The following is a 72,089-nucleotide window of genomic DNA, read 5'->3' on the forward strand; positions in this document are numbered from 1 at the left end:
ATCCTCAGCATGTCAATTACAATTATGTTCTCGATTACAAAAGTTAAATTACAATTGATCACAATTACTGAATAACCTGAAAGTTAACCTTTCTCTTGTGTTAGCGTTCTGTTACCATCTCTTATGATAAGGGGTCTTAAATCAGCTGTGAAATACACTAAAAACAAATATCTATCATCTAGTTTATTTCCTATCTATTGATTACCTTGTTAGGCTTCATAATCAATGAAAATATAGGTTTTAATATTTTTGGTGTGAGCGACTGAGCCTTTTTTGTGTCAGTATACCCCGAGATTTAATTTTTTTTTTTAAATGGTAAAATGTGGGAGAACTTGATATGAATCTAAATATGTGTAGAACTGTACATAAAACTATAACATGATTCTCCAGTTTAGCGCTGAATTATAATTGACAATTTTTATAGAATTTTCATGGCAATAATAATAATAATAATAATAATAAGGATCCTATGGGAACAATAGGGACTTTGCACCACTTCTGGTGCTCGGGCCCTAATTACCTAAACACAATTACAATTTAATTACAATTACAACAGCTGCAGATTTTTAAAATTACAATTATAAGTACACCATAATTATACTAATTCTCAATTACACAAATACAATTATAATTGACCCCAACCCTGGTGCAAACTGTCCTTGGCAGATGGGAGACCTGCAGCATATGGACTCTACACAGTAGCAGTCGTCCACTGTTTTTTTTGCTGCACCTCTTTTTGAGCGCCTGCATGCGGCGTAGGAGCGCGCAGATGGAGCTGTGTTTGGCCTTCGACCGCAGGAAGTCGGTGTATCTGCTGGAGAACTCCAGGTCTCCCAGTTGCCTCCTCCGCTGCAAACCTGCAGCCAACATGTGTCTGAAACACACAAGTAAGACTTTAAAGCAAATGACTCAGCATTAGCACACGCACGCCTCACGGTTGGCCTTTAGCCAAATGTCTGTGCAGCTCCCAAAATTATTGATCAAAATGATTCCAAAGTTCGAGAAAAGCATCAACAAATTCTAAAATACACAGAATACATTTTCACTCACCAAACGACGACAAAAGAAACACAAAATGACAGAATACACAAATTTCTTTAAGACAAAAACCTACAACCAAAACACGAAACAACAAAATGCACTAAATAAAACACAAAATGATAACAAAAATTACTCCAAAAACACGCAAATCGTCAACAAAATTACTCAAACGACAAAACGCACAAAATGACAAAAACACACAAAACTCTTTGTTGTTTCCTGTGTTATTTCTCAAGTCGGTCATTATTTTTGTGCTTCAGGCTGTGATAGAAAGTACCCATCACTGAGAATTAGGATGGCGAGGTGTCATGGAGGTGCAGGTGCACCAAACTCACCTGATGGAGGCTTCCAGCAGAGTTTGGCCAAAGTCTTCTGTTGGAGACTGGAAGTCCTCCAAGTGTCTGATCTGACTCTGGAAGTTCTCCACCTCGTCCTCCTCTCTGAGGTCACATACTCAGCATTAATGGCAGACAATTTAGATTTAGTCTCAATTTTGGTTAATGTTACGATGTTATTTTTATTCTTAACACTTTTAGTTTGATTTTATTTGACAAAGAGTAATTTCATTTCAGTCAAATTTGATTGTCCGTCTTTAAGTTACAAAAGTCAAGTTACAAAATCTCATTAGCCTAGCCCTTAAGAATTGCGCACTAAGACTGTAAAGAAATGTTACTAATGTGTAATACAACGTAAAAGGCAACAGTTCTAGCTACTCGTGTTTAATTCAACATCATCACAATCTGGGTCACAGTTTATTATTGAGAGGTGATGGTGGGACCCAGCACCAAATCTTTGCACCCACAGACTAAAATTAGACAATGAGCTACAGTTACAGGTACAGGTTTGTGGTTCTGTGTATGAGTGTTGATACCTGACAGGCAGAGATACTGTGAGTTGGAGGAAAACCAACACCAGGAGGACCTGAGTGACTCGGATGCTTGGCTTCATATTTTTCACGGAGACAGATCACCTTTAAACATCGACAACATGTAGAGAAATGATTATCAAGGCGCAAAAAAAGAGGTTGAGTGAAACTAAAAGGCCACCCTCATTCCTTTAGGAAACTCAGATATTTACTATGCTGATTATTTCCAACAGTTGATGTCTGATTACAATATCAGTCGATGTATGGCAAAAGAAAAAAACAGTCTTCTAGCTTAATGCTGACCTATAATAGGGAACGACATTGACAGGCTAATGGAATTAGCGTTATTGACTAAAAAACTGAAACAGGCTGATAAGGGTGGACTGGCCATGTGGCATACGGGGCATCATTCCCAGTGCGTCGTCAACCCAATGTGGGCCGGTTCGGTCCGCTACCTGTTTTTTCAAAGAGCAAGTGGAGGCAGACATGATAACAAGTGATCAAAAATGGTCCGAAAGTGGCCAAAACGTGGCAAAAAAAGAGTGTAGAGTGACTAAAATGGGCCAAAAGCGGTCAAGAGTGGCCAAAAAAAATGGTCATTTACAGAGGAACCAGGAGGTATGTAATGGCAAAGGATGGCTTAAATGAACAAAATGTGGCAAATAATGGGGAAAAGGGGCAAAATGTAGAACAATAAGAGGCAAAATGTAGGGAAAAATTTAACCTGTGGTATTTATTGGGCAAAAGTTAGATTATTGGGATGAAAAGTGGCCGAAAAAATTAAAGAAAGGATAAATATTGGATAAAAGTGTCAAAAAGAACATGCAAAAATAGGAAAAAGGTATAGCTAAAGTCTGAAAAAAGTGTCAGATCTTTTTGAAAAGGGGCAAAAATGAAAAAGGGTAATAAGGGGTTAAAAAGCTCCTCCTTTTTTTGGTTTTCTGTGAGAATAATAATAAAGACATAAAGAACCACATGTTGAGCATCATTGACAGTAAAAGAATTATTTCTGTGTTTCTTAATGTATACACAGACATGGAGCGTGTGGGCTTAGTCTACTAAACTGTAACTGGAATAAACCTCATGAAAATAGTATTAGTCTTGTCATCTGTCCGTGGAGCTGTTCAATTAAAAGAATCGAGAAGAAGGTAGAAAAACAGCTTCTACATGGTGTAGCTGATCATGTGGTGGACTGGTCTGGAAACAAAATGCCAGAGCTGAGTTTTTTTCCCAGTCCACCCCTGATAAAAGATGTCAAACCTTCAACACTGAGTCCAAAATAATTTGACACTTCTGTAGGTGTTGAAAATAATACAGATTAGCATTGATAGAGTTGATTTTACTCTACACTGGTGTCAGTGTTAAAGAGGACACCATATAGGTAATTATAGGGTCATTCATAGTGTCAACAGATTGAATGTTTTATTTACTATCATTTATACCAACACTGTCACAATTTACTCCTTAAATGTAGCTTTAGATATAGTTGATGGTAAAGTAAAATCAGAAGAACTTTAAATTAAATACCTTAATCCAACGATCCAAACGTCACTCAGTGGAACCTTCTCAGACCTGCTCATCCTTCTGGCTCCACTCCTTCATTTTGTACCTTCTCAGATATCGACTCTTCTGATTTTATGAGCGTGACCATCGATTGTGGTAACAACGGACTCACACTTTTCATCCACCGTTTCCTGTGGTTTTACTGCGTATTATTAGACATCTCCTCCTAAATGAGATCTAATGAGTCAATGGAACCAAATGCTGTTTGTTCTCGTGAGGTATTGATCCACAAAAACACACAAGTATGTTTTCAGTGTTGACATCATGATTCTGTTTGCATGGCTACAGCTGTTGTCAGTGGAATGTTTTACAATCCCTGTGTAAAGATTTCCACATGTTGTTGCTAAATGAAGCCAGACATCTGTTACGGCAAAATTTGCGGTTGACCTCATTTGGAGACATGATTTATTGCTCTGGTTGAGTGATGGAGTCCAGGCGAAGCATTGATGATTTTATAAAAAAGGTTTATTATAAAACGAAGTAAAAAAGTACAAAGATGGAACAAAGTGGAACAAAAAATTAGTGACCGTCCGGCCGGACGTTCGAAGGCAGAGTCCCGCTCTGTCTAACAGTTTCAGCTTAAGCTTTTATACAGATATAAGAAAAGGTCCCAACCATGAAAGACAGAAAGGGAGGGAGTCAGATGCTTCCACAGTGGAAATGTTGGAGGATGATGAAGACGTGTATATTTTGAGGAAGATTGGGCGCCACTCTTATCTATCCTTGATAGTGTGTGCGTTCGTGTATATCTGCATGTGAGTTTGAGTTTTGGCCTTCAGCAGAGACTGTGTTGCACTGAGTACAATACGATCTGTACTGTTTAATCTAACATGATTCAGCTGTTCAAAAGTGCAAAGAGTAATTGAGTCATCATGTATTAAAACATGACAAATTGTACACATGAACATACATTTGACGATATGATGATGAATATAAAAATTGCCATAACACATCTTAAATATTTATTTTCTGACAAGTATTTTTCATGATTCAGTTTGATTTACATGAAACTGTGAATGCTAAAAAGTTTTAATTTACGTTTTCTAAAATTCATTTGAAAAAAAAAAAAAAAAACTCTAACATAATTGTACATAACATACAAATGTTTTAAAGTGCCAAAAACACAGTGACTAGAAATAATAAAAACAGCAATATAAAATTCAAAGGTTCGCAAAATAAAATCAAGTAAAAAAGTTTTAAAGCAGCCGATGACATTTGACCCTCCTGCTTCCCGTAGCAGCTCAGACATAGACTGTAAAAAGAATGGACGAGACAAGCTGCCCGGTGGAGTGAAGCTTTTTATTTTTTGGTTGACAAATCATTATATCGCGATTTTATTTGCTGTCAAAATCATTAATCATTACCACCCTCTGTAAGAAAATAATTATTTATTTCAATATTTTTTATAGCTTGCAAACTAGGGGTGGGAACCTCTGGGTACTTCACGATACGATACACAATACGCCGCTCACGATAGCGATTATCTCACAATATGACGATACTGCGGTTATCGATATTTTGGTCAGAAATCAATCTACGATAATCTATGACATAACAAGTTAAAAAAAAAAAAGATTATGTGAAAAAAAACAATTTTTATTTTATATCTCTGAAGGAAAAAAAGTGTCCTATGAACAGTGACACTATTTTAGTGCAACATTTCTGTAAATAAGTGTCAACATTCCAATGTAAATGAATAAGTATCTCAAATAGTGCTTTCTGTAAACAAAAAATAGGGTCTTTATTACCAGTGACACCATTATAGTGTAATATTCCAGTGAACAATATATTGATTCCTTCAACGAACAGTGACAACATTTCTGTGAAGACCTACCTGCACATTTTAGTGAAAAAGCAGAAAAGGTTTAAAAATAAAAAATAAATAAAAAATCGATATTTAGCGGGAGCATATCGATAATCGATCGTGCGGAAAAACATTGCGATATATATATATATATATATATATATATAAAACCCCATCAATTATTGCAGTAAGTCTGTGTTTTTTTTTCTTCTGTGCAACAGGCTGTTGCTATAGGAACGCTAGATTCATAACATCGTATATAATGTCTATGACTTAACCTACCGGTAGAGGGAAGCATCACGCCTTTGCTGTGTCTAGTCTGCCGGAAATTTGAAACAGAAGAAGAAAGAAAGCAAGAAGGTTAACCTTCTGTAAGGGGACACAGACACGATGCACAGCTGGACACAGTTATACCGCTCCCTGGCCACGGTAATAATATTGCATTTTAACACATTTCAGTGCTATGTAACATTCGGGCTGTTGTCAACATGGTGTTAGTGGATTTTTGACTTCTTACGGCCGTACGTATGAAGCTAGCGGGTGAGCTAGCAGCTGATAGGCTAAAGTGAGCAGCTAACTGGGAAAATGTTCAGTTTACTGACATGTCATAGTATTCACGCCAACAATAAAGCACATTGGATATAATATTTTAATTGTATACAGTTTGTGATTATTTCAGCTATTAAAATAAAGCATATTAAGCTCGTTTGGGTGTGAGTAAAGTGACTTCTAATCATATGATCGCAGTGTTTTGGAAACTCATTATTGAGTTATGTTTGTTGTGTTGCTGCTAAACAAATTGTAAACTGATGAATTAACTTCATATCTGTGCACTGGCTTAAGTTGCCAATTTTTAAAAGTAGATAATTAATCAAAGACTTGTTTTAACATTTTTGTTGGATCTTGTTAGCATGCTAAGCTAGTTAGCGGTGGATTCCTAGCTTTGCAATCGTTTTGACATTAATCTAAACATAGAGCTGGGCGATTTTGCCTAAAAAAAAGAGAAAAATTCGAGTTTGATTTTATTTTCGATTTTTTTTTTTTTTTTTTTTTTACAATGCACCTAAAAATGACTGCTGACATCAGGTATATTGTCAAAGGTGCAACTTTATTGCTGTGATTGTCCTCAAGAGTTAAAGTGCACAGAACAATCCCAAAATAAAAAGTAAATGAGGCTCTGTCATTCGCCAATTTCAAGCTTTACCTCAGGTTTAAGCAAAGGTGCAACAGCAACTTCACAGTAGCTTCAATTTTCTGATTAAGAAATCATATAACTACATATTTTATGATATTACAAAAAATAAAAAATAAAAAAAACAACTCTTCCCTGTGAGTGTAAAAACTAAACATAACTGTGGACACATAGAGGCTGGCTCACATCCCGCTACAGTAACCCACAAGTACGGAAAGTGAAAAAGTCTAAAAAACTGTGGTGGTAAAAAAAAAATTAAATATATATATTTTTAAACTCAAATTTGCAAAATAAAAATAGTTTTTATGTACAAATTTGAGAAATCGAGTTTTTGCCCAGCCCTATCTAAACACGTTTTTTTTTTTGCTGTATTTATGAATTAAAAGACCGGTGTATTTTATGTAATTATTGCTGACGGAAAGTCACAAATAGTTGCAATTATAATATAAAGCCTGTATTACACTTTATTTACATGCTCTTCAGCTTTTGACAGCTGAAATTAGATTGATTTACGTTTTTAGTTCAACAATTGTAATATTTATAGAACACTAATTCTAGGTTTTAAAAGAATAATGTCAGCTATCAAGGCAATGGTATAAGTCAAGTTTATTTTGGTTGTGGCTCAAGCTTGTGAAATTGCTGCAATCTGAAACCCAATCCTGGGTTTGAGAAGCACTGCAAATAAATATAAATAATAATTACATAAATAATAGATAAAAATAAATAAATAATTAAATCAATCAATAAATAAAATGCCTAATTTACCTGCTTCAGTTATAGCATGTAACAGTGATTTAGCATTTTTTTTAAAAAGTCACAAAAACTAGAAATGTGTTCATGAGTGGTTAAAGGCCTTTTCCAAGGTTGTGTATAGACACCCTTAAGATTGCTGTAGTAAATTAACATTTCTTAAATATGCAAAGGTGGTGGCTCTGTAACTTCTCGCTTTTTAATTAATAAAATCCAAATTGAAATATTACATCATATGAAAAACCTGATAAAATATTACAAGGGATCTTTAAAGGTGTATACAACATCACTTTAAAAACAACAACATAACAGTTAAACAGCGGGGTCATTTCTTTGGACATTTTCATGGATTGATGCGATTATTACACAGTGAAATATCATGATATATATCGCTAAATCTTTTCTCTTTTTTTTGTACTTTCTTGGTAAATACACTTGTCTTGTTCCCGTGAAAGTACATGTATATCAGCATGTTTAATTTCCCGCTTCCGGAGCTTTGTTGTGTATTTTTTTCCTAATTGTGTGTTTGTTTGTTGTGACTTACAGCGGAGCCACAATTTTCCGTGTAAACTGCACGGACCTGCAGCCCTGAGCGTCAGAACGTACGCTGACAAAGCAGCAAGTATGGAAACCATAAAATCTTATCAGTCACTATTGAGGACATGTTCTCTCATGAACTTTATACCCACATGTACACCTTCAGTCAGAGTTGGAGTCAAATGTAATTGGAAATGTATAATTGATAATTAATTGTAATTTAAAAAAAAATGTTACTGTCATTACAGTAATTAAATTTTAATTGAGTTTAGATATTTGACTGTAATTGTAATTACCATGAAAATTCTTTTATTAGGTTATTTATTTCAAGCTCAGTAATTGTGATTAATTGTAATTGAGAATGTAATCATAATTGAATTTCTGAGGATAAAAATATAATTGAACGTGGGTAGTTGAAAGCATAAACATCCTGCCTTAGTCGTTGACTATTTAACATTAAACAATAGCCATTATTTGAAGTTTTAAGGTTCCTGTTCTGCTTTTCACAGTCGATGCTGATGTCACAGTGGTGGGCTCTGGACCAGGTGGCTACGTCGCTGCAATCAAAGCTGCACAGCTTGGATTCAAGGTACTAAAATATACACTCATTATAAAGTTCTCTATGCTGCTACATAATGAATGAATAATGTAACTCTTGTCCTTTGGCAGACAGTATGTGTTGAGAAAAATCTCACACTGGGTGGAACCTGTCTAAATGTCGGCTGTATTCCATCTAAGGTCAGTAACCAAATCTGTTCATGATCAAACATGGATAATATTTCTAACTCATGAAGTTTGTTTGTGCAGGCTCTTCTTAACAACTCCTATTTGTACCACATGGCTCATGGCAAGGACTTCGCAAGCAGGGGAATCGAAAGTAAGAGAATTATGCGCTGAGGATTTAGGTGCTTTTTCATTTGCGTGGGACCGTGACACATGTACAGGATTGTTTGGCCTCTTTGGGTTTTAGTGATACGGGCTGTGTTCAAAATGTCACACTCCGCACTGCACACTACAAACTCAATGGGTATATACTATCTACTCCAGTGTGGAGTGGGGGGAGACAGACAGACAAACAGCAACACAATACAAATACACAGAATAACACCAAATACTTTAATCTTACCAGTAACACACAAAACGATAACAAAGACACATTAAATGAGAGAAAAATACACACGATCACTACAAAACACAAAAATAACAGAGAAACAGACACACTGAGATAGAATAATTTAAATAATATCAACAACACACAAAACTCAAAATAAGAGAAAAATTAAATATACTGCATAAAAAAAGTAAAGACAAACAACAAAATAACACAAAAAAGGTGATAAAAATGATTTTGATTAGAACATAAGAATCAGTGTTGTTCCCACATCAGGAGGGAGATGATATAAAATATAGAAATAAATCTATTCAGGAGGCACTAAATACTGTTTCATTCCACTTATTTACAAAATGAGATGCTTTGTTTGCCATTCATTCAGTCCATCATTTTGCTTTATTGTTGTTTTTCCACAGTATTCTCAGTAAAATGTTGTAGTTGGACATTAGGGGGTACTTGCATTCAAAAGTAAGAAAAAGGGGTACTTGAGCCTATAAAGTTTGAGAACCACTGGTCTACTCTATACATATGTAATTAGTAACTATATTTAGGACGATGACCGATGATGAGCGTTCTCACTGAAATATACTTCAAAAACCTGAAGCACACTGAGGCTAAATATCTTCATTGATTCTCCACTTTTGAAAGTTCTGAAAACATTTTAAGTTAAAAGTGACCAAGTAGAATATCAACATGTGCTCATTGGATCCATAAAACTCACATTTCATGCTGAAATTTTGGAGATTTCCTGACAAAACCTCTGGTTTACTTCAAAACAAAAGCCGTTTACAAACGTGTTAAAAAAACCAATGGAAGACAAGAACAGATGCTTTTGTTTTGAAAAGAAGATGTTTGCATTTTAGCTTGAAGCCGGTCCCAGGATGATTTTACGTTCCGCTCGCATTGCATCATGGGGCGGTTGAGTATGACAAGTGTACCCACCATGCATACTTGTCCCAATAAAGTATACATCCTTGAGTACTCAATCTTTTCATACTATCTAATATGAACGCACTACATGTTAATTTTGACGTCAGACTTGGTATGAGTTGTACGTTAGTGACATTTTGATCACAGCTTTATCTTATGAGCCGAAAAGGTTTTTGTTGCAAATCTTTTACATTTGTCAGTTTTCAGCAGTAATTGTACTGTTAGCTTGTTGAATGTGTCACAGACCAAAACTAACTCCTGACTTTCTCTCTGATAGTTTCAGGCATCTCGTTGAATCTGGAGAAGATGATGGCTCAGAAGAGTGGCGCTGTCAAAGCTCTCACTGGTGGAATCGCACATCTATTCAAGCAGAACAAAGTTAGAATCTTAGGCTTTTTTTTCCTTCATGCCTTTCACTACAAAGACCTTTGTGCCATTACATTGACTGAATGGTTTCCTCGTCCCCAGGTGACTCACGTCAGCGGGTTAGGTAGAGTTACAGGTAAAAACCAGGTGACGGCCACAGCAGAGGATGGCAGTCAGCAGGTCATCAACTCAAAGAACATCCTCCTCGCCACAGGCTCTGAGGTCACACCCTTTCCTGGCATTGAGGTACGAAAACCCTCTGACCTCTCAGCTCTGCGATGCTAAGGCTGCACAATTAATCAAATTTTAACCGTGATTACGATTTTGGCCTCCACGATTACAATACAAATGGCTTAATCACATACACCCCGCAATACTGTAATTACAATCAGGCACATGCAATTTCTCTTGTTTCTTGTTTCTTGTAACAATTTGGACTGGGCATATTTACTTATCTGGCTTCAAATAAAAATGTAATAAATGTATATAGGATAAAAAAAAAAAAAGTTTGGTTACTGTGATCTTTGTCGGTAAAGTCTCTGAAGTTTTTCCTTTTGCTTTGGAAGTTTACTGTGATATTGTCACTGATTTTCTCATGTTTGTGTGTTTTGTTGGAGCAGATTGACGAAGAGACCATTGTGTCATCGACAGGAGCCCTGTCCTTGAAGAAAGTGCCGGAGGAGCTGATTGTGATTGGAGCTGGAGTCATTGGGGTGGAGCTGGTCTGTGACTGAGAAAATATTTGTGTTTCCATAATGTTGATTTAAAAAGGGAAAGCTTTATCATTTGAGTGTTTATAGCTTCTGCTCGATGTAAAGGAAGGTAAACGGTGTCCGTCCTCTTGTTCAGGGCTCAGTGTGGCAGCGTCTGGGCTCCAAGGTCACAGCGGTGGAGTTCCTGGGCCATGTTGGAGGCATGGGCATCGACATGGAGATCTCCAAGAACTTCCAGCGCATTCTGCAAAAGCAAGGCCTCAAATTCAAGCTCGGCACCAAAGTGTTAGGAGCCAACAGGAGGCCTGACGGCAAGTTGGATGTGGCGTGAGTGTCATGTGACCTGAAGCTGTTCTGTGAGAGGCAGGCTGTGCGTAGCAGCGGTTTGTTTTGTGTTTCAGAGTGGAGGCAGCTGCTGGAGGGAAGAACGAAACTCTGACGTGTGACGTGCTGCTCGTCTGCATCGGCAGGCGTCCATTCACACAGAACCTGGGCCTTGAATCTGTTGGCATCGAACTGGACAACAGAGGTCGCATCCCTGTCAACAACCGCTTCCAGACCAAAGTACCAAGGTACCATCAAACTCCAGCAGCACAAAGTGGGACAGCCCATGTTAGAGGCAGATACACCTGTTTCTATGAACTCTAAACAAACACACCTTTTTAAACATTGTGTTATGTAAGCCTGGACGATATGCGTATAGATTTTTTTTTTAGATTAATTAAAGGTTTTTGTTGCGGGTGATTTATGAAAAAAAAAAAAGAAAAGCGAGGGAAAAAAAACTTTTTTCTTCTCTTGCATTTTTTGTCCCTACGAGTTTCCGTAGCTCTCCCCACAACAGGACATGTCTAAAGCCGTTGGCAGTGGACAGACTGGTTTTCCTGGCCAAAAATTTGTAAAAGCTATACACATCAATTATAGACTTCATATTCTGCACATCAACCAAAATGTGATGCTTGTTCATATATTCAGGGATGCAAGTGGCACTGTTTAACCTTTAGCACCTAGGTTCCCAAAGTGGGGTACGCGTACCCCCAGGCCTATGCAAATTGTCACAGGGGGTACGTGGATAAAAACAATAAAAATAGCATCACAACATTGGAAACTAGAATATAAAGAGATCAGCAAATATGAGACTCTTTGTAAGAGTGAGCAAATTAATTACGTGGCCAGTCTCACTGCTCTCGCAGACTTGCGTAAATGATTGATTCACACCCGTGAGTGACTGGCGCTCATTTCACCGTGTGCGGCGACCGTTGAAAATGAAGAAGTTGTTAAAAGACATTGCTTGTCCTTCCATGTCCACCATCACTACTTCAACTAGTCGGCCGACAGATAAACGACACCTGACAGCGATCGCAAGACCCAATATTTGTGCGTAGTGGTAAGTCTGTGGATAGCCCAGCTAGCATGGCCATGGACAGCGGCGAGGAGTCGGAGGCAGAGCCCCTTCATGCAATTTCAGAGACGCAATCACAGCAAAAAAAAAAAAAAACACAAATATGATGAGCTACATTGCTATGGGGTTCATATATATTTGTACGTCTTCTGATCGAGAGGTTGGGGGTTCGATCCCAGTACCTGACTATGTGTCGAAGTGTCCTTGGGCAAGACACTGAACCCTAAGTTGCTCCCAGTGGTCGACTAGCGCCTTGCATGGCAGTCCTGTCCCACTGGTGTGTGAATGTGAGAGTGATTGGGTGAATGAGCTGATATGTAAAGTGCTTTGAGACTGTTTCAGTGTGGTGATAAAGCGCTATATAAAATCAAGTCCATTTACCATTTACCATTTATTTATTCCTGGTTATTGTTTTACACAGTTTAATATGGCTTTATTTACCGGCGAGTAGTTTTTACTGCATATTTACAAGTTAATAAATATTATTTTATTATTGTGCATAGTTCTTGTTATGAACATATACGTAAGCTACATTTGATACATGTGTTTCCGAGCAGTCGGAACTAAGTTATTTGCATCCCTTCATATTCCCTTAATATTTTGCATTACTGTTATATGTTAAATAAAAGTTTTTTTATTTTCTTTAGTCCATATCGCCCAGTCCAAGTGTTATGTCTGACTTTTCATCTTTTTCCCTCAGTATTCATGCCATCGGTGATGTGGTCGCTGGACCCATGTTGGCCCACAAGGCCGAGGACGAGGGCATCATCTGTGTGGAGGGTATGGCTGGCGGCGCCGTGCACATTGACTACAACTGTGTTCCTTCTGTTATCTACACTCACCCTGAGGTGGCCTGGGTGGGCAAGACTGAGGAGCAGATCAAAGAGGAGGTGAGCATCTGAAGACTGTGATCTGAGGCCTGTTGGTAGAAGACATCAGCCTTGTTCTGGTTGTGACAGAGTTGAATATTTGTTTATTAACATCCCCGCCGCAAAATGTGGAAGTGGGATAAAGGTTTGAGCTCCGTCCGTCCATCCGAGTTAAAGGGGACATCTTTTCTCAGAAACTGTTCAAGATAGGAAAACCAAATTTGGTGTGGCTTCAGGGTATCAATATCTTGATGGAGTTCGAAAATGAGAAGCACGTAATTATTTTTTCCTCGAGTTAATGCCCTTGTTCCGTTTTTCTTTACTGTGTTCGAGGTATCTTCAAAGGGGACAGCTTTTCTTATAGCTAAGCTTTTGTTAGTTAGTTTCTTATGTATACATCTAAGTTCTTAGATTTAGGACATTTAGAGTTATAATGACAACCAATCTGGCGGGCGTTCGAAAATGAGAAGTGCGCATTTATGTTTTGCAGAGTTATTTCCCTTGTTCCGTTTTTTTTTTTTGTTTTTTTTTGGCGGGGGATGTTGACTGTCTTTTTGTTGTTATTATGATTTGTTGCTCAGGGCATCCCATACAGAGTGGGGAAGTTTCCCTTCGCAGCCAACAGTCGAGCCAAGACCAACGCAGACACAGACGGCCTGGTTAAGATCCTCAGTCACAAGGAGACAGACAGGATGCTGGGAGCTCACATCCTAGGAACTGTAAGTTATCCCTGTAGTGCACTAACACACACACACGCACACACACACACACACACACACACACACTGGAGGCTCATGTTTTATTGGATGTATTGATTTATTCAAAGGGATGAATTAAGGCTGCCTGATGGTGGCGCCAGACTACATGGCAATCCTTTCACCTACACAAGATGTATTTATTTTTCAATGTCACAGTTTTTGGAACAGAAACTCTTTAATGATTCAAAACATTGTAGTAGAAAACGTTTAAATGAATAACACAAAAGATGACAACATTAATGTTCTGTGTGTGGACTGCTGTGATTCTTGTGCTGCAGGGAGCAGGAGAGATGATCAACGAAGCCACTTTGGGGATGGAGTATGGAGCTTCCTGTGAGGACATTGCTAGAGTCTGCCACGCTCATCCTGTGAGGAGTCACACACACACACACACACACACACACACACACACACACACACACACACACACACACACACACAGGTTAGGGGTGTCAGGGTTTAAGGGATGACTAATATCTCTTATGTTTTACAGTGAGCGGTAGTGGTGCAGTACTTTATGAAAAAATAGTTTGTCAATACAATTATCAACAAGAAACTTTTTCCCTCTTTTATAAAATTCACAGTTCGGATCGTATCAAGGTTTTTAACCATCGGGAGTCCAAAACTGGCCGTTTTTGAGTACTTTTGATTTTACCTTTATATCTCACCATGAAAACGGTTTAGCTTGCACTGCTTGGTATCATTCTTTTCAGCACAACTTCAGCTGTTTTAATTTAGTGATAATTGTTCATTTTGACATAATGTATAATCAGAATGGACTTAAAATCACACAAAAACACCAAATCTGAGTAGAAGGAAATGGGTATTTTTACTGTGAAAGCCACAAATATAATTTGTGATTTGATGAATGAGAACGTAAATGTAAAGTGTAATTATCAAAAACATATGTACAAGTTTACAAAAACCAAGTTATATAAAACAGTTTACATTAAAAAGTCAGGAAATAACTCAGGCGTTTTTCACAAATCATTTAATGAGTTTTAAAAACCCACAGAACATTTTGTATGATGACAGTCGCAAATCTGAAACCAGATTCTCAAAGATCAGACTCTCTACTTTCATCAGTTTCTGACAAAAAGTTGAGAAAAAAGGCTTTTTCTGAAAAATTCTCTCAGTGACTTTGAAACACAATTTTTTGCTTTAGTGACACCTCAACATTGGTTTCTTCAGTAAAACTTTGCTGAGAACCTTTGCTCTACCCACTTATTCTTTTTCTTTTTGTTGTTGTTCTGCATTTGTCTTTTATAGATTGATACCAAAGAGGGTGTCTTTATTTATTTTACGTTTATTTATGCAGTTCATTCTCGTAGCCAAACATTTGGGGCTTTGTGAGATGAGCCCCAACCCTCTGAGGCAATAATAAAATAAACCTTATTAATATAACTTTTCCTAATGGGTGCCAGAGAGGGAAGTGCAGGCAGGGGTTAGACCTTTTGTTTGGCCTCATCAGTTGTCTTCAAAGAAAGTATTTTATTATTTATAATGTTTCAATTTCTGTGACAATGACTGTAGAGTCTATAGACTTTATTCCTAGTCCTGGATAGCCCTCGTCCTGCTTGTGTTTGACGTCTCTCGGATCAACTTAAAAGTTTAAGAAGCTCGTTATTATTTTCAGGTCAAAAACAAACACAAGGTCTAGAAATGAGTGAACCCTGATTTTTTTTTTTTTCTTTTCAAGCGTTAATTAGATTTTAATACACAAACACTAATGATCCTTGTCTTCATTAATGACAATTATTAGCATGGCAGCATTTAAATCATCAACGTTTATCAGTATTTGAATCCTTTCGTTGGTGCATAAAATAAGTTTCTTCATAAGAAAAATAAGCTGAACGTGACGAGTTTTTTATCGAACATTTCAGGTAAACTTTATAAAAATAAAAACTTAGTTACAGAGTAAAAGTTTCCTCTGAAATAATCTGTAAAATCCTTCCTGTGACGAGTCAGATTGATGAGGGTTAAACGATGAGCTTTTATTGCAGAGTCATTGTTAAGCTAATGCAAAAACGCTAAAAAACGACATTGAAAATTTAAAAAGGTCGCACAGAAAACGGCAAAACACGCATTATTTAATTTTCAGGTTCGTACATTCATCAGAAAGTGTGAAGGCTAGCTGTTAGCATGTTTACGGCTAGCTGTTAGCGGGCGTGTTACGACCCCCTTTAATAAATAACTCAGTCCAGTTTGTGATGCTGTAAAAGAATCTGAACCCTGACTTTTTAAATCCTGATCCATATAATATACAGTAATAAGATGATCTTCTTCCTCCTCAGACGGTGTCGGAGGCGTTCAGGGAAGCTAATCTTGCTGCGTCCTTTGGCAAAGCCATCAACTTCTGATGAGCCTCCTTTGTCAGACCTTCAGCAGTGGAGACGAGAAGCATCGTGACTGCATCTGAAGACGTGACTTTAACCTGCTGGGAATGAACGTGTACTTCCAAACTTCACCACACATAGTTGTAATGTTATTTAAATCTTCTCGTGGGAGAATGAAATGGGGTCTGTGCAGTTAGAATACAGTCAGTAAAGGATCCTTGTGGAGCTTGAAATGCACTTACTGTGTATAAAGTTGTATGTAATAAGGTGGACCCAGCTGTAAAGGATGAAGAGGATATGTTTGTTTTTTAACTGTGTTGGGTGAATACAGCAGACTGTATAAGACTGTAAACAGAGCAGAAAACAGGCAGTTCTTCTCTACAATCTGCTCTGGCTTTTGTTTATTTCACTCTATCATAAATAAATGCTGATAAAGTTAAATATAAGTGTGTTGTGTGGTTTATTTGACTGAGTTTTACTCCATTTTCTAACTGAAATCCACCTTGAAATCCTGCCCTGGATCAGAATCCTTTTATTTTTTGGGATCAACGTTTTCCAAATCCTCATAAAAACATTTAGACACAAACTGGTGTTTGTATCCAGATGTTTAACCAAGTTTTGGATTTGTGATCTCATCTGAAAAACCCATTTTCAGTTTTTAATTCAATAACGATAATGATTGAAATCTGATAAGGAATTCTAATCAATCACTGCTTGTGAATTTCACAATTTGCAACACACTTTTGTATCCAAACCAGTTTTCACTTCCTCAATAACTTGAGATGCACAACATGCAATGGAAATTTATAGAAATATGAAGTATGACATGTTTTTTACTATGTTGTATTTTATTACATTGAGTTATGTCTAAATGTAATTTTATTCTCTTTAGGATGACATAACTGTCCAGAGACTACAGATGAAAAATGTCCCTTAGGCTAATTCTGCCATATTTAGGGAAATGTATATTAATATGAACTGTCCCTATAATAAATTAATAAATAAAATAACATTTTTGTGGCCCTCGCTGTAATGGTTGTTGCACAGCTCTGGACTAAAGGTTCATAGCGCCCAGCCCTAAGAGATGATACTCATAGTGTTGTGGCTCAGTGACGCCGCCAGGATTCAGTTTCATAGTACGCTGCAGCCGTCTCACTGTAGCGGGAGGGAGGGGCTGCTGCCTCGGCTCTACAGACAGTGACGGCCAGGGGAGATGTTGCTCGAAAAGTTGAAAATGTTTAACTTTGAGTGACTAGGTCGCACAGAATTTAGTCGCCAGAATCGCACAAGTTAGATCGCTTGAGATCATATCATTTACATTAATTTTGAACGTAATCTAGTCGCTTCAGTCACGTTCGGTGTTACGGTGCTTTCAATGTAAATGACGCAACCTGAAGTTATATCCCCTAAAGCGACCTCGTCGCTAAAAGTTGAAAAATCGGAACTTTTTAAGCGACTTAAAGCGACAATCCTTCACTGTCTGTAGAGCAGAGGCTGTAGCCCCTCCCGCTTCAGTGCAGACGGCTGCTGCGGAGAGCTGTACAACTTCCTCAATTTATCGGGGCAAAATTAAAGTGGTTAACTTCTGGAAAACCACAGTAACTACTGATCATGACACATTCTGAGTGTACTCATCCTTTAATATCTCCGTAAGTTGATCATTTAAACCGTAAAAGCGGAGCAAGAAAGAAAAGAAGTGATCAATCCTCTCTTTCTTTCTCTCAACCCTGTCACCAGCTCAACGCACGCACACGCACATTGTTCCCTGGTGATCGCGTCACTGGAGCGATGAAGTGATGGAGTGACCAAAAAGCACCGCTATGTGCAAATGACACATCAGGGGCGATGGAAGCTACTGCAGCGCTGCGTTCGGTGTGAACGCACCTTTAGGCTTCAACATCAGTTAGTGACCAATGACGTAAATGACAATCATTGGCCTTTATGTTAAGCTTAAAAAATAAGTAGACTCAGCATGTTTAGCCTGTTACAAACCAGCATCTTTATTAAACCAATATTAAAAACAACCCCTTAAATTTTGTTTTTTTCCCACACCTTCAGGAAAATGATACGCACAGTGCTGGTGTTCAGGGTGAAATGGTAAATGCAAACACGGCTAAACTGCTCCAGTGCAAGACAAGATAATTGAAAGCAACCTAATGTCTTATTTAATAATGCAGATACTTTGGCACACAAATGTTAACAAGTTTTACCAAACAAGCAATTGTCAGGCTTCCAGAACCATCAGGGTCTGATTTAGTATTTGAAGTACAGTTCAAGCGTGTCTGTTTGCACGATATAGAAAACTGTGCATATAGAAGTGCTCGGTTTAGAGGGAGACTGGGAGGGATCACTGATGGTGTGTGTGTGTGTGTGTGTGTTCAGTTGGTAAAGCACACAGGCTTCAGTAGATGAGCTGAGCAGGACAAAGAGCTGAAGTCTTCATCCTGAGCAGAGGAGACGTAATTGAGGAACAGGTCAAAGGTCGTCACATCTCAGGTACCTCTACTGCTACCCAACAGGCTGCTGTAGGTTACACTGTTTGGTCAGAGGTGTATAGTAACCAGGGTTGGAGTCAGTTATAATTATAATTGCATAATTGATCATTAATTACAATTATGATGTCATGAAATTGTAATTGAGTTTATATAATTGACTTTGTAATTTTAATTGTCATGAAAATTCTATAAAAACTGTCAATTATAATTTAACACTAAACTGGGGAACCGTGTTACAGTTCTATGTACAGTTCTACACATATGTAGTTAATAATTATTAAAATATGTTTCATATAGAAATCTATGGTATACTGACACAAAAAAGGCTCAGATGCCCAAACTAAAAATATTAAAACCTATATTTTCATTGATTATGAAGCCTAACAAGGTAATCAATAGATAGGAAATAAATGAGATGATAGATATTTGTTTTTAGTGTATTTTACAGCTGATTTAAGAGCCTTTATATCATAAGAGATGCTAAGAGAAAGCTAACACAAGACGAAGGTTAACTTTTATCAGGTTATTTATTTCAGGCTCAGTAATTGTGATTAATTTTAATTGAACTTTAGTAATTCAGAACGTAACTGGAATTGAGTTCCTGAGGATAATAAAATAATTGTGATTTAATTGTAATTGGAAAAAATGCTGGTCACTGTAATCGTAATTGAATTGTAATTGAAAATGTAATTGTAACTGAAAAATGTAATTGACCCCAATCCTGTAACAAAGTAAATGTACTTTGTTACAATACTTAGTTTTTCTGACAATTTGTACTTGAGTTTTTTTGTCAATTATTTACTGGATTGCAATTAAAATGAAAAATGATGAAAAAGGTCCTTTTACTGTGTTTCTTTGTCACTATTTGCATCCTGTATTACTCGTGATAATTTTTAATACAAATATATCAATGTCAGAAGATTATCTGGAATGGTTCTAGGTAACGAGTACAACGATGCCCTCGTGATATTAAAATAAGAGGTGGATGCACGTGTGGTGCCAGAAGACACAATGGCTACTTCTTAGGTGACAATGACAACATGGGAACAACTGCAGAAAACAGTATCTTGTGACAATTACATCTTTCAATTACAATTACGTCTTCAATTATCCATGTTCAATTACGACTCAATTATGAATATGGTGACAAACGTTTTTTCAAATTATAACTAAAATTACAATTATTATTTTTTCTCCTGACATTAAATTACAATTGTATTCTCAATTATTAAAGTTCAATTCCAATTAATCACAAATACTGATTTTGAAATTTAAAAAAAAAACCTAAAACTTAACTTGCGTTAGTTTCCTATTAGCATCTCTTATGCTAACGAGTCAGTTTTGATCCATGTCTTAAATCAGCTGTAAAATACACACTAAAAAACATTATCTATCATCTAATTAGTTAGTTACATATTACCATATGTAAATATTGGTAATAATAGTTTTGTTGTGGGCGTCTCAGCCTGAGTATCAGTCAGGATTCCCCTCGATTTATTCAAAATGACAGGTCGTGGGAAAAGTTGACATGAAACACATTTTAATACTTGTTATACATGTATGTGTGAGCCATAGAACTGTAATATGGTTCCCCAATTTTGCATTTAATTAAATTGTAATTTACCATTTTCGTTAATAGAATTTCTGTGCCAATCACAATTACTTGCAGCACTTACCCAGATCAGGGAAATCCTTAGTGTACTGAAGTAATAGTTCTTCAGTACACTGAATAATTCTACAAAATCAGTTAGTGACAGATGACGTAAATGACAATCATTGGCCTTTATGTTAAGCTTAAAAATAAGTGGACTCAGCATGTTTAGCCTATTATAAACCAGCATCTTTATTAAACCAATATTAAAAACAACCCCTTAAATTTCGTTTTTTTTCCACACCTTCAGAAAAATGATACGCACAGTGCTGGTGTTCAGGGTGAAATGGTAAATGCAAACGTGGCTGTTGTGGTAGAAATAAATAGCAGTACTTACCCAGATCAGGGAAATCCCTAGTGTACTGAAGTAATAGTTCTTCAGTACACTGAAGAATTGTACAGAATTTTGTAGATGTTCTACAGTGATGATGTCATCAGTCCAAGGGGGTGCTATTGAGTCATTTTGCCATTCACATGTGCATATCCCCCAAAATATCAATTTTTTTTGCCAGTCCTAATATGTGTACACATTTTCAATCATTTTTTTTTAACATGTTTAGGGCCCCAAAAATGCAAAAATTTCCTCTATAAGAAAAATAATAATAAAAACGAGGTGCATTCCAATAGGGTCCTATGCAAACATTGTGCTCGGGCCCTAATTATGTCATCATTGTAATTAATGATCAATTATGCGATTATAATTATAATTGACCCCAACCCTGCTCGTGGTCATAGTTCACTATTATGCTAGGTTGGGATAGATTATTAAAATAATGGAATAATTCCTTATTTGAACACAGAACTATTGTCCCTTACTGAACAGAGAAGGGATGCTCTTTGTCCCATATTATTTCTATGAATATCAAACCAGACTCTTTAAATTCAGTGGGATTATGAACAATAAATGAATGGAAAGCTTTCCTGCTGAACATTTAATCTGTGAACTCTAAATGACCAAATCTTTAAAATATGTTTCCAATCAAACGATTAATGAAAGCTAACTTCACAGCCAATGTTATGCCATTACAACCAATATTATGTAATGACAGTAATTTCACTCACACATGTAGAGAAAGCCTCTAAAACAGCACATTTGTTTGGCGAGTGGCGACAGCGTCTGAGAAAAAACACACAGCAATAATAATTAGGGTCATTAGGGAACAGGACGGAGTCTAATCACTCACAACACACATTCTAACAAGACCAGCAGTGAAGAGACAACAGGAACCTGCAGACAGTTTAATTAGAAGAACCCACAAACATTATCAAAACAATGACACAAGGTAAACCAACCAAAATCACAAACCCTTGAACTGGAAAACATCATATTTGAAGACAAGACCCACCCAACTGTGCCAACTAAAATCATGTAACATCTACCAACAGACAATATGTGCAAAAATGCATGTGAATGATGATAAAATAAAATAAAGTCAATCTTGTAAATAATTTTCAATGCTACAGAAGGCCGCCTAAAGCTTCAGTATGTAATGTTTTTGCATCATTTGGTCAAAAATCCATAATCACCTTTGAGCTTATTGTAACTCAAAGTGTTCTGAGTGGACACTCTCCCTCTGCTCTTTCTCTTGGATCTACATTTGAGCTTTAGAAAGCCAAAAGCTTGATGCTACTTTTCAGCCAATCAGAGCTCTTTCTACAAACCGAGTGCCCCATGAGCTGTTTTAGGTGTTACCATTGGCTGAGTGCTCAGTGCAATGGGGGAGTTCCAGCTATAAAAGTCCTCATTGCAGCATTAGGCACAACGGTTACACAGCAAATCAAGCACAGAAAGGAAGACCAGAAGAAAAGCAACAGTCGAAAATCCCAAACAGAACAGACTCCACGGAGGGCCAAGTGGACTCAAAGCAGACGTCCATGACCACACTGCTGTCAGAGGGAGAGTGATAACAGATGGGATAAAGCATGTGTAAACCTTAGAGAAGGTGGAGATAACATGAGCAATTCATTTGCAGTCTGGACGTGGACTGGTGTAGGTTTGCTCTGACCAGCAGCTGGGATCACTGCAGCCACCTGTGTGAGCTTTGTGGTGAAGCTACGGCAGCAGCCCCTGCCATGAGGACAGTAACCAGAGAGTGATGCATGCTTTCATGTCACTAAAACATCAGAAAACTCTCCAAAACAGGAAAGAGTCCCTAGATTTGTCACTAGTCACTATTGTGAAAACATTTGCCAAGAGCTCCACAGTTCACGAGGATACCGGTGAATTCAAAACAGAGAGGGAAGGGAAAGGAGCATGGTTGACTTCATACAAGTCTCATTATTCTACATACTGCAGCTTTAAATCAGATCACATTGACTGTGAAGAGTTTCGTAGCGCTTTTGTGCTAATTTGACAAGTTTGTTTGCCTTTCAAAGACTTGCTACATATTTAACTCACTCAGTGCCATTGACGAGATAACTCGTCATTTCAAATCCAAACGCTTAGTGCCATTGACGAGATAACTCGAAGGAGAGAAGAAAGGAGTTTATGAGACAGAAAATGGCGCAACGTACATGGTTGACGTTACCAGCAGCGCACAATCGACCAGTACATGTGTGGAACTCATGGATAGTGTGGCGATGGTGAGATAAAACAATAAAAAAACAGGGAACGCAATGACACTCTGTATGTCCGGGAGGAAGAGGAAGTTGCGTGTGTGCAGACTGACGGGAGAGAAAGTTGGAGGAACGCCAAAATACAATAAGAAATCTATTCAACTCTGACATAGATAAATAATAATAATTTTTCCATCAAAAGCCCTGTCTTAGTGTTTTTATTTTTATTTTTATATATATAATGAAACAATGTTCAGATGTTAGTTGTCACTAAAGCAAAAAAAAATAGCTTTAAAGTCACTGACAGGGTTTTTTTTTTTTTACAAAAAGGCTTTTTTCTCAGCTTTTTGCTCTGAAACTGAAGATTTGTGTAAAACTTGCTCTATTCAACTGCTGATTACAAAAGAACGAAACGAGCAGAAACAAATGTTTTTTTTTTTTTTTTTTATCAGTAGATAAAGTAGATAAGTAGAGCCTTCAATCTTTCAGAATCTGGTGTCAGATTTCAGATTCTCTTTAAAATCAGTCAAAATGCTCAAAAACGGCTGGCACTGAGGGGGGTAGAAAATCTGAAAATGGCTGGCACTGAATGAGTTAAGTACCCAATATGAAAATGTGTAATATTTTCCCAACACATGTCAAATATAGCTATTTCTGTTTCAAGAAGTTAATTCCTTGATTTAATTTAATTGATTTTCAAGAACAATGGCAGCTTTGCAAGACAAGGAAGATTAATCTGCTTTACATTTGGGATAGGACAATCATAAATAAATAATATCAGAGGAATTATGTGTTCAATTAAAGCTGCAAGCAGCGTTGAACGGGCCCTCGCAACCACACACATGTCGGGGCGTAACGCACGTTGAGGTTTGTTGCATGTAACGGTGTGTCAGAATTTTTAAAGTGTTGAGACGTAACTGACCATTTTAAAGGATTATATCACAAACTTTCCGTTCTGTGCAAATATAATGCCTATGATTTCCTTTTACCAATAGGTGGCGCTATGACTATGAATGATGGTTGGGTTAAACCATAACTAATTTTTTTGGCATACAAATGAAAGCTGCTATAATTAATTTGCATCTTCTTAGCTCTACAAAACTCCTAATAACTTCCATAAGCACAGCACAGCATTCAAGTGACCAGGCTGCTAAGAGGAATATTTCAATCTATATATTCAACTTTATTGTCAAGATTGTTTTATAACACAACCAAATAAACATGTATGTTTAAAATAAAACTACATTCCAAAAAGTCCAATTTTTAAGGGGGCACTATTGAGTCATTTTGCTATTCACATGTGCAATTACCCCAAAATATAAAATTTTTCGCCATTCCTAATATGCATTCAAATTTTCATGAGAATTTAAACATTTTTAGGCCCTCAAAAATGTGATCACTTTTTTGTATTATTATTATTATTATTAATAATAATAATAATAATAATAATAATAATAATAATAATAATAATAATAATAATAATAATAATAAAAAAAAAAAAACAACTTGCATTACAATAGGGTCCTAGTTGGTGCTCCGGCACTAAATATGCAAAATCACAGTAAAATAAAGGTTCATCGAATTTTTCTTAATCACAAGATTTGGTTGTATTTCTGTAGGAAACATTTGTAGGACTTTCTTCCATAATTCATGCTCTAAAGTTGGACTTCTCTCACTCAGCTTTCCTGCTTTCAGAGATTCATCCCTAACCATGCCGTCTCATCTCATACCTACGGCGACACCTGCGTTGAGCTTCGAGATATACAACTCAACAAACTTCACAGTCACTAATCAGTCCGAAACCTTTTCCTCCCCATCGTTACCTTACAACACTTACCCCACTCTTTCACCTGTTGCCCAATTCTTCCATCATATGCTGAGCAAGATCCTCCGTGAGTCATCGTACAGCAGCACATACACTGTGTGTTTCCCTCATTAATTTATTTTATTTAATGTTTGCTTTTGACCTACAATACATTTTGGTATATACTGTCTGGAATAAAGACTTTGACCTGTATAGTTTTATACTACGTTAAGCAGTGAATGTAACTCAAATGTAGGTAAACAAGACCCCCTCTTTTCTTCATCAGTGCCTCGGTGGGGGGTCTACGTCCTTGTTGGGGCTGTCATTGTGCTCCCTGTGGTCATATCTCTGAGCGTTTTCATCAACTACTACAAGAACAAACAGAAAAGCAAGCATGAAAGCGTGAAGGAAGTGAATGGAAAAACAAGATCCTCTCTGGTAAGCATGAAGAATGAACACCCAACATTCCAAGTATCAAGTGGCGCTGGTTCTGTTTGGTCCAATCTGTCTTCTTCTTTGACAGATTTTGTCCGATGCTGTGGAGGTTGACTACGGTTCGACAAAAACGATGAGCGGACATATGCAGTACTCTATGGAATATAATGGGGATGTGTCTAAGGTGATCAGTTTTATTTGTACTTATTTAGATTTACTGTCATAGCTCTGTGGGTGCTATCCTTCCTGGAGCGCAAAGTGGAAATGGCCCAGAAATGGAGATTGGGCTTTGTCGGACATCATGCGCAGCCGAGATAATGAAATTAGTTAGCTGGGGATTCTGTCTGGTGCAGATGCATGGTACTGGTAAATGGTAGTCTGAGACCTTACTTTTTACAAGAAAAAGTCTTGTGCCATTACATTGACTGAATCTGGTGTCCTCATTTTTAGGTAGCTCACGTCAATGGGTTTGGTGGTAATACCCAGGTGACGGCCGCAGCACATGATGGTAGTCAGCAGACTATTAATATGAAGAACATCCTCAACGCCACAGGCTCTGAAATCACACCCATTCCTGGCATTAAGGTACAAGCAGTTATAAGACCTGTCGTAAATCTATGTCTTAAATTTACTGCCAATAGCCACGTTTTAAGCACCTCAAATGAGGTTTGAATTAATACTGCATAACTAAGATTTCCATTGAAAACTTGCCAAGTGCTCTTGTTTGGTTTCTCAGTTAAGATGGGATGGATTGTGCCATCCAATGTGTTTTTCACCTTAACTTTGTTCAAACTCATGGCTCTGCGGATTTATCTGGTTTAAAGCTCATTCTGGCCTAGGAGATGAGCTTATCCAGGCCCTGGAGGATCCATTTCTCACTAGGCACTGATGTTACAGTGACAATTAGATTGCCAATAAAGGCTCAGATTGACTTTGCATTCAGTTTCAAGTGCTTTGACCACCATGTTCATGGCAAGAGCAAAGAAACTGAATGAGATACTACATAAATTTGCCGAAGCACAACAAAGTTCTCCTTTTTCCTTCCTGAGCCTCTGTGATCAGACGGGTGACTACCTTGGTGCTCTTCTGGAGTAATTACCGTTTCCGTGCATCAGTCAGATTTCTCTAGACTTGTTAGATATTCAGTCGCTCATTTTAAATGGAAAAACAACTTGGAAATACGTGACATTGTGCAAAAAATATACATGATGATGTTTTATTCTGTGTCATTAAGATACTTTAATATAAGGTTGTTTAAGTCCTTCATAATGCGAGATTTCAGGTGATATTTAACATGTCTGTCTGTTTGCCTACCAATTAACTGAAAAAAATGTGCATGTAAAATAACTACAAAAGTCCTTGTGGCGGCCAATTACATTGACTGAATGGTGTCCTCCTTCTCAGGTAGCTCATGTAAATGGGTTTGGTAGAGTTTCTGGTAATTCCCAGGGAACGGCCACAGCAGATGATGTTGGTCAGCAGATCATCAACACAAAGAACATCCTCAATGCCATTGGCTCTGAAATCACACCCAATCCTGGCATTAAGGTACAAGCAGTTATGAGACCTGTTGTAAATCTATGTCTTAAATCTCCCACGTAAGCCACACTCGTCTACTGCCAATAACCATGTTTTAAGCACATCAATGGAGGTTTGAAAAGAACGATTAAAAACTTGCTCCATGCTCTTGTTTGGTTTCTCAGTGATAGATGGGATGCATTGTGCTATCCAACCTTATAGTCACCTTAACATTTTTCAGCCTCAAGGCCCTGTAAATTTCGCTGGTTTAAAGCTCATTCTGGCCTAGGAGATGAGTTTATCCAGGACCTGGGGGAACCATCTCCCACCAGGCACTGATGTAATGGTGACAATTAGGTTGTCCATGAAGGCTCAGATCGAAAGCTACTTGATGCCAGATTTGGAAAGATGACTTCCGGATTCAGTTTCAACTGCTTTAACGACCATGTTCTTGGCAGGAACAAAGAAGCTCAGTGAGAAAGTTATCTAATTTAAATGGCCTTCTCAAGCTGATGTTTCTGCACCAGAAGTATTCCTGATCCTGAAGTTCCTGTAATAGTCCAGGATTAGGTCTTTGAGCTTCCTGAGTAAATGGTGCCAGTTCAGGTTACTCTCAACCAGCTTGTCGGGTATGGTGCCATATGCATTGGCGGGGTCAAGCCAAACCACAATAAAGTGATCCTTTTCCCTCATGAGCCTCTGTGATCAGCTGGGTGGCTACCTTGGTGCTCTTCTTGGCACTTAGAGTAGTTACCCATCCCTGCATCCATCAGATTTACACTTGCTAGATATTCAGCCGTCTATTTTAAATGGAAAAACAACTTGGAAATATCTGACATTGTGCCGAAATAGGCACGTGATGATGAATTAGTCTGTGTCTTAAAGCTATTTCATATTAAGGAGGTTGAAGTCCTTTATATTGTGAGATTTTGTGTGAGATTTAACATGTCGGTCTCTTTGTCCACCAAATTACTGAAAAAATGTGCATGTAAAATAACTACAAAGGTCCTTGTGGCGGCCAATTACATTGACTGAATGGTGTCCTTCTCATGTAGCTCACGTCAATGGGTTTAGTAGAGTTACTGGAAATACTCAGATGACGGCTGCAGCCTATGATGATGGTCAGCAGACCATCAACATGAAGAACATCCTCCATGCCACAGGCTCTGAAATCACACCCATTCCTGGCATTGAGGTACAAGCAGCTATGAGATCTGTCGTAAATCAGTATGTAAAATCTTGCCCCATGATCTATGGATGGTTTCTCAGTGATAGATGCATTGTGCCATCCAACGTGTTTGTCACCTTAACTTTCTTCAGCTTCATGGCCCTGCCATTTTAGCTGGTTTGAAGCTCATTCTGGCTGAGGAAAAGAGCTTATCCAGGTCCTGGAGAATCCATCTCCCACCAAGCACTGATGTTATGGTGACAGCTAGGTTGTTCATTAAGCTTCAAATCAAAAGCTGCTTGATGCCAGATTTGGAAAGATGACTTCTGCATTCAGTTTCAACTGCTTTGACTACCATGTTCACGGCAAGAGCAAAGAAGCTGACTGAGATAGTACACCTAGTTGAAATGACCTTTTCGTGCTGATGTTTCAAAACCAGAAGTGACCCTAAGCCTGAAGTTCCTGTAATAGTCCAAGATGAGGTCTCTGATCTTCCTGAATAAATGGTGCCAGTCCAGGGTAGTCTCAACCAGCTTGTCGGGTATGAAGCCATATGCATTGGCAAGTTGAAGCCAAAGCACAGCAAAGTTCTCCTTTTCCTTCCTGAGCCTCTGTGATCAGACGGGTGACCACCTTGGTGCTCTTCAGGAGTAGTTACCCATCCCATGCATCTGTCGGATTTCTCTACACTTGTTAGATATTCAGCCTCCCATTTTAAATGGAAAAACATCTTGGAAATGCATGACATTTTGCCAAATGTATGTATTCTAATTGCCTTAAAGATGTTTTCATTTAAGAAGGTTGAAGTGCTTTATATTGAGAGATTGTGGGTGAGATTTAACATGTCCGTCTCGTTGCCCACCAATTTACTGAAACAAATGTGCATGTAAAATAACTACAAAAGTCCTTGTGGAAGCCAATTAGATTGACTGAATGGTGTCCTCCTTCTCAGGTAGCTCATGTCACTGGGTTTGGTAGAGTTACTGGTAATACCCAGGTGACGGCTGCAGCAGATGATGGTGGTCAGCAGACTAACAACACGAAGAACATCCTCAATAAGGTACAAGCTTAGCCTCTGTGAATAGCTGAGTAACTACATCCAATGCATCCATCAAATTTCTCTACACTTTCTAGATATTCAGCCGCCCATTTTACATGGAAAAACAACTTAGAAATGTCTTACATTGTGCTAAATAATGTATGTAATGATGGTTTAGTGTCTGTGTCATAGAGCTGTTTCAATTCAAGGAGGCTGAAGTCCTTTCCATTTTGCTCTTTCTGTATAATGCGTATATTCTGTTTTGAATTTCGTCAGTTTTCCACAATCACAGAAAATCTAATACTCTACTTATCACTTCAAAAGTTTTTGTGGTGGTCAATTTTATTGACTGAATGGTATCCTCCTCAGGTAGCTGACGTCTTTAGGTTTGGTAAAGTTACTGGTAATACCCAGGGGGCCGCTGCATCAGATGATGGTGGTCAGCAGATCATCAATACAAAAAAACTCATCAAAGTCACAGACTCTGGGGTCCCATCCTTCCCTGGCTTTGAGGTATGAGCCATTATGAGACCTGTCACATATCTATACGTCTTAAATGTGCCTGGTAGGACAGTTCTGTTTACATTTTAAGCACCTCGATGGTAATTTGAATTGTTAGTGTATTCCTGAGATAACAATTAAAAACTTTCCCCATGCTCTTGTTTGGTTTCTCAGTGATAGATGGGATTGTTGTGCCATCTAGCTTGTTTATCACCTTACCTTTTTCAGCACCTTGGCCCTAGATTTAGCTGGTTTAAAGTAAATTTTTGCCTTGAAGATGAGCTTATCCATACCTTGGAGTATTCATTTATTACCTGGCACCGATGTTGTGCCTTAAAGTTATTCTAAATTAAGAAGGTTGAAGTCATTTATATTGTGAGATTTTGTGTTCCAAAAAAATGTACGTGATGATGGTTTAGTCTGTGCCTTAAAGATATTTTAATTTAAGAAGGTTGAAGTGCTTTATATTGAGAGATTATCAGTGAGATTTAACATGTCCGTCTCTTTGCCCACCAATTTACTGAAACAAATGTGCATGTAAAATAACTACAAAAGTCCTTGTGGCAGCCAATTAGATTGACTGAATGGTGTCCTCCTTCTCAGGTAGCTCATGTCACTGGGTTTGGTAGAGTTACTGGTAACACCCAGGTGACGGCTGCAGCAGATGATGGTGGTCAGCAGATCATCAATACGAAGAACATCCTCAATGCCACTGGCTTTGAAATCACACCCTTTCCTGGCATTGAGGTACAAGCTTAGCTTCTGTGATCAGCTGAGTAACTACTTCGGAGCTCTTTTTGGGACATTGGCATAGTTACCCATCCAATGCATCCGTCAAATTTCTCTACACTTTCTAGATATTCAGTCGCCGATTTTACATGGAAAAACAACTTAGAAATGTCTTACATTGTGCGCTAAAATATGTATGTAATGATGGTTTAGTGTCTGTGTCATAGAGCTATTTTAATTCAAAGAGGCTGAAGTCCTTTCGATTTAGCTCTTTCTGTATAATACGTATAATTCGTTTTGATTTTCGTCAGATTTCCACAATCACAGAAAATCTAATACCCTACTTATCACTTCAAAAGTTTTTGTGGTGGCCAATTTCATTGACTGAATGGTGTCCTCCTCAGGTAGCTGACATCAATAGGTTTGGTAAAGTTACTGGTAATACCCAGGGGGCCGCTGCATCAGATGATGGTGGTCAGCAGATCATCAATACAAAGAACATCATCAAAGTCATAGACTCTGGGGTCACATCCTTCCCTGGCTTTGAGGTAGGGGCCATTATGAGACCTTTCGCATATCTATACGTCTTAAATGTGCCTGGTAGGACAGTTCTGTTTACATTTTAAGCACCTCTATGGTAATTTGAATTGTTAGTGTATTCCTGAGATAACAATTGAAAACTTTCCCCATGCTCTTGTTTGGTTTCTCAGTGATAGATGGGATTGTTGTGCCATCTAGCTTGTTTATCACCTTACTTTTTTCAGCACCATGGCCCTATATTTAGCTGGTTTAAAGTTAATTTTTGCCTTGAAGATGAGCTTATCCAGACCATGGAGTATTAATTTACTACCTGGCACCGATGTTGTGCCTTAAAGTTATTCTAAATTAAGAAGGTTGAAGTCATTTATATTGTGAGATTATCGGTGAGATTGAACATGTCCGTCTCTTTGCCCACCAATTTACCCAAACAAATGCTTGTGTAAAATAACTAGAAAAGTCCTTGTGGCAGCCAATTAGATTGACTGAATGGTGTCCTCCTTCTCAGGTAGCTCATGTCACTGGGTTTGGTAGAGTTACTGGTAATACCCAGGTGACGGCTGCAGCAGATGATGGTGGTCAGCAGACTATCAACACAAAGAACATCCTCAATGCCACTGGCTCTGAAATCACACCCTTTCCTGGCATTGAGGTACAAGCTTAGCTTCTGTGATCAGCTGAGTAACTACTTCGGTGCTCTTTTTGGGACATTGGCATAGTTACCCATCCAATGCATCCATCAAATTTCTCTACACTTTCTAGATATTCAGTCGCCCATTTTACATGGAAAAACAACTTAGAAATGTCTTACATTGTGCGCTAAAATATGTATGTGATGATGGTTTAGTGTCTGTGTCATAGAACTATTTTAATTCAAAGAGGCTGAAGTCCTTTCGATTTAACTCTTTCTGTATAATACGTATAATTCGTTTTGAATTTCGTCAGATTTCCACAATCACGGAAAATCTAATACCCTACTTATCACTTCAAAAGTTTTTGTGGTGGCCAATTTCATTGACTGAATGGTGTCCTCCTCAGGTAGCTGACATCAATAGGTTTGGTAGAGTTACTGGTAATACCCAGGGGGCCGCTGCATCAGATGATGGTGGTCAGCAGATCATCAATACAAAGAACATCATCAAAGTCACAGACTCTGGGGTCACATCCTTCCCTGGCTTTGAGGTATGAGCCATTATGAGACCTTTCGCATATCTATACGTCTTAAATGTGCCTGGTAGGACAGTTCTGTTTACATTTTAAGCACCTCTATGGTAATTTGAATTGTTAGTGTATTCCTGAGATAACAATTGAAAACTTTCCCCATGCTCTTGTTTGGTTTCTCAGTGATAGATGGGATTGTTGTGCCATCTAGCTTGTTTATCACCTTACTTTTTTCAGCACCATGGCCCTATATTTAGCTGGTTTAAAGTTAATTTTTGCCTTGAAGATGAGCTTATCCAGACCTTGGAGTATTAATTTACTACCTGGCACCGATGTTGTGCCTTAAAGTTATTCTAAATTAAGAAGGTTGAAGTCATTTATATTGTGAGATTTTGTGTTCCAAAAATATGTACGTGATGATGGTTTAGTCTGTGCCTTAAAGATATTTTAATTTAGGAAGGTTGAAGTGCTTTATATTGAGAGATTATCGGTGAGATTGAACATGTCCGTCTCTTTGCCCACCAATTTACCCAAACAAATGCTTGTGTAAAATAACTACAAAAGTCCTTGTGGCAGCCAATTAGATTGACTGAATGGTGTCCTCCTTCTCAGGTAGCTCACGTCACTGGGTTTGGTAGAGTTACTGGTAATACCCAGGTGACGGCTGCAGCAGATGATGGTGGTCAGCAGATCATCAATACGAAAAACATCCTCAATGCCACTGACTTTGAAATCACACCCTTTCCTGGCATTGAGGTACAAGCTTAGCTTCTGTGATCAGCTGAGTAACTACTTCGGTGCTCTTTTTGGGACATTGGCATAGTTACCCATCCAATGCATCCGTCAAATTTCTCTACACTTTCTAGATATTCAGCCGCCCATTTTACATGGAAAAACAACTTAGAAATGTCTTACATTGTGCGCTAAAATATGTATGTAATGATGGTTTATTGTCTGTGTCATAGAGCTATTTTAATTCAAAGAGGCTGAAGTCCTTTCGATTTAGCTCTTTCTGTATAATACGTATAATTCGTTTTGAATTTCGTCAGATTTCCACAATCACGGAAAATCTAATACCCTACTTATCACTTCAAAAGTTTTTGTGGTGGCCAATTTCATTGACTGAATGGTGTCCTCCTCAGGTAGCTGACATCAATAGGTTTGGTAGAGTTACTGGTAATACCCAGGGGGCCGCTGCATCAGATGATGGTGGTCAGCAGATCATCAATACAAAGAACATCATCAAAGTCACAGACTCTGGGGTCACATCCTTCCCTGGCTTTGAGGTATGAGCCATTATGAGACCTGTCACATATCTATACGTCTTAAATGTGCCTAGTAGGACAGTTCTGTTTACATTTTAAGCACCTCTATGGTATTTTGAATTGTTAGTGTATTCCTGAGATAACAATTGAATACTTTCCCCATGCTCTTGTTTGGTTTCTCAGTGATAGATGGGATTGTTGTGCCATCTAGCTTGTTTATCACCTTACTTTTTTCAGCATCTTGGCCCTATATTTAGCTGGTTTAAAGTTAATTTTTGCCTTGAAGATGAGCTTATCCATACCTTGGAGTATTTATTTACTACCTGGCACCGATGTTGTGCCTTAAAGTTATTCTAAATTAAGAAGGTTGAAGTCATTTATATTGTGAGATTTTGTGTGCCAAAAATATGCATGTGATGGTGGTTTAGTCTGTGCCTTAAAGATATTTTAATTTAAGAAGGTTGAAGTGCTTTATATTGAGAGATTATCAGTGAGATTTAACATGTCCGTCTCTTTGCCCACCAATTTACTGAAACAAATGTGCATGTAAAATAACTAGAAAAGTCCTTGTGGCAGCCAATTAGATTGACTGAATGGTGTCCTCCTTCTCAGGGAGCTCATGTCACTGGGTTTGGTAGAGTTACTGGTAATACCCAAGCGACAGCTGCAGCAAATGATGGTGGTCAGCAGACTATCAACACAAAGAACATCCTCAATGCCACTGGCTCTGAAATCACACCCTTTCCTGGCATTGAGGTACAAGCTTAGCTTCTGTGATCAGCTGAGTAACTACTTCGGTGCTCTTTTTGGGACACTGGCGTAGTTACCCATCCAATCCGTCAAATTTCTCTACACTTTCTAGATATTCATCCACCCATTTTACATGGAAAAACAACTTAGAAATGTCTTACATTGTGCGCTAAAATATGTATGTAATGATGGTTTAGTGTCTGTGTCATAGAGCTATTTTAATTCAAAGAGGCTGAAGTCCTTTCGATTTAGCTCTTTCTGTATAATACGTATAACTCGTTTTGAATTTCGTCAGATTTCCACAATCACGGAAAATCTAATACCCTACTTATCACTTCAAAAGTTTTTGTGGTGGCCAATTTCATTGACTGAATGGTGTCCTCCTCAGGTAGCTGACATCAATAGGTTTGGTAGAGTTACTGGTAATACCCAGGGGGCCGCTGCATCAGATGATGGTGGTCAGCAGATCATCAATACAAAGAACATCATCAAAGTCACAGACTCTGGGGTCACATCCTTCCCTGGCTTTGAGGTATGAGCCATTATGAGACCTGTCACATATCTATACGTCTTAAATGTGCCTGGTAGGACAGTTCTGTTTACATTTTAAGCACCTCTATGGTAATTTGAATTGTTAGTGTATTCCTGAGATAACAATTGAATACTTTCCCCATGCTCTTGTTTGGTTTCTCAGTGATAGATGGGATTGTTGTGCCATCTAGCTTCTTTGTCACCTTACTGTTTTCAGGACCATGGCCCTATATTTAGCTGGTTTAAAGTTAATTTTTGCCTTGAAGATGAGCTTATCCAGACCTTGGAGTATTAATTTACTACCTGGCACCGATGTTGTGCCTTAAAGTTATTGTAAATTAAGAAGGTTGAAGTCATTTATATTGTGAGATTTTGTGTGCCAAAAATATGTACGTGATGATGGTTTAGTCTGTGCCTTAAAGATATTTTAATTTAGGAAGGTTGAAGTGCTTTATATTGAAAGATTATCGGTGAGATTTAACATGTCCGTCTCTTTGCCCACCAATTTACCCAAACAAATGCCCGTGTAAAATAACTACAAAAGTCCTTGTGGCAGCCAATTAGATTGATTGAATGGTGTCCTCCTTCTCAGGTAGCTCATGTCACTGGGTTTGGTAGAGTTACTGGTAATACCCAAGTGACAGCTGCAGCAAATGATGGTGGTCAGCAGACTATCAACACAAAGAACATCCTCAATTCCACTGGCTCTGAAATCACACCCTTTCCTGGCATTGAGGTACAAGCTTAGCTTCTGTGATCAGCTGAGTAACTACTTCGGTGCTCTTTTTGGGACACTGGCGTAGATACCCATCCAATGCATCCATCAAATTTCTCTACACTTTCTAGATATTCATCCACCCATTTTATATGAAAAAACAACTTAGAAATGTCTTACATTGTGCGCTAAAATATGTATGTAATGATGGTTTATTGTCTGTGTCATAGAGCTATTTTAATTCAAAGAGGCTGAAGTCCTTTCCATTTAGCTCTTTCTGTATAATACGTATAATCCGTTTAGAATTTCGTCAGTTTTCCACAATCACAGAAAATCTAATACCCTACTTATGACTTCAAAAGTTTTTGTGGTGGCCAATTTCATTGACTGAATGGTGTCCTCCTCAGGTAGCTGACATCAATAGGTTTGGTAGAGTTACTGGTAATACCCAGGGGGCCGCTGTATCAGATGATGGTGGTCAGCAGATCATCAATACGAAGAACATCATCAAAGTCACAGACTCTGGGGTCACACCCCACCCTGGCATCGAGGTATGAGCCATTATGAGACCTGTCACACATCTATACGTCTTAAATGTGCCTGGTAGGACAGTTCTGTTTACATTTTAAGCACCTTGATGGTGATTTGAATTGGTCTTGTATTCCTGAGATAACAATCAAAAACTTTCCCCATGCTCTTGTTTCGTTTCTCAGTGATAGATGGAATTGTTGTGCGATCTAGCTTTTTTGTCACCATACTTTTTTCAGCACCAAGGCCCTAGATTTAGCTGGTTTAAAGCTCATTTTTGCCTTGAAGATGAGCTTATTCAGACCCTAGAGTATCCATCTCCTACCTGGCACTGATGTTGTGGTGGCAGTGACGTTGTCCATGAAGGCTCAAATAAAAGGCTGCTTAATGCCAGATGTGGAAAGACAATTTCTGCGTTCAATTTCAATTGCTTTGATTATCATGGTTATAGCAAGAGCAAACAAGCTGACTGAGGTAGTACACACCATTATAATACCCTTTTCAGGCAGATGTTTCAAAACCAGAAGTGACCCTGAGCCTGAATTTCCTGTAATAGCCCAGGATGAGGTCATTGATCTTCCTGGGTAAATGGTGCCAGTCCAGGGTAGTCTCAATAAGTCTTTACAAGCTTAGCCTCTGTGATCAGCTGAGTAACTACTTCGGTGCTCTTTTTGGGACACTGGAGTAGTTACCCATCCCATGCATCCATCAGATTTCTCTACACTTTCTAGATATTCAGCTGCCCATTTTACTTGAAAAAACAACTTGGAAATGTTTGACATTGTGCTAAAAATATGTACGTGATGATGGTTTAGTCTGTGCCTTAAAGCTATTTTAATTTAGGAAGGTTGAAGTGCTTTATATTGAGAGATTATCGGTGAGATTTATCATGTCCGTCTCTTTGCCCACCAATTTACTGAAACAAATGTGCATGTAAAATAACTACAAAAGTCCTTGTGGCAGCCAATTAGATTGACTGAATGGTGTCCTCCTTCTCAGGTAGCTCATGTCACTGGGTTTGGTAGAGTTACTGGTAATACCCAGGTGACGGATGCAGCAAATGATTGTGGTCAGCAGACTATCAACACGAAGAACATCCTAAATAAGGTACAAGCTTAGCCTCTGTGATCAGCTGAGTAACTTCTTCGGTGCTCTTTTTGGGACACTGGAGTAGTTACCCATCCAATGCATCCATCAGATTTCTCTACACTTTCTAGATATTCAGCCGCCCATTTCACATGGAAAAACAACTTTGAAATGTCTGACATTTTGCTAAAATATGTATGTAATGATGATTTAGTGTCTGTGTCATAGAGGTATTTTAATTCAAGGAGGCTGAAGTCCTTTCCATTTTGCTCTTTCTGTATAATACATATAATCTGTTTTGAATTTTGTCAGTTTTCCACAATCATAGAAAATCTAATAACCTATTTATCACTTCAAAAGTTTTTGTGCTGGCCAATTTTATTGACTGAATGGTGTCTTCCTCAGGTAGCTGACGTCATTATGTTTGGTAGAGTTACTGGTAATACCCAAGGGGCCACTGCAGCCGATGATGGTGGTCAGCAGATCATCAATACAAAGAACATCATTTGAAAACATCTTGTTAACATCTTGTTTTCAAATCCTCTCCCTCCCTCACCCCTCCTCCCGACACACAGGGATGACCCGTTAGTTGATGGTTTTATCTCACGATCACAACATTATCAATAATCCACTCAGGTCCACACATGTTCTGTGTTAGTATGTGGTGTTGTGAGCTGCTGAATACATCACAATATCACTCTGTAGCGGAATAAACTCCCTTTTTCTTACTTCTTCCTGTTTTGCTGGGAAGCATCAGTGGCTAATCTCTCATCTAAAGGTGCACTGCTGCCATCTTCAGGACACAGTTGGTCACTACAACACCCCACAGTTTAGATATTGATGAGGGACTTCCGCCAGGGTGTTTTCTAGTAATCCCCGTGAAAAAATGCAAATGACGAGTTATCTCGTCAATGGCACTGAGTGAGTTAACTAGCTTGTCGGGTATGGTTCTTTATGGATTGGCAAGGTCTGCCAAAGCACAGCAAAGTTCTCCTTTTCTCTCATGAGCCACTGTGATCAGCCAGGTTACTTTCTTTGGTGCTCTTCTTGGCACACTGGAGTAGTTGCTCAAATCTGTCAGATTTCTCTACACCTTTGAGGTGTTGTGTGACTGCTTAGAAAAAGTTAACTGCTGGATGAGTGAAAACATCCTTCAACTAAATTGTGACAAGATGGAGGTGATTGCTTTTGGTAATAAGGAAAAGAGGACTGCTGTCAGCGAGTATCTTAGGTCTCGATCTTTAAAAGCTAAAGACCAAGTCAAAAACCTTGGTGTTTTGATTGACTCAGATCTGACATTCAGCCGTTAGATCAAATTTATCACAAAAATAGCCTTCTACCACCGAAAGAACATCTCCAGAGTGAATGGTTTAATGACTCAGAAAGATCAGGAGAAACTGGTTCATGCTTTCATGTCTTTCTCCACCAATTTACTGTAAAAATGTGATAATGTCCTAAAACATGCAAGTAGGTGTGTATCCTGAGTGATTTTGCCATTTCTGTAGTATAATCCAATTCCGTCAGTTTTCCACAATCACGTAAAATCAGATTCAGACCCTACTTATCACTTCAAAAGTTCTTGTGGTGGCCAATTACATTAACTGAATGGTGTCCTCCTTCTCAGGTAGCTCACGTCACTGGGTTAGGTAGTACCGAGGTGACAACCACAGCAGATGATGGTGGCCAGAAGATTATCAACACAAAGAATATCCTCAACATCACAGACTCTGGGGTCACACCCCTTCCTTGCCTCAAGGTATGAGACATTACGATACCAGTCACACATCTATACCTCTTAATTCTGCCTGATAGGACAGTTTTGTCTGTGTTTTAAGCACCTTGATGGTGGTTTGAATTGATATTGTACTCCTAACATAACAACATTACAAAAAAATGTTGCATGCTCTTGTTTGGTTTCTCAGTGATTGATGGGATTGTTGTGCCATCCAACATGTTTTTTACTTTAACTTTTTTTTAGCACCATGGTCCTGGATTTAGCTGGTTCAAAGCTTAGAAGATTACCTTATTCAGACCCTGGATTACCCATCTCTTACTTGGCACTGATGTGGTTGTCCTTGAAGGCTCTGATAAAAGGCTGCTTGATGCCAGATTTGGAAAGACGATTTCTGCGTTCAGTTTTAACTGCTTTGACTACCATGTTTATACTAAGAGCGGACAAGCTGACTGATATATTACACACCTTATTGATCTTTTCAAGCTGATGCAAATCTGATGTTTCAGATCCAGAAGTGACCCTGAAGTTCCCTTAATAATCCAGGCTGAGGTCCTTAATCCTTAGTCTTGTTATCCTTCATATATGCTTTTAGTAAACAGTGTCAGATGCACAGAGCCTTTTCCAGCTCTTAGCTCAGGCCTAAGATATGATTATAGGATCTGTCCGACTTCCTAGTGTTGCAGTAGTCAAGACCGGTCTTTGTCTCGAGGAAGGTCTTGAGACCAAATTTTAAAGGTCTCGGTCTCGTCTCGGACTCAGAAGCATTTTGACTCGGTCTTTTCTCTGACTCGGGCTGTCCGGACTTGGGATTTTCCCTCATGACCGTTCGAGACCAGCACTAATTCCTGCCATTTTTAAACTTTTTTATAATGTGATAATAACAAAGAGAAGAACGGGATAAAACAATCCTTTATTCATTCTTTAATCCACCCCGTATAATGACCGCAACCTTCCTTAATGTGACTGGGTGATGTGTGTGACACACTCACACATACAAACAGGAGAGAGAGGTGGAGCTAAACATGTCCGCTAACTTGTTGGTTGTAAAATGTGGTTTCACAAACCGCAAAGAATACATTTGTAAATGCACAGCAAAGAGGAAACACTCTGCGGCGTGTAGGTGACCAGCCATGTTATTTCTTGACAGAAATACTTTTAAACACTTGCATTCAGCTGACATAAAAATCTTGTTTTCAAATATGTAGCATAATTGTGAATTTATCAGTAGCAGTAGTAGTTTTAATATTTTTTGCAGGCACCTTTTTTGTCCATCAAATGTATTTAAAAGAAACTAAAACTAAAGAGAGAATGTTATTTAACTGTCAATAATTTTACTTATTTATATATTTTTTTAAATTGCAAAAGAAAATGTTTATGGTCTTGGTCTCGGTCTCGGTCTTGGTCTTGACTCGGTCTCGGCTCCCGTAAGTCTTGGTCTTGTCTTGATCTTGGTGCATTCTGGTCTCGGGCAAGTCTTGGTCTTGGATAGTGTGGTCTTGAACACAACACTACGACATCCCTTCATATAACTCTAAATCAACATACAATTTTAAATGCATGATCCAAAAAAAACTACCTCCGTGATGAAGAACAAGATTTTTTTTTAACTATGATATTATAGTTTGGTGCCTAAAGCAGACATAAGTAATAGTAAAACACGTCATTTCTTAATTGTGTGTTTGTTGCAACAGAGTGACGGTCTTGCCTGTAAATGGCAAGAAACCACAGCCCTGTCCATTGGAACGCATGCTGACAAAGCAGCAAGTATGGAAACTTATCAATCACTTTTAATGTCATGTTCTCTCATGAACTTTGTATCCATGTATACACCTTCAGTCGTTGACTATTCAACTTTAAACAATAGCCATTTTTTTTTAAGTTTTAAGGTTCCTGTTATGCTTTTTGCAGTCGATGCTGATGTCACAGTGGTGGGCTCTGGACCAGGTGGCTACGTCGCTGCAATCAAAGCAGCACAGCTTGGGTTCAAGGTACTAAAATATTCAACAAATTTTTATACACCCATTTTAATGATCAAAGTTTTCCATGCTGCTACATAATGAATGAATAACACTCTTTCTTTTGGCAGACAGTAATTGTTGAAAAAAATCTCACACTGAGTGAAAATGTTGGCAGTATTCTATCTAAGGTAAGTAACTAGTTTCCATAATAATAATAGTAATAAATAATGACATGTAGGAGATAATCAAGCAATCAGATAGACTGTAGACCAATAAAAATACTGACAGTTTTTTTAAATAGTCTTTCTGGCTGACTAAGTTTCTTTTTCCAGGCTCTCCTAAACAACTCCCATTACCACATTGCTCATGGCAAGGACTTTGCAACCACAGGAATTGAAAGTAAGAGACCGGAGGGCTTATCTATCTACTAAGATCAAACAAAGGGCGCTAAATCTTTTGCATGCTTAAATACTTTGAAAAACCTATTTCTTTACCATGGACTTACTGAGATTGTAATGTCTCCAGAGAAACAAAGAACTCACAACTCTGTTTTAGTTTCAGGCATCTCATTGCATCTGGAGAAGATGATGGCTCAGAAGAGCGGAGCTGTCAAAGCTCTCCTTGGTGGAATTTCACATCTTTTCAAGCAGAACAAAGTCAGAATCTCACTCTTGGCTTTTTTCCTGCCTTATATTATCTCAAATTTTCCGTTTCTAAATTTCCACATTTTTGTTTCAGAATTAAACCATTACTGTGTCATTTGTGCGACACTTTAAGTTTACCCATTTCCATTTTGTTTTGCTTCCATTTCATCAGCTTTCTCTAACTAGATGTGATTAATTACCAAAATCATCCCAAACATAAAAAGTGAACTCCCCAATGTTGGGAAGCTAGCATGCTTTGAGCTTGCAAGACTTCCTCTAAGATCCATCCCCTCCTGTATGCTCCCATCAGTACTCTGTCCAAAGCCACACCCCCAAAACCCTGAACGCAAGCTCATATAAAAATAACAAATTCCCAGAAGCAAAATCAATTATTAGCTCATAGAAAGACAGCAACTAGAGCTGTGATTGGGCCTTAAAAATTAGACCCGAATGCAACAGAATAAGGCCCAAACCTGTTTGAACCTAACCTACCGTAAAGCGCACAGCACACACCCCAAGAACGGGGTGGTTTATATATTTCTTTATAATCATTTATTAATGTTCAAGAGGCCATCCTTCATTTTACCTCCTCAGCATCCATTTGTGCATAAATGCATCTAATTGGTTCTTTCCATTGGGACCGATTGGCAGAGATTGGTGGAGAGTTTTTCCAGAATTGCAGCTGCTACGGAGGTCTGATTATTTTCAAGTCTTTTCACTGAATACATATTGTATTGACTTCTCTCAGGATGGAAACACCATTTTACCCAGGATAACAGAGTGTTTCAGAACAGGATTGTGGGTTCCGCCTTTGAGTTGTTGAATTGTTCATATTTTTTTTATTTCTATGCTGCAAAACGTTGCCGAAAGCCCGCGATGAAATCTCGTGAAATAATGTAGCCCAAGATTTTATGCGAGATTTTACATGTCCGTCAGCGAGACATTTAGTCGCTCGTTTTACAGCAAAAAATAACAACGAAAAGAGTGCCAAAACATGTCTGCGATGGTTTAGTTCATATCATATAGCTTATGTGTGAGATTTGACATTTCTGCCTCTTTTGATCACCTGTTTACAGGTAAAAAATTTGTGATATTGCTCCAAAACATGCATATGATAGTGTATTCTATGTCATGTTGCAATTTCTGGTTAATTCTGTTAAAAATAAATAAATACAGTAATCATAATTCCGTTTCTATTTCAGGCAGTAAACTGCAAATTTTGCCTGTTTTCTGCAATAACGGAAGATCAGACGCCCTAGTCGTTATCACTGATAACGACTAGGGCGTCTGAACTGAATGGTTTCCTCCTCCTCAGGTTATACCCGTCAATGGATTTGGTAGAGTTACAGGTAAAAACCAGGTGACGGCCACGGCAGAGGACGGCAGTCAGCAGGTCATCAACACAAAGAACATCGTCATCGCTACAGGCTCTGAGTTCATTCCTGTCCCTGGCCTCGAGGTACGAGCCATGTGAGAAAAGCTTGAAAGTAAATCTTATGTATATGGTTTGGAGGTTGTGGGGAAATCATACTTAAGTATTGTAAGCAAACTGTGCATGTTGCAAAAAAAGAGAATTAAGTACATAATGTAGAATATAGGGAGCAGACTAACAAGGCCTGATTAAGTTTACAATATTAAAAATATAAAAAACAAGAAAACAAATGAGTTACTGAGAAAAATTCAAGAATTGTTTTTGGCCTGAAGTTGTTTATGTATGTATATGGAATAAAATTAAACTGTAAAGAGCTGTGTGTGCATCATAATGAAAGGTCAGTGTGTTGGAGTGGATTTGTGGAATAAGTTGGATGAGGAGTTAAAGTGAAGCCAAGCATTTGAGTAAGTACATAATTATATAGGAGAATATGGAGAACTTATATTTAAAGGTTAGATAACTTAAAATATATGTTTACCTTGTATTTTTTTTAATTTAGTTGGAAACTGCACATATGTTTTCTTCTTGTGGTGACATTAGTAATTTCATAATGAATTCAATTACAATGTAAAAAGTGAGAGAATAGACGCTACAATAATCAACTCTGATTTCCCTTTTGCTTTACAATTTTACTGTGATATTGTCACTGATTGTCTCATGTTTGTGTGTTTTGTTGGAGCAGATTGACGAGGAGTCCATTGTGTCATCGAGAGGAGCTCTGTACCTGAAGAAAGTGCCAGAGGAGCTGATTGTGATTGGAGCTGGAGTCATTGGGGTGGAGCTGGTCTGTGACTCAGAAAATGTTTTTTTTTTTCTCCACGATATTGATAAAAAAATAATCTTCATCATCTGAGTGCTAATAGCTTCTGCTTCTGGTTGTGTTCAGGATGTAAAAGAGGTAAAAGAGGTAAACAGTGGCCATGGTTACTTGATGTTTTTTAACATCAATCATTCAGAATTAAAGCATTCTGCTTTGTGTTTACATGGAAATAGAAATTTCCAAATTGAGGTTTACATAGAAAACAGTTTTATTCGGTTTTAATCAATTTTGCTTTAGGTCTGGGGGTGGGAAGGGTTCTGATTGGACAGGGGACGTATTCACGTCTATCGGGAAAAAAACACTCAACAAACGTTTTCTTTTCGGCTACAACATAGAAGACCACATGATAAGAATTGTTTTCACTTTTATTTTGATTGTAGTTTTGAAGCTGCAGCTCAACAATAACATACGGTTTCACTTTCGTCAGCTGAGCAGGAGAATGAGATAGAAATGGTAAATGGACTTGATTTATATAGCGCTTTATCACCACTGAAGCAGTCCCAAAGCGCTTTACATATCAGCTCATTCACCCAATCACTCTCACATTCACACACCAGTGGGACAGGACTGCCGTGCAAGGCGCTAGTCGACCACTGGGAGCAACTTAGGGTTCAGTGTCTTGCCCAAGGACACTTCAACACATAGTCAGGTACTGGGATCAAACCCCCAACCTCTCGATCAGAAGACGACTCTACCACCTGAGCCACGGTCGCCCTCAGAAAACCGTACTTTGGTCTATCAAAGCCAGCAGTAAATGCAACATTTGTTCTTCCTCCATCTACAGGATGTTGAGTGAAAAATGAACTTCATAATGATCCACGCATCATTAGTAAAGTTCTGTGGTTCTGGTGCTTCATGCCCCGATGAAGCCTGTTTCGTTGTGATGTCCGTGTGTGTGTAGTAAGTCCGTGTGTGTTTATGTTTCCATCCATCTACTCCTTTCATTACATTCATGTCTTCTAAGGCTCTTTTTGAATAAATAGTCTCGGCTGGAGTCCGGGCAGATCCATCTTAGACTATGCTGTCACCAGCACTTCATTGCTAGAAGTCAAGCATGCGCAGGACGACTGGAATTAACTTAAAATGGAATTAAGTGTTTAAGATCGAGGAATTATTTAATTTGGAATTAAACCAGCCACCTAATTCCAATTTAAGTTTAATTCAGAATTACATTTGCATTCGGAATTAAGTGCTTTCAAGGTCAGTTGAAAGAGGATTTAACTTTTATTCTGAATTAAAGGGGAATCAAAGCTGCCATGTAAACATAGCCAGTGTCCTTCCTCTTGTTCAGGGCTCAGTGTGGCAGCGTCTGGGCTCCAAGGTCACAGCAGTGGAGTTCCGGGGCCATGTTGGAGGCATGGGCATCGACATGGAGATCTCCAAGAACTTCCAGCACATTCTGCAAAAGCAAGGCCTCAAGTTCAAGCTCGGCACCAAAGTCTTAGGAGCCAGCAAGAGGCCTGACGGCAAGCTGGATGTGGCGTAAGTGTCATGACCTGAAGCTGTTCTGTGAGAGGCAGGCTGTGCGTAGCAGCGGTTTGTTGTGTGTTTCAGCGTGGAGGCAGCTGCTGGAGGGAAGAACGAAACTCTGACGTGTGACGTGCTGCTCGTCTGCATCGGCAGGCGTCCATTCACACAGAACCTGGGCATGGAATCTGTTGGCATCGAACTGGACAACAGAGGTCGCATCCCTGTCAACAACCGCTTCCAGACCAAAGTACCAAGGTACCATCAATAGGGATGGGCTCTGAGAACTGGTTCCAAATAGGAACCAGATTGTTGCTTTATTTTTTTAAGTATTGTTGCTTTATTTTTTTAAGTATTGATACATGCACTCCATACTACAATATTATAATATATACAATTTACACATTTACTCGTTTATATAAAACATATCAATTATTTACAGTCATATACAATTTACATATGTACATAAAGAAAAAAAATACTTTTACTTTAATCAACAGATTTAAGGATTCAAAAATGTCCAAAGTTTTCACTTATACTCCATTTAAAGAGTTCTTATATTAGTCTATTTTCTTTTTAAAATGGAGAATTTTTTGTGGCTTTAGACTCCAATTACATTTATGTAAATAATATATTGCCTACAGTATGAACAAATTCAAAATATAACTAATTTACATAGTTTCTGTTTCCACTGTATCCAGAATAATAATAATCTTTCTTAACAACAACTGCTCCAGGGTTTGAGTTTGTTTTATTTTGTTTCACATCTACCTGGGCTGCAGCTCTTTGTTTTTTTCACTGCTGCCAACTTGTTTGTAGTTTTATTTCAGCAAGTTTCAATTTACAGTTACAGTTGGGGACCTTTGTAATTGAATACCCTAGTTACAGTACAGCAACCAAATTAAACTGTAGAAACTAAGTGAATTAATAAAAATGGCCTGTGTAAAGGCTTTCTAAAATTAAAAAAATGTCCTGTGAAATGTGTGACCTGTTTACCTGCACAGCTCAAAGAATCAGAAGCAAGAATTGTTTTGAACAGGAATCGAAATTGAGAATTGGAATCAGAATCGTTAAAATCCAATTGATGCCCAACCCTAACCATCAAGCTCCAGCAGCACAGAGTGGGATAGAGTGGGATAGAGTGGGACAGAGTGGGACAGCCCATGTTAGAGGCAGATTCACGTGTTTCTATGAACTCTCAACAAACCCACATTGATATTTTTGAACATCATGTTATGTCTGATTCATGGAGAACTTTGGTTGATGCACCTACAGACACCAGACTAAGGGTCAAAGGATTTCCTCAGCTTGTTTTCTTTTTCCCTCAGTATTTATGCCATCGGTGATGTGGTCGCTGGACCCATGTTGGCCCACAAGGTCGAGGACGAGGGCATCATCTGTGTGGAGGGTATAGCAGACGGCACCGTACACATTGACTACAACTGTGTTCCCTCTGTTATCTACACTCACCCTCAGGTGGCCTGGGTGGGCAAGACTGAGGAGCAGATCAAAGAGGAGGTGAGTGTCTGAGGCCTGTTGGTGGAAGACATCAGCCTTGTTCTGGTTGTGACAGTATATCATCATAATTCCTTATTCAAGTGCAACAGGTTTATTGAGTTTTTTTCTTCTTCCTCTGTGTTGCTCAGGGCATCCCGTACAGAGTGGGGAAGTTTCCCTTTGCAACCAACACTAAAGCCGAGACCAACGCAGACACCGACGGCCTGGTGAAGATACTCAGTCACAAGGAGACAGACAGGATGCTGGGAGCTCACATCCTAGGATCTGTAAGTTGTTCCTGTTGTGCACGAATGCACACAAGCAAACACCCACTGGAGGCTCATGTTTTATTGGATTTGTTGACTTATTCAAAGGGATGATGAAGTTTGGCTGCCTGATGGTGCCGCCAGATGACATAGCAATCCTTTTCCTCTACTATGTTACAGTTTTTGGAGCAGAAATAGAAACATTGCAGTAGAAAACTTAAATGAACAAAATATGGTGGCATTCATGTTCTGCATGTGGACTGCTGTGTCTTGGAGCTCAGTGTGTGTTCTTGTGCTGCAGGGAGCAAGAGAGGTGATCAACGAAGCCACTTTAGCTATGGAGCATGGATCTTCCTGTGAGGACATTGCTAGAGTCTGCCACACTCATCCTGTGCGTAGTTAGACAGTTTTAAAAATGTTTTTCTCTCTTGACTTTTAAAATCCTGCTTCAAACTACTTTCTCTCTGGGCTGAAACAAAAGCAGGTTAAGTTATAATAAGATGATCTTCTTCCTCCTCAGACGGTGTCGGAGGCGTTCAGGGAAGCCAATCTTGCTGCGTCCTTTGACAAAGCCATCAACTTCTGATGAGCCTCCTTTGTCAGACCTTCAGCAGTGGAGACGAGAAGCATAGTGACTGCATCAGAAGACGTGACTTTAACCTGCTGGGAATGAACGTGTACTTCCAAACTTCACCACTAATAGTTGTAATGTTATTTAAATCTTATCATGGGAGAATGAAATGGGGTCTGTGCAGTTAGAATACAGTCAGTAAAGGATCCTTGTGGAGCTTGAAATGCACTTAACAGTTTAAAGTTGTATGTGATAAAGTGGATATGTTTGTGTTTTTTAACAGTGTTGGGTGAATGCAGCAAACTGTATAAGACTGTAAACATGCAGTTCTTCTCTACAATCTGCTCTGGCTTTTGTTTATTTCACTCTATCAACAATAAATGCTGTCAAAATTAAATATACTGTAAGTAAATGGTAAAATGGTAAATGGACTTGATTTATATAGCGCTTTATCACCACACTGAAGCAGTCTCAAAGCGCTTTACATATCAGCTCATTCACCCAATCACTCTCACATTCACACACCAGTGGGACAGGACTGCCATGCAAGGCGCTAGTCGACCACTGGGAGCAACTTAGGGTTCAGTGTCTTGCCCAAGGACACTTCGACACATAGTCAGGTACTGGGATCGAACCCCCAACCTCTCGATCAGAAGACGACCCACTACCACCTGAGCCACGGTCGCCCTAGTAGTAGTGTTGTTCTGATGCCATTTTTTGGTCATGATACCGATACCCAGTTGCTTAGTATAAGCCGATACTGACCGGCGCAGAGTGGGGTTTTGGTTTAGAGCGACGAAAGGCAAACTGGGCCGGAGCCTGGCAGGAGGCGGTGCCCGTGCATCCCTCTGGCGTGGCCCTGGGAGTGGGCCGCGAGATGCGTTGCTTAGTGGGGGAGACGACTGCCCGACTTAACACTATGAGGGAGCTAAACATAGTGTTGTGGCTGACTGAAATGGTAAATGCTTTGCTGCAAGGCAAGGAAAGGTAAAAGGAGGTTATTTAAGATTCAATGTCTCATTTACTGTAATGCTGAGGATGTTTTGACACACAAACACGAACAAGTTTCAACAAACAAACCATTGTCAGGCTTCCAGAGCCATCAGGTCTGATTTGTATTTGAATTAAACTTCATGCGTGTCTGTTTGCACATCACTGCACACAGCACTGCCCAGCTGAGAGCTAGGGAGACGTAACTCAAGCCTGGAGTTGTTTTCCTGACATTTTAATAAGTTGTAGCTGCACCTCTGTTTGTACACTGACTGCATGTGGGTGTGTGTTCAGTTGGTGTGGTGGCTGCAGCACACCTGAACCACACAGGCATCAGTAGACGAGCTGAGCAGGACACAGAACGGCAGTCTTCAAGGGACCAAAGCAGAGTAAATGAGATGTAAATGAGGAGCAGGTCAAAGGTCGTCGCCTCTCAGGTACTGTTGTCATCCGTCTGCTGATGAAACGCACACAGACGTCTCACAAACACACAGAACAGGCTGGTTTACTTTAAACTGTTTAAACTGGAGGTAGAATGGTGAGACTGCATCTTAACGGAGGCGACTTCCTGTTCTCAGAAAGCTTCTCGTTGTTTTTAAATCTTTAAAATGATCAACGATATCAGAGGTCTAAGATTAAATGGGGATTTTGTGTTTGGCTTTGGAGAAGAGACAGCTGAGTCTTGGTACTGTCAGCAGGTGCTGCTTTGTTTACTTCCCTCCAAGCAGGGGCGCCAATTCATGTTTTTGCTGGTTGGTGCTCACTAGAGGTGTGCGGAAAACTGAGGATCGATCTAAGGTGTAAGAAAAAGATTGATCTTTTAGTTTAGTTTTTCTCTCCTGTGCGCACTGACTGTTGCGATTTTAACAAAGAGCGACCTGTGTGTCTGTATCTGTTTTTACAAATGTGGCCTAAAACCTTTGAAATGTCCTTATTAAAAGATCTTTGCCTAACAAAACACATTATTTTGCACCATATTTGTTTTATTAACTTTATAAAATGGGACTACTTTATCTTTTTTGAGTCTGTGCTCCGCCATGTTGAAATGACGTATTTGATGACGCAAATCGCCCTATTAGTCCATTCAGTTCTATAGGAGAGAAGCATTCAGGTCATTTAGTCAGCTTTTTCAGTCAAAATGACAACTTGTGCTGCTTTGGTTTGCTCTAAAAATCAGTGAAAGTACAAAAAAAAAGCTGATGTCAACCTCTTTTGTTTAACGAAAATTGATAAACAAAATCCTGAACCCAAAAAAAATCTGTGACCGCAGGGGGCGACAGTTCCAACTCTGCTGTTTTGTAGACGGCATGAAGAAGAGAAGAGGAGCTCCGTGCATGTAAATACAGGCCACTAGGATCGGACTGCTACTCATAGTAGCAGTCCGATCCTAGTTGTCTGTATTTACATGCATCCGGAGCTCTTCTCCATGCCCTTCTCTCCTATAGAACTCAATGGACTAAAGGGGCGATTCACGTCATCAATGACGTAATTTCCACATGGCGGCGCATAGACTCAAAAACAGTAAAGGAGTCCCATTTTAAAAAGCTAATAAAACAATATTAGTAATTATAAGTTGTGTAAAAGATCGTAAGATAACAGTGGTAATACTACAAAATGTATAAGCATATGAAAAATCATGCGGAACAAAGCCCCAATTCGTAGTCCAGGTTGATAAGAGTGTTCATCTTCACCATCACAGGGTTCAAGTAAAAAAAAGAAAATAATTTTAAACGCATTTTAAAATCATAAAAACTAGCAACATAAATAAAGCCTGCATTACTGTATTCCACAATAGCATTAAGTAATTTGTAAATGTAGTGATTCTTGCATATTATTTCCTAAAGTATCGGCATTAAAATGCCTTTAATCACTGTTTTAACACCAACATGTGCACAGTGTGATCATTGTTATGAGACGTCAGAGAAATGATTTTTAGAGGAAGTTCAATTTTTCCGTGTAGGAGGTTCGACTCCCGGTAGATAAACCCAGAGTTTTGAGTTGCCTTGAACGCTGGTGACGATGCAGCCTGTGGGCGGGACTAAGAGTCCACATGTGGGGTGCAAGCTGCTGATTGGCTGCAAACCTTTCACTCAAAGCTTTCCTTTGGCTTGTTACTGGATTAACAGCACCTTGGTGGGCCGGGCATCATCTCAACATCCTATTTCGGTTGGCCTTTTTTGGTGAGGAAGTGTTTCTGCCAAGAAAGTGGGTGCTGAGACCCCGGAGCACCCACAGAATCGACTCCTATGCCTCCAAGATTCATCCATCCATCCTTCTCCACCGTTTGCTCCTAATCTCTCCATTCTCATCTGTCATTTACAACCTTCCTTCCTTCAAAGAAAGGACAGATGGACAAACAGACAGATGGACGGTCACCATTTAATCATAAAAGGACATTTTTTTCAGAACAAAAACACAACTGCACCAACAAACATCATCAACAAGTAGAATACAGTTTTGCTTTAGTATATCATGAAATGTTTCAATGATTTGAACTCTGACAGTAAACTGGTCAGTGCAGATGGGGAGTTTTGTGGTTGATTAAGAAGGAAACAGCTCAGATGCAGATAACGGGGGTGGTGGGGGGGTGTTTCCCTTCTTTAATGAAACACTTTGTTGTTGGTCATTAGTATGGGAGCTTATGGTCAGACGTCACCTCCTTCCTTTCTGTCCAACTCACAGTCAGAGTGAGAGTAGAGAGTAGGAGATGTTTCAGCTGTCTGCTTGGAGGATGTCAAAGCATCAGTGAACCTGATCAGAAGTGAGTAAAGTATTTAACTGGACTTCTTACAGCTTCACATGTGCCACACTGAGCCTAGATATCAGGTTTTGTTGGTGTTAATGTCTCCGTTTGGTTATTCTACGCATACCTGAGGCGTAGAACAAAGCTTTTACAGACAGTTGGATGAACAAAAGAAACACAAAAAAACAACACACAGATAACTATGTATTTTTCCTTAAGATGGATAATTATGAGGTTTTGTGTCAGAAGTAAACATGTGGGTTAGATGACTTAGACGGGATATTACAGCAAGTAGCTTTTTCCGCTATCTGTACTTTACTTGAGTATTTATGTTTTTGACAACTTTTTATTTTACTCCTTACATTTTTAAACTAATATCTGTAGTTTCTACTCCTTACATTTTAAAAATGGGCTTGTTACTTTTAAGACCTTTGAGGATGATGTCACGACATAAAAAGACCAAACCAACAAAAATGTTAAACTCAAAGCTGCTCTGGGTTTAATTCAGCATTCACACTTTTTTTGTTTTTCTTGACACATTATATTTACACGTTTTATTCTTTATGCTAAATTATTCTTTCCATGCACCAGTATTCTACAAGTTCTTGAAAAAAATAAATAAAAATGATTTGGAATTTGGTGGTTTAAAAACCCTGTGCTATCATTGAAGGGATGCTTGTTTTACTTTTTACTTTTTTACTTAACATGTACTTTTTTACTTTTACTTAAGTAAGGGAGCAACTTCAATATGTTTACTTTTGCCAGTCATTTTTTTATTCAAGTGCCTATACTTTTACTTGAGTACTGAAGACTAGTACTTTTTCCACCTCTGACAACAAGGCAAAGCATATTATCAAGTTCCTTATGAAATAACCCATAGGGATACATCAAAGCAATCACCTCTGAGTAAGACTAACAGTTAGCAGTTGAAACATGTCAGGAGATCTAATTTCCTGCAAAAATAGTAGTTTGAATAAATGAAATTTTAACATATTATAACCAGCTATGTTGACTATTCATGCTTTTACTGTTTGCTGTGGTTCTTCTGTTTAGATGAAATCAGATCAAACGAAACAAGAGCTGAGGTATGAATAGATGATAATAGATAATATTAGATGATGTTAGACATTAGTCATTCATTGTCTGTTTCAGATGGTTGATTTATGTTAGTTATTTATAATGTTGCAATATACAATATACAAAAATACATTTTCTTGAAAAAAATATATACATATATTTATGAAAACTCAGAATAACTGAGGTGGAGGACTTCTCTGACAGTTTCCTGTTTATAGCCCTCAGGCAAGCTAAAAACAGAGTTTGAACAGAGTGAATCACAAAAAGTGTTGAAGTGTGTACGTCCCTGTTGTTATCAGAGCATGAATGTCACTGTAAACTCATGTACTGCTGCTACTGCTGATGTTTGTTCTTGGCGGAGGCGCCACTGTGGAATTCCACTCAGCCATGAAACCAGTTTGATTAATGCAATGTTAGTTCCTGAAAAACCTCCAAGCTTTTGTTTGTGGAGCCTTGAAGAAACTTTATTGCCTTGGAATAATATTTCAGTTTTTCCAATTACAAATGATTTACAATTATTATTTTTTTCTTCCCTGAAAGTCAATTAAAATTAAGTTCTCAATTACTAAAGTTCAATGAAAATTTTACTAACTTTTATTCATATAGCTTTATGATGATTGTATGTGCTTTAGTATGTGTGCATGGTGTCATTTTTGGCATCTTAACATTAACATTTTAGTGCAGTGATTATTAAGTCTTATGTGAAATCCCAACTAGGGACAAGAGTTGGAATTTAGCAATAGCTAAAAAGTTCACAGTATTGTTACTATGCAAAATTTTATTGTCCCTATTAGAAGAAAATTCTATTATATCCTAACTCTAAACTTTGTAACGCTTACTAACCTGTATGGATGTGAACATTCACTAACAGGTAGAGGGAAAACTTGATGTGAAACATATTTTAATAATTAACGACATATATGTAAGCCATAAAACTGTTTCGCTCTCTCTCTATTTATTGAAAATGTCCACTAGTACAAGGTTTACAGTCAATGAGATTTTGAAACAGCTCTTTCACAGTGAATGTAATATAGAGGAGAATGTGCATAGTGGACAAGGAGAAACAAATAAGTAAATAAATGTTTATTAGAGGAAACCCCAATAGGGTTCATTCTCTTGTAGTCATTAATGCTGATATCTGGAGTTTTTGAGAAACATCTCAATGTCCCGCCCTAAGCAGCCTCACTTCCTCCCACTGCCTCTCCCAATCTACCTGAAGCCACGCCTCTTCTTTTTCGCACACGCTTCACGGAACATAATAAGGTCACATCAGGTCGCATTGGTATAGGTCTATGGGTCAGGTAAGAGCCCCAATCATATTTACCTGTTTGCCGTTATGACGCACGGCCTTGTTTCCGTGCACAGTTCTGTATTCACTTTGATTGACAGTCTCAAAAACAGGAAGTTGAAGCCTATTTATTGGGTGCACTCGGCGATCGTTTCCATTTGTATAGATGTCTATAGGACGAAGGAGGGACTTATATACATGAATGTATATAAATGACCACTGGCAGTAGACCATAGTAAAAGACTAGTTAGGTATTTTTTCACATTTCAAACGATTCATACATAAACATAGATTTCTCAGAAACTCCGGGTATCAGCTTTAATGTTGTCAGTGAAGTTGAGAAGATTTGGATCAAAACTATTCAAGTTAAATTAATTTGGCCTGATGGTGGCACTAGACAACAGGTCAAGGTTTCATCATCAAAGAGTTATTTATGCATTTAACAAATAAACAAAGTGCCTGACACAAAAACGTGGTCAACAATTTTATGAATTCTTTTTTCTGGAAGCAAATATCCCTGGGGTCAGATGATGTGTTAGTAGTATTTGAGGATAACAGGAGGGTCAACCTCTTGTAGGACTTTCCTGCATCACTCATTCTAACCAAAGCTTTCCTGCTTTCAGAGCTTCTTCCCTAACCATGCCGTCTCATCTCATACCTACGGCAAAACCTGGGGGATACCACTCAACAAACCTCACATTCTCCACATCTTCACCTTACACTAACACCACTCTTTCGCCTGCTGCCAAATTCTTCGATGACCTGCTGAGTAGGATCCCCCGTGAGTCACCATAGAGCAAAACATACACGAACATATGTGTGTTTCCGTTATCCTTATCTAATGTAATGTTGGATTTTGGTCCATAATCAGGGGTGGACTGGAACCAAAATTCTGCCATGGCATTTTTCTGTCCAGACCAGTCCAGACCAGTCCACTACATTATCAGCAACACCACGTAGAAGCTGTTATTAAGTTAGTGATTCTGACCATGTGGCTCTTTATGTCTTCATTTTCATTATTATTCCCCCAGAAAACATTAAAAGGGGGACATTTTTTTTTTTTTGTCCTTTGGCCATTTTGGAACTTCCTTTGTCCCATTTTCAAAAACTTCTGACAGTTTTAAGCTTCTTTTTGCCAATAAATACCCCCTTTTTTCTATTTTTTCGCTTGTCCAAAAAACCCCCCAAAAAAACAGGTAGTGGACGGATCGCCCCACTTCGGGTCGACGGCCCACCGGGACGATGCCCGGTATGCCAGATGGCCAGTCCACCCCTGTCCATAATGCATGCATGTAATTAAGTTTGTTATAAATACTGCGACAAAGACTTAGACTTGCAGAAGTTTGCACCAAGTCAAACAGTAAATTTAATTTGAGTAAACTAAGAGACGACTCCTCTTTTCTCCATCAGTGCCTCGATGGGCGGTCTACGCTATCTTTGGAGCTGTCATTGTGCTCATTCTGATCATCTGTCTGTGCATATGCATCATATGCTGCTGCAGGAAAAAAAAGAAAAAAAAGAAGGTCAAGCAGGACAATGCAAAGATGTTGAATGGCAAAACAACATCAGCTCTGGTAAGAGTAAGGCAGGAACTCCCAACATTCCAAGTATCTATAGATGGCACTTGAAGGCTCTGGTATTGTTTGGTTCAATCTATCTGCTTCTTTGACAGATTCAGTCTGATGTTGCAGAGGTTGACTATGGTTCCACAAAAGATGCAAGAGGAAATATGCAGTACTCTCTGGAATATAATGCGGCTCTATCTGAGGTGATCATTTTGATGTGTCATTCTTTACTGTCATAGCGCTGTGTGTCCTTTGTTTTTTTGACGGTTCGATAAAGTATCAATTTACTTTCCCACAAATACATTTATAATCTGAAAACCTTACAGTCATTGCAATTAGAAGCAGTTTTTTTCTCCATGATGTTCTTATACAATAATGTGTAAATTCAGGTTTATGAGACTAACACTTTCCTATAAATGAAAAGGCAAGGCTTCACTTTTTCTGATAACTCTTTCCTCCGCCAGCCATTAAATTGTTTGGCGTCTGTCTATCTGTCTGTCATACTCTAGCTCTCATCTCTTGATCTAGCTGTAGTTCTCTATCTAGCTCATTCTCCCTGAACTCAAACTTTCTTTCTTTCTATCTATCTATCCATCCGCCTGTCTGTCTGTCTGTCTATCTATCTATTTCTATCTATCTATTTCTATCTCTAACAGTCAATCTAGCACAAACTCCCAATCTAGCTCCAGTTTTTTTTCTCGTGCTAGCTCTCTACATAGCTCTCTCTAGCTCAAACTCTCTATATAGCTCTCTCTTTAGCTCTAGCTCTCTATTTAGCTCTTTTTTCAGCTTTAACTATCTATCCAGCCATGCTATCATTAATCTGAAAAACACAGCTTGATTTGAGAAAATTGCAAAGAATCAGATGCTAATGTTCTCCACTCTGTCTTCCCAGCTCATAGTGGGAATCAAACAAGCAAAGAATCTGAAAGCCGTAGATCTGGGTGGAACCTCGGACCCTTACGTCAAAGTTTACATCAGCCCCGACAAGACGAAAACCTGCGAGACCAAAGTGTTCAGAGCCACCCTGAACCCTGTTTTTAATGAGCATTTCACCTTTCAGGTACAGAGTCACTGAAAGACCTCTCTGAAGCACCTCAAGGAATATCACTCAAAGTTCATTTATTGAAACTCAAAAACATAAAATACATTCCAATGACGTTAAAATTGACTCCAGAACAATACAAACTCAGAAATCCAACAGAATGCAAATCCATACAGTAAAATTGCTCACTGGGAAAATAAAAAAAAAACATAAAGAGCAAACCACTGGGAAACGCACACAGCAATGCAGGGGTTGACAATACAAGACGATGCACCACACTGTGTCTGCACACTTGTGAAATAGTGGGGAAAGGTAATCGGGAGATGAGGCACACCTGAGTGGAAACACGAGGAAGCCTAGCCACTCTCTCAACACATACATGTTGATATATACTGACAGAATAGTGTGCAACACACAGGAAGGAACAAACACAAACAAAGGCACATCAGTAAATAAATGAGTCAGGCTTTTAAACAAAGACTTTATTCAACATGTTAGTTTTGATTTTGGGAGAAAATAAGGATTTTCTTTGGTTAGCGTACAGGTGAACACTGTTAAGGGGTTGTCATATGTGTGATCTGTTAACAGCTCTCTAAGTCTTCACTCCTGAAGTCAACAGTGGTGATGAAGGTCTTTGACTTCAATCGATTCTCCAAACATGAAATCATTGGTGAGCTGAGGCTGGAGCTCTGCAACGTTGACTGGAACCATGTGATCGAAGAGTGGCAGGAGCTGGCCGAGCCTTCCAAGTTTGAGGTCACGTAGTTCAGTAAAGAGGGTGTTTGCATTTTCTTTAAATTCAAGTTTAAAAGCACAAATTGAAATTGTTGTGATTTTGTCATCTTGTGCTGCAGGAGGATAACTTGGGTGAGATCTGCTTCTCGCTGCGTTTTGTTCCCACTGCAAGCAAACTGACTGTGGTGATCTTAGAGGCCAAAAACCTGAAAAGCATGGACGTCGGAGGAAGCTCAGGTCAGATTGGCTGAGTCAAGGTTCTCCAAAAGGCTTTAATAATATATTTATGCATACGCATTTGTGTATGATACGACTCTCTACATTAAAGCAATAAGCCCTTTAATCCATAAATCATTGACACTCTATGATGTAATACGATGTTAAAAAGGTTGTTGCCTGCCCCATAATGTAATGTTTTAGCATTTTGGGCTCAGCACTTTTGCTACATTATTGAGCAGTTATTACATTTCGGGTTTTATTACATTTATTTTTTTATTACAATTGGGGCTATTGATACATATCGGGTTCTAACAGCCCCCCCCCCCCCCACACACATGTGAGTAGACTTTACTGTAATAATGACATCATATTGACTGTATAGTGCAACCTCCTTTTTCGGAAACTGTTAGATTTTTACTGATAGGGGAAATATTGACGAAGTTTCCACGGTCCGTGGGAAACCTGGATATTTCCATGAATTTATAAAAAATCTTTCATAGTTCCGCTGACTTTCAACAATCAATTTTGTTTTTTTCAAAAATACTAGACAAAGTGCATCTTTTATCAGTCCAATAAGGGACAGGTAGTGATTTATTTGCTTTTTTGTTTTTAAAGGGATGGTTAACTCTAGCTCCTCTTCAAAGGATGAATAATCTAACTACTTTGATACACATCTGATTGTACTGTATATATCCTCTTTTTTCCTGCATTGGGTTCCTTTCTCTGGCTCACATTAACATAAGACTGATACACACTGAAGACAGTATTCTGCATCATTGAGACAAACAACCATTGCAAACTGTTTTGGAGTCTTTAATTAATTTATGTGTGGTGTATTCTGTCTTGATTTCACCTTCATTCTGAAATCTTTTTCGCTGTTGCAGATCCTTACGTGAAGGTGCAGCTGGCTCTGGATAAGAGAAAGTGGAAAAAACGAAAGACATCCATCAAGAAGAAATCACTGAATCCATATTACAACGAGTCCTTCACCTTTGATGTGACATTTCAACAAATCCAGGTGAATATTGACTTTGTTTCTTCAACATCTGACTTGTAGAGTCCGAGCTTTACATGATGATTGGTGAGTATCTGCTTTAGAATGTTAACAAACAAACTCCATGAAAAGTCGTGCATCTTTTCCTCTGACACACTTGGTTCTCTCCACTATTTTCTCTTGATTTTAATGATATACCATCCGTATCTTTGTGATTTGAATTTTTCCTTGATATTTCGCTTTACACCTTGTGAGACATTTAGGACTTAGTTATACATTTAAATATGAAACTTAAAGATTTATATATAGATATACATAAGATTTAGATATATTTACCATTTTTTGTAAACATAGTGATAACAATACATATAACCTGTGATTTTCTGTTTTGAATGTGAGAAAAATTGGCTAAATATTGAAAATACATCAGCTAGAAAATCAGGTAACACTTTACTTGAAGTTTTATAGGCTGACATTATGCTGTTGTTGTTTTGACAGGACACGTGTCATTAGCATGAATAAGGTGTCATAAAGGCTGTCATTAAGTGTTGTTCGTTACCCTAACGCTAAACCTTTGCTACCCTAACCCTAACCCCACTAGATCCCTCCACCTAACCCAAAAATGCCAACCTAGCTCCAAAGGCGTCATAATTTAGCGAACGACACTTATTGACAGCCTTCATAACACCTTATTCATGCTAATGACAGATGATGACAGCGTATTGTCAGCCTAAAAACTAAAACTTCTAGTTAAGTGTTATCGAAAATCGTCATAGAAATTGTACATTCTGCAACCCTTCCTTACTCTCCTTTAAACAGAGATGATTTTCCATTTTGTATTTCCTCTTCACATTTGGTTTTCCTGCCACTTACGGGTCACTTCACATTTATGTACAGTATATTTGTTTATAATTGAAATTGTTCCATTGTTGGCTCTTATAGAGGGTCCACCTGATTATCTCTGTGTGGGACCATGACGCTGTGAGCAGGAACGATGCCATGGGTAAGATCTTCTTGGGCTGTGATGCCACTGGGAACCAGTTGAGACACTGGGCCGATATGCTGTCCAATCCACGGCGCCCGGTGGCTCAGTGGCACACGCTGCTGTCAGCGCAGCAGGTCAACTCCACCCTCACCCTGAAGAAGAAGCTCCCCATCCCCAGCAGACTGGTGGGAACAAGTCAACTCAAGCATTCAAAATGACCAAGTCACAAATGGACCAAACCAGTATATGAAGCAAGCATGTGTATTCAGTGGAAGTCCAGCCTCACCTCTCATCATAGGAAGAAAAAAAACTAATAATGATAGAATAGATTAAATGTTGGCACTAATTAAATCTAATGATTTGAATATTTTTCCACATTCTGTAAATTCAACATTTTAGATTTATTTCCCAATAAAAAGTATAAACTGCTTGAATGTATTTATTTCCTTTTTAAATATGTGAGCTGACTGTCTCACCAGTACACGCTCTATACCAGGGCTGTCAAAGTCATTTTAGTTCAGGGACCAAATACGGAGCAGTTTGAGCTTAAGTGGGCCACAGATTACATTTTTTAGTGGGTAAAAAGAGAAAAAAAATTTATTAATGTGTCCTGGTTTTCACTTCCATGTATGAATCATATATGGTAAATGGTTAATGGACTAGATTTATATAGCGCCTTATAACCACACTGAAGCAGTCCCAAAGCGCTTTACATATCAGCTCATTCACTCAATCACTCTCACATTCACACACCAGTGGGACAGGACTGCCATGCAAGGCGCTAGTTGACCATTGGGAGCAACTTAGGGTTCAGTGTCTTGCCCAAGGACACTTCGACACATAGTCAGGTACTGGGACTATCATATATAAATGATAAAGTGTCATGAAGGAACTTCATTTGAATTTCCCAGATTTTGGGAATTTGGGGAAAATTTCATGAAATAATTTGAGGAATTTAGAATTCTTTTAACAATTTGAGATTAAAAATGACTGCCGCCATGTGATGTGAGAACTGGAAAACTGAGCTCTGCTAATATTGTGGATTTTAAATGTATCTGGAGGGGCTGAAATATGGACAACTGAATTCATTGGTAATTTACTAAATGTTTCATGTTTTTTCTACCATTTTAGCTTTCTCGAGCAGGCCCGATTTGATGCTCTAAAACAGTGTTTCTCAAATGGAGGTACGTGTACCCGTAGGGGTACGCAATAGCGAGAGAGAGAGAGAGAGAGAGAGAGAGAGAGAGAGAGAGAGAGAGAGAGAGGAAAGTCAACATATAAAGTGTCATCAGTCTTGGTCCCACCCCAGGCGTGAAATGACTGGAAATGATCAAAACTATAGTAATCAATCTAATCAGGAGTCACTAAATCAGTGTTTTTCAAGCTTGGGGTCGGAACCCCATGTGAGGCTACCGGGAGTTTAAATTAGGTCACCTGGATTTTTCTGAAAAATTAAAATAGATTTTTTAGATTTTTTAATTGTTATTCTTTTGAAAAAATAAAATAAAACAACTGTATTTCTAGACTTAATTTTAGTCTAGTTCAACTAAAATGCTGTAAAAAAAGCTTCTAAAAAAAAAAAAAACGTACATAATTTCTTGTTATCAAAAGGTTGGGAACCACTGCACTAAATACTAATTATTTCCACTTATTTACATAATTAGATTATTTTAAATGTTTGTTGTCATTTGTTCATGCCATCATTATGCTCTATATATGTTTTTAAATAGTTTTCTAAGCAAAATGTTGTAGTCGGACAAAGGGGGTACTTGGATTCAGAGATTAGATAAAGGGGGTACTTGAGCCAAAAAAGTTTGCGAACCACTGATCTGAAGCGCCGGATTTGGCTCCTGGGCCTTGAGTTTGACACGTGTTCTATACTATACAGCATTATATGAAATTACACATGTTTTCTACGTGTCAGTATCTTACGGTGGCTGAGAAGTGCAAAACACATTTACAAATACCGCAACACATTTACAAATTACTGCAACACTTTTACAATTACAATGTGCTTTTGTAAATCTGTCTCAACATTTGTAAAAGTGTTTGGATATTTGCATTTAAAAATAAATAAATAATTATGAATATTTGTTTTCAAAATTGTAAATTTGTTGTGGCATTTGTAAACATTTTGCAATAATTTGTAAATGTGTTTTGCACTTCTCAGCCACCTTAGTATCTCAACTCTCTTCTGAAGCCAGAGCAACAGCAGCTCATTTGGGTCACAAAGTTCTAAAATGTTTTAAAATTCCTACTGCGAAAGCGAAACAAAACTATTAAAATGTTAAATACTGAACTAAACAAAAATAACGTATTTTCAATAGTAAGTATGGAAAATGATACAAACCAAAGTAGCATTGATAAGCAGTACCAGGGTTGCATGTATACTGTCACAAGTCCCACTGCAATTCTATTTGTCCAGAAGGTGGTGTTATATGTTCAAATATACACAAAAGACAGTAGGTTGGCATCAAGTTTGAATTGAATATCTGAGTTAAGTTGTGTATAAATCATTTTTTTAAAAAGTCAGAGCTTTTAGGAACATATTGACTTATTCCACAAAAATGTATGCTACTGAACTAAATCTTTTAGAGCTGCATGCAAAAAACATAACTAGATCAATTTAAAACATGCAGAACAGGAACTCTCCAGGACCAGACTGGAGCACCCCTCATACTGTATAGTTAGTTTTTGGGGTAAAACTATGAGCAACGGTCAGTGACATGCATGAATTTTCTTATTGTGTATGTAAAAAAATATTTTTAAATTGTTTTAGGGCAAAATTGGGCAAAAATATGTGTATTTTAATGATTAATCAATGGAAGAGGTATTAGATTATTTAAAAAGAATGGGGGGAAAAAACATAGAAAAGAGATCAAACACAAACTGCTGAAAGCTATAAAATGTTCCACTTAATGTAACTTTTTCTGAATGTAACAAAGCCAACCACCCTGAGCTGCAGTGTTGTTGGTATTATTGTTGACTTGAACATGTGCTGTGAGACCCAGAGCTCTGTATTCCTCCTGTAGCAGAACAATCAAGCTGAGAGCAGCAGGTGGTTCATATACTGCTGCTTCAGGCCTCCAGAGAGAAGCTTCATTACATCGTCCCAAAGCCTCGCAACTGCTAAACAGCAGAGGAGAAATAAAGGACAGGGCGTTTATTTCTTACTGTCAGCATATGGTGCTCAACCAGTGCTGGAGCACAGTCTTTTTACTGTGTGTGTGTGTGTGTGTGTGTGTGTGTGTGTGTGTGTATCAAAGTCTAAACACATTTATAATCCTGAATAACTGAATTGACCATAAACACAAACACATTCATCACAGGAAGCAGTGTTCAAGCACAACTTTAGTAGTGTAGAAAGGTAATCAGGACACACACACACACACACGCAAACACTTTTTTCTTCCTCTCTCTTTCTTCCTTTTTTTCCTCTATTCTTTCTCTTTCCATTATCATTTTCTAATTTCTTGTTTTCCTCTTTCTTTATTTTTCTCTTTCTTTTTTCTTCCCTTTTTTTTCTCTCTCTCTCTGTCTTGTTCTTTTCTTCTTTTTCTTTTTCTTTTTTGTTTTCAGTTTTTCTTTTTTCCCCTTTTTTTCCTTCTTTTCTTTTTTCGTTTTTTGTCTTTCTTCTTTCATTTCCTTTTTTTTCCTTTCCTTAAACTACATTACCCACAATGTAAACAGATATTTTGTGCCTCTACCTCCCACAATGCAATATTTATTTAAAGCGACAAACTTTTGAGACTGTCAGTGCCCAATCGTTTCGCGGGCCCAATTGTTTTGGATCCTTTCAACGGACAACAGTTCATGTACTATTTAAAAGGTTGAAACTCTGCTAATTTAAAAAAGTGTAAAACAATTTCTGAAATTACGTTTTGAGTGAATTCTGATTTATTTTGGTTTTTATTTTATTTTCTGTTTGGTTTTTGATGGTCAATGTTGTGTATTGTATTTTTATAGTTTTGTTTTTTTTTTAATTAACAATTAAAAACACCATAAAACATTCACATATTTACATGTGTACTATTAAAATATTTAACTAACGTTGTATGGTTGATTTTCGTTCAAATATCACGTCCCAGGAGCTCTGTTGTAAAAATTGCGAGGGAAGGAAGTAACGTAGTCTATGCTCATGCGTTGAAAGGATCTGAAACGATCAGGCCCGTGAAAGGATTGGGCACTGACAGACACTTTAGGTTGGTTCTTCTTCTGTTGCGCAATTCTCCTTCACAGTGTAAATGGTGAAGCGATGCTAAGCTCAGCAGTTCATGTATTTACAACATTAAACTATGTTTCGACGCAAAATTTTGTAGTCAACATTATCAATTATGTTATCAGAAATGCAAATGGCCTCGTGTCACAAACGTTTTATGAGAAAAACCTGAAATATTAGGGAATAAAAAATGTCAATGTCCAAGATTTTAAGGAATAACAACCCTTGGGGTCATTTTTGACCCCACATGTGCATCTAAGGTTAAATTAACATTAACAGAGGGTGTCATTGAAGGCCATTTAAAGGCTTTGACTTGTAGAACAATTCCTCTGTTGTCATTGCTATTAAGCTTTGCTCCTCTTACATCAGAGCATGATTCACTAGAGGCGACAGATCAGTGATGGTTTGTCTGAGTGATGAGCTGAAAAAGCCTGAAGAGTCTCTTTGAAATGCTAATGTTCCACCTAAGAAAAGATACACATTGTGTCTCCACTCAGGGAGTCATAAATGCTGCTTAAGGTCGTTAGAATCAGCATTATTTCTAGTTTTGTTGGAGTTTATGGGGAAACATATACTATAACTTGAAACTTTTGGGTGCCGCAGGTCCTTTTGCATTTAAATCTGCAAAAAACTGAGAATAACTCTGGATTACAGTTTTTTTTCCGATTGCTAACAAGCATTGGTCGTAACTCAAGTCACATGTTCAAAACTCTTAACACAGTCTGCAAAACAGAAGTCCATGTGGACTAAACCGTGACTCACTTTTCTTTGCTTTCACACAAAATACATTCAGTGACCACAGTCACCAGAATTCATGAACTCTTTTCTCAGTCACTAGTTCACCAGCACATTTTTCAAATGCTAACACACTTCGTTCTGAGGTGTGTTATGTTCCTCTTTATTGTGCTTAGTAAAGGTTTATACTCTTTCTATAGAATTGACTATAGCCAAAAATACATATGAGACATTACATATATATATATATATATATGACATTATATGTATGAACAGAGGCCCTGATTTAAGTAATAATACTATGATGTTTTCCATAAGAATTTGAGACTGTATGATAATGTGGTAACAACATTATATTCCAGACTCTATCTTTGTGCAGTAAATTTAAGGCTATGGATATGTGAAGTGACACTAACATGATGTGTAGCTATAGGTGAAGAGGATGTTATTCTGCTGTTCTGTGTGTACAGTGAGACATACTGATTCCATAGACAGTATACCAGATGTATGCCATGATTACGTTAGTGTACATTATATGCCGGAGCTGGAAAAGCTTGTATTAAGGTTCAAGCACCAATTTCATTGATAAACTGTTTCCTCTGTCATGTTGTCAAGAGAAAATGAATTCCCTATAGGGTAATGAGCTATTTTGGAGTCATGCCTTTGGAGGAAAAATATACGATTCGCTTTCACTGACCAGGCAGAGTTTGCAATGATCCGGCCACAGCTCTCACAGGTCTCATTTTTGTTTCTTGTCCAGGACTCTGACTGTATTAATAAACTGCCTATTATTTACTCATCAGTTGTCCCAAAGACTTGTTTCACATCACCTTTTTGTCATCATCATCCACACCACAAGATGCAACAGTTCAAAACAAGATCAAGACAGAATGATAGGGGAAAAACATGGGAAATGTCTGCTGCAGCCACAATGAAATCTATTGAAAATGATATCAAAATAAGAATAAACAAAACTATGATGCAATTTCAAACACAGCTGAGTGTAGTTTTAAAGCTGTGTTTGGCCTCATTAGAAACAAATGAGTGGCTACGGATCAAAGAGCAGTGGGTGAGGATAGAGAGAGAAGAGGAGGAGGAGGAGGGAGAGGAAGACCAAGAGCTGTGGTGATTGACCATGGCGGTTGGTCTAAAGGTGCAGCCAAACTTGCATTCAACAGTTGCATCAATTATGATCATTTCCCAACAAAACAACAGTTAACACACACATCCTACAATTACTGTATTGAGCCAGATTTCACAAAATAAAGTAATCTATGTTTTTACATCAGCTGAAAGTTTGGGAAATATATTGATTATAGTATTTTGTGTTTTATATTACTGTACTGTATAGGATGCATAGGAATTCTGAGATAATTATTTTTTTGTTTACAGTGATGTTTATTTTTTTGTAAGGTCCTAAAGTACTGAAGTACAAAAACACAAATATTCTTGATTAGTGTACATTGCTGCATTCCTGATTCAGTCTTGTTGCTATACTGTACATTACAGCATATACAATAATTTAGAACTATCAAATTTGTGCAAATATCTTATTTTGACATGGACATTTGTTTTACTTTTTTACAGTAGTATATTTGGTAGCATGTACTTTTTTTTTTACTTTTACTCAAGTAAGGGAGCAACTTTGATACTTTAATTTTTACCAGAGTCCTTTTTTATTCAAGTATCTATACTTTTACTTGAACTCAAGACTAGTACTTTTGCCACCTCTGTTATACAGTAGCAGCCCCAGGAATAAGGCGGTTTGGTTGATCACATAAGTTTGATGGATGGATGGTTTATATCTCACTTAAATCCTTACGTGTATGTGGATTTAATTGCATGTATTTGTTGAAAAGCACACTAAACATGTGTAAACAGTCAATAATGCAACATGCAACATGTGATAGTCTGAGTTTATGAACCAATGAGATACTACTGTACATCTGAACCCATTGTATGGCAATCATAGCTCCTCGTTGTTCTTATCTCTGGTGAATTTCCCTGCCTGCTTATTGACAGAAGCAGTATGCTACACTTCATTATAGAGAACAGTGACATCAGCAGATCAGTGGGTTACCAGGATACCAGCGGAGAGGCCTGTCCATCCAATTAAACACACGACGCAGGGGGAAGGAGAGAGCGAGGCTGGCTAAGATCACATCTACATATGGAGATAGGTTGGTTTTCAGATGGAGCTGTGACTGCTGCGGCCTCACAAACAGAGAAACATCAAGCTTCACATACTCAAGGTGAGTAATTTCATTCTATTGACACCAACTAACAGCATAAACAGCTTTTAATACATTTTTTATAAGTTTAAACCTCAGATTTCATCAGTTACAGGCTTTATTCTATCCAGCAGAAATATACATGCCTTTTATCAACACTGATACTGCCAGGGTTGGGGTCAATTATAATTGTAATTACGTAATTGAGGTGAAATTGTAATTTTAATAGTAGTTTAAAAAATATCTTGCTGTAATCGTAATTGAATTGCAATTGAGTTTAGATAATGGACTGTGTAAATTCTATAAAAATTGCCAATTATATTTACATTTAATGCAAAACTGGGAAACCAGTTCTATGTACAGTTCTACACATATGTAGTTAACAATTCTAAAAATATGTTTCATGTCAAGCTTTCCCACATCTTACCATTTAGGGATACTGACACAAAAAATGCTCAGATGCCCACACCAAAAATATTGAAACCTATATTTTCATTGATTAAGAAGCCTAACAAGGTAACCAATAGATAGGAAATATATTAGATGATCAATATTTGTTTTTAGTGTATTTTACAGCTGATTTAGAACCTGTTATCATAAGATATGATAACAGAAAACTAATACAAGAGTAAGGTCAAATTTATTAGGTTATTTATTGCAGGCTCAATAACTGTGATTAAGTGTAATTGAAATTTAGTAATTGAGAACGTAATTGTAATTGACTTTCTGAGGATAAGAAATTATTGTCATTTATTTGTAATTGAAAAAATGCTGGTAACTGTAATCGTAATTCATTTTTTTAAATCAACATGGATAATTAAAAACACAATTGTAACAGAAAAATGTAATTGACTCAAACCCCGGATAATAATAATAATAATAATAATAATAATAATAATAATAATAATAATAATAATAATAATAATAAAGCTGCAGGAGGACAGGGGCGATGTGGTCAGAGGAGGGGGTTCCGGTGATGATACGGGCTGCAGAGCTCTGGACCAGTTGGAGTTTATGGAGGGATTTGTGAGCGACGCCGAAAAGGAGTGAGTTACAAAAATTGATCCGGGAAGTGACGAGGCTGTGAACCAGGATGGCGGTGGAGTGAGGAGTGAGAGAGGGGCGGAGACAGTTTATGTTGCGTAGGTGGAAGTATGCAGACCGGGTTATGTTACTGATATACGAGTGAAATGATGACACCCAGACTCTTGATCTGAGGGCAGGGAGACACGGTGGAGCTGTCAATGGTTAAATCCATCCTTTACTTTGGAAAGCCTTGTCACTTTCCAGATCGATTTTTGTAACACTCCTTTTAGGTATCCCTCACAAATCACTCTATAAACTCCAACTGGTCCAGAACTCTGCAGCCCGTACCCCTCCTCTGTCCACATCTCCCCTGTCCTCCAGCAGCTCCACTGGCTCCCCTTTCCTTTGGAAAGGATGGATTTGTTGCCAATGAGGAGGAGTTCAGTTTCATTGGAATTAAGTTTGAGGAAGTTGGAGGTGAACCAGTTTTTAATTTCTGAAAGGCAGTGGGTAAAGGAGGAGGGGGGGGAGAGTGGAGTCAGGTTTACTGGACAGATAGAGCTGGGTGTCATGTGTGAAGCATTGAAAATAAATGCCAAATTCTCTGAAAATATTGCAGAGTGGAATGAAATAGATGATAAAGAAAAGGGGGCCCAGGATGTAGCCCTGGGTAATACCAGAAGTGACAGGGGAGGGCTGGGAAGTGAAGGTTTTGAGTTGGATTAACTGAGTTCAGCCTGAGAGGTAGGAGTGAAACCAGTGGAGGGGGGTGTGAGTGACGCCAATGGAGGAGAGTCTATTGAGGAGGATAAGGTGAGAGATAACACTGAGTTATCCTGGATCTCAGTGTTTACCTTTCAAGATATGATGAATAGTAAGAGATCAGGAAGAGTCTTGACACAGGAGGATGAAGAGGACAAATCCCGAATCAATAAATGTAATTATTACATTTTTTTGTCTGATTTTATAAGAATCTAAGAAGCTAACACAATAATTCATGTGATTCGAGCTGTAGTGGTTTATGATACAATTACATCTCATTTGTACTTTAAACCAGGGGTTCTCAACTGGTCTCACTCTGGGGCCCACATTTTGCCACGGTCGTTAATCGCGACCCACTTTTCAACCAAGCAAAGTTAGTTTTTCAAAACATTTAGATTTAACATTGACGTTATATTATATAAGAAAAGAAAAAATCACTACTTTTGCAAATATTGCTGTAAATCTGGTCAAAAGTAACATAACAAAAATTGACATACATTTTGTAAATGTGGTTTGCTGCTAAATGTTGCAAAAAAAAAAAGTTACAGTTTATTTTAGCATGCACAACTTTACAATTATATATAATTCTTAAATCTAAATGCTAAATCTAAATCTTATATCTAAATTCACTGCTTATATTTAACATTTACATTTAGATTTAACATTTAAATGTAGATTTACAATACGATTTAGATTTAGCATTTAGATTTAAATGTAACTTTTAGATTTAGATTTAACATTGACAATATATTTTTACTGGGAAAAAAATGACATTGCACAATTATTGCTGTAAATCTGGTCAAAAGTAACGTAACAAAAAATTACATGTTTTGTTAACATGCTTTTTTTGCTAAATGTTGAAAAACAGTTTATTTTAGCATGCACAACTTTACAATTAAATATAATTCTTAAATCTAAATCTAAAAGTGAAATATAAATGCTAAATTTAAATCGAATATCTAAATTCAGCATTTAGATTTAGATTGACATTTGAATTTAGATTCAACAAATGGATTTAGATTTAACATTTATATTTAAATGTAACATTTAGATTTAACAATGACATTATATTTTACAAGGAAAAAAAAAACCTCACAAACATTGCTGTAAATTTTGTCAAAAGTAACATAACTAAAATTTACATACATTTTGTAAACGTGGTTTGTTGCTCCATGTTGGAAAAAAAAAAGTCGCTGTTTTTTTTAAAGCATGCAGAACTTTACAATAATATTGTTGTATTATTGGGCCTTTGCACAAACGTGACAAAGTTGTGTGTCCATTAGCCGGAGCTGTGTCGGCTCAGCGGGGGGTCGGGCTCCCGCTCCCGGTGAGGGTGATGCCGGTGGTGCTAGTGTGTAGCCGGCCAGTCAGAGATAGTAATGCCGTATGTACTGTTACTTTTGTGCTATTATTCCAGGCAGACGTACGTGGTCGTGGAAAGACACGACTTGTTGGTTAGTTTCGGTGCTAACTGGTGTTGCAGCCAGTGAACGGTGGATGGGGATGCTGATGCTGGCTAACTTTAGCATCTGTTAGCATCTTTATGTGTCACTGTTGTGTAGTCCACTAACCCAATGCGGTCCGCTAACCCAATGCCTAGTCTACATGAAGCGAATGAGTTTTGAATAATTCAGCTGCCGTCTATCATGAGCCAGTCACGGTGAAGCTGCTGGGCTTTTCTGGATGTGTTAGCACGCTGCTAGCTAGCGGCTAGCCTAGCCTAGCCGGAGACGCTAGTTAGCATCAGCGGCGGCGCTGAGGATGATGATGGGCTGCCTGAGCTGGCCGTGTGTGCCTCTGTCAGCAGGAGGGCGACCATGGACCCGGAGGAAGAGTGGAACAAATGTCCCGGCGCACACAAACTTCTGGACCGAAAGGTGCTGCCTAAGAGGCACGGCAGGATCGGTAAGATAGATACACCCCTGTAGACCAGAGCAGCCTTTATGCTCTGCATGGTTTACTGGAAGGTGACCTCTCCTCTACAGGTACAGTGATAACTCTTCACAGCCCGGTGAAGACCCACAACACTCTGCAGATCCAGGCCATCACTTGTTCAGAATATGCTGGTACGTGTAAATCTCCATTTATTGCAATTTTTAAAATCAAAACATTGGTTCTCTGTTTGGACCCACCACCACCACATGACCCACTTTTAGGGAAAAGCTCACATTCTCAAATATATTTTAGAATTATTGCAGTGTGTGATTTACAGTAGAGCTTTATTGTCATATTTGGTCAATTAATTTATGATGTAACTTAAACTAAAATGTGTTGCAGATGTGGATGTTAAAGGGAATGTATTACTTATTTAAAAGTTTATGGTTAAATTAAAATCATCAATTCGTCTTTTGATTAATTTATCAGAATGTAAACACTGAAATGATGAGCTCAACACAGACCTTGATAACATAACTTAACATTAACAATCTATTTACAGTTTCTGTTCAGTATGTTCTATAAACAAGAAAAAACTATTTAGATTTTTAAATTTAATTTATGTTTTGCAAAATCACAATCATGATGTTATCTTGATTTTTTTTTTTTTTTCATTCACATTATTCAGACTATTCTTGAAAGTTAGTTACAATTTTTATTCTAACATTGTTACAAAAGAACGAGACGAGCCAGAAACAAATTCTTTCAGTCTTTCAGAATCTGGTGTCAGATTTCAGATGGTCATAGTAGAAAATATTCTGTAGGTCTTTAAAATCAGTCAAAATGCTCAAAAACGGCTGGCACTAAGGGGGGTAGAAAATTTGAAAATGGCTGACACTGAATGAGTTAATCAGGATTTTAAAGTATATTTTTTATTTTTGACACATTTTTGTTTAATTATAGTTTTCTTTTTTTTTTTATTAGTATTTATTTTGTTTCCTCACGGGAGTTAAAAACTAATATTTTCAGAAAAAAAAAATTCAGAAAAGCTTTTAGTTAACTGAATTTTAATGTTTTTATGATGCTGCTCCTATGATGTATATGCACCCATGTTTTATTATGCTATTCGGATGTTGCACTTGTAATAATTTCTCCACAGCACTTTGTGATTTTATCTGCAAAATGCGCTTTATGAATTTACTTACTTAATATTTCTAAAAAAAAAAAACGGAATTAAAAAAAAAAATTATGTGGAAAACACGGAATTTGGGAAAAAATAAAACAGAATTTGGAAAAAAATAAATCCAATTTTATAGGGCCCTACCTAACGATAATGCTGACATGAAGCAGACTAGTGGACTTAAATTGAATGTTTTACTTTATTGTCACACTGTTTTATTTGATTTATATCAGACTTTTGCTGAATACATCTTCAAAAGAAAAAAGGCTAATCCTGATATCCACGAGTCAAAACTCAAGTGTGAAAATCAAATAAAACCATGAGAGAGAAAAAGTAACAAATAAACCAAATGGTGTTGATGGCCAAACTTTTAAGGAAGCAGGCTAATAATGGGAGGGTCGCCGGTTCTAATCCAACCTGGGCCATTCACTGTTGTATGTTGAGCACCTTCCGTAACCATAACTGCTCTACGTCGCTTTGGATAAAAGCGTTTGCTGAATGAAATTCTAATCTTGTAACTGTGTGATGTGTCTCTACAGGCTCCTGTCCAAATCTCATGATGAGTAGAAGTGAGCATATCGATGTGAGGCCCGTCCCAACGGTCCTCACACCACAACTCCGCCCCAGAGCCCACCGGCCCCTCTGTGTGTCAGTGTCTTCTGACAGCAGCGGGCGCTTCAAGGCTCTGGAGACGCAGGAGTGGAAGAACAACCTCAAAGCACAGGTAAACTTATGCCTCGAAGTTGATAATTACAATTACAGCGTAATTATAATTGTAATAGTAATTTAAAAAAATCTGTGGTTTTCGTAATCATAATTAAATTGTAATTGATTTTGGATAATTGGCATTGTAATTGCCATGAAAATTCTATAGAAATTGTCAGTTATAATTTAATGCAAAACTGCCGACTCATGTTACAGTTCTATGTACAGTTCTACACATATGTAGTTAACAATTATTAAAATATGTTTCAGATCAAGCTTTAACACATTTTACCATTATAATATATATATATATATATATATATATATATCTCTAAGGGTATACTGACACAAAAAAGTCTCAGAAGCCCAAACCAAAACTATTAAAACTGATATTTTCATTGATTAGGAAGCCTAACAAGGTACCCAATAGATAGGTAGATAGATGATATACAGTATATTTGTTTTTAGTGTATTTTAGAGCTGATTTAGGACCCGTTATATTAAGAGATGCTAACACATGAGCAAGGTTCACTTTTATTAGGTTAATAACTTCAGGCTCAGTAATTGTGATTAATTGTAATTGAAATTTAGTAATTGAGAACGTAATTGCAACTGACTTTCT

General features: G+C 38.1%; 3 protein-coding genes across 6 annotated transcripts in view; all 3 read left to right on the forward strand.

Moving 5' to 3' along the window:
• The first annotated feature begins 5,584 nt into the window (after positions 1-5,584).
• Positions 5,585-16,675, forward strand: dld (deltaD). Its single transcript, XM_028448814.1, has 14 exons — positions 5,585-5,702; positions 7,762-7,837; positions 8,262-8,341; positions 8,422-8,490; positions 8,560-8,629; positions 10,071-10,171; positions 10,262-10,405; positions 10,780-10,881; positions 11,009-11,199; positions 11,274-11,444; positions 12,972-13,161; positions 13,722-13,859; positions 14,177-14,266; positions 16,193-16,675. The coding sequence occupies exons 1-14, from the start codon at positions 5,664-5,666 to the stop codon at positions 16,256-16,258; spliced, it is 1,527 nt and encodes a 508-aa protein (XP_028304615.1). The 5' UTR covers positions 5,585-5,663; the 3' UTR covers positions 16,259-16,675.
• A 31,695-nt stretch (positions 16,676-48,370) lies between these two features.
• Positions 48,371-59,069, forward strand: syt8 (synaptotagmin VIII). Of its 4 annotated transcripts, none has more exons than XM_028449534.1 (9): positions 48,371-48,520; positions 53,815-53,972; positions 54,602-54,765; positions 54,864-54,959; positions 55,652-55,819; positions 56,390-56,557; positions 56,656-56,773; positions 57,640-57,773; positions 58,692-59,069. In XM_028449534.1, the coding sequence occupies exons 2-9, from the start codon at positions 53,831-53,833 to the stop codon at positions 58,950-58,952; spliced, it is 1,251 nt and encodes a 416-aa protein (XP_028305335.1). In that variant the 5' UTR covers positions 48,371-48,520; positions 53,815-53,830; the 3' UTR covers positions 58,953-59,069. The 4 variants fall into 4 exon arrangements, with proteins under 4 accessions (XP_028305335.1, XP_028305336.1, XP_028305337.1 ...); XM_028449535.1 differs by lacking the exon at positions 48,371-48,520 and adding an exon at positions 50,765-50,844; XM_028449536.1 differs by lacking the exons at positions 48,371-48,520; positions 53,815-53,972 and adding an exon at positions 50,765-50,844.
• A 9,913-nt stretch (positions 59,070-68,982) lies between these two features.
• LOC114466140 (uncharacterized) overlaps positions 68,983-72,089 on the forward strand; it is an 8,295-nt gene continuing 5,188 nt past the window's right edge. The window contains exons 1-3 of the mRNA XM_028451659.1: positions 68,983-69,612; positions 69,693-69,773; positions 71,302-71,486. Of these exons, the coding sequence (XP_028307460.1) occupies positions 69,525-69,612; positions 69,693-69,773; positions 71,302-71,486 (354 nt within the window). The 5' untranslated portion in view covers positions 68,983-69,524. The remainder of the gene's footprint in view (positions 69,613-69,692; positions 69,774-71,301; positions 71,487-72,089) is intronic.

This window comes from Gouania willdenowi, chromosome 6 (genome assembly GCF_900634775.1).
Source record: "Gouania willdenowi chromosome 6, fGouWil2.1, whole genome shotgun sequence".
In the NCBI taxonomy this organism is placed as follows: Eukaryota; Metazoa; Chordata; class Actinopteri; order Blenniiformes; family Gobiesocidae; genus Gouania; species Gouania willdenowi.

Bases quoted from the DNA above. Each gene is read 5' to 3' on its own strand.
- dld (XM_028448814.1), top strand. From the start codon at position 5,664: ATGCACAGCTGGACACAGTTATACCGCTCCCTGGCCACG. The intron at 10,172-10,261 runs GTTAGAATCTTA...CCTCGTCCCCAG, and splicing joins ATCTATTCAAGCAGAACAAA to GTGACTCACGTCAGCGGGTT. The intron at 14,267-16,192 runs GTGAGGAGTCAC...CTTCCTCCTCAG, and splicing joins GAGTCTGCCACGCTCATCCT to ACGGTGTCGGAGGCGTTCAG.
- syt8 (XM_028449534.1), top strand. From the start codon at position 53,831: ATGCCGTCTCATCTCATACCTACGGCAAAACCTGGGGGATACCACTCA. The intron at 53,973-54,601 runs GTGAGTCACCAT...TTTCTCCATCAG, and splicing joins CCTGCTGAGTAGGATCCCCC to TGCCTCGATGGGCGGTCTAC. The intron at 54,960-55,651 runs GTGATCATTTTG...CTGTCTTCCCAG, and splicing joins ATAATGCGGCTCTATCTGAG to CTCATAGTGGGAATCAAACA.